Here is a 71,034-nt window from a genome sequence, read left to right on the forward strand (position 1 = left end):
TCTGAATGATGTGTATTAGATAAAGCATATGAGATTTGATAGGTAATAGAATATGGTCTATTACCTTCCTTCATTAGCCTTTTCTCCTTGAAATTTTGATGTAATGTCAAGGCTCGGCTAAAATCTCGATCTGCCAGGTTGTAAGCTATCCGTGGATAGATAACTCCTACAATCTTTCCTGCACAGAGATTTCCTGAGATAGTTCCCAGTACTGAATCTTGAAGGTTCCCCATTCTTTTATCGCATATAGCAATATCAATGGGTGAATCAATACCTTCTTTGAAAGTAGCTTTTATCATAATTTGGATTGCTCCAATATGAATCCAGGACATAGTCCTTGCTACTTCGATCTTGAGTTTTTGTAATTCCTCCTTTATTTCTTCAGAAGGAATTAATTGCATCTCCATTCTATTTCCCGTAAGTTCCATTGGGATTGCCATTTCCCTTCTGGAGACTTTATAGATTAGATGATGCTTTCTGTTTCTTAGGCCAAGATTTCCTAAGAACTTTTCTACCTGTCCTGCAGAGAATCCTTGGTATCTCTGTAGACTAGGATTTTCTTTCATGATTCTTTGAACCATGTTATTAGATATTGTTGTCTGGCTAAAGAACCCAGACAAATCCTCATGTGTTTCGTGTCGAAACACCTCGTTTTCAGTCAGATTCCGATTCAGTTCCATCGGATTCTCCCTGACTTAAAACTTCTTCTTCTTCATATATACTCTCATCTGAGGCAATGTCCTCAAATCGGTATACCTGAATAAGATCTTGGTAATAAACTGCTTCTTCAATATCCGGAGTTGGATCGAAGCGTTTAATACCTCTTTTTTCATTTTCTGGACAGTTAGTCGAGATATGTCCTCTTGCTCCACATGTCCAGCAATTACAGTCCTTAAAACTCTCATTAGCTCGTGTATGAGCCCTTCTGAAAGTTTTCTTTGTAGGTGTTCTTCCTGTGCTCCGAGATGTACTCGATGCCTGGGAGGATATCCTACTTCTTGATGGTCCGCTTCTTTGTCCAGATTTATAAGATCTGGCTTTTTGTCTAGACCATATTGTTCTTGGTTTCCAAGAACTCCTTCCCCCTCTAGCATAAGGATGAGTCCTAAAACTTTTCCTTTTATGCTTTTGTGGTTTACTTCCAATAATTGTTGGAAGATCATTTTCTTTACAACACAAAGGCGTACGTTTATTAATACCCCTTAATCGTTTGTAATTCTTTTGTAATGCTGCCAAATGGCACCATTCCGCCAATTTTCCTTTAAGGAAAGAAGCTCTTCGTGCCAATGTATCTGGATTTCCAGGTACATATTCCCTTATGAGCATTTCTCTCCAGGGACTTGGCATCTTTGCGAAGAAAAGCTGCATAGCTATGTCCTCTTCGACTCCTGAATTCCATCGATATTTAGTGAATAACATAATGTATTCATCTACTAAACAGATGTCATGTAATTCAAGACTATATAGAGCTTGAGTATATTTCTTCCTTTTCTCTGTGTCTTGACTATTAAAATAGTCTACCCCTATAAATTGTGCTTTAAACAGGGTAGCCATTCTTCCTGCAATCTCTCTAAGAGATTCACCCGCTAGGACTGATTCTTTGGTTTCCACCGAAGTCATGTCCCAAGCAATTTTCACAGATCCCATAAGACTCATTTCTAGAAGTTTAATGAATCCTTCTCTGTTGAGATCAAGTGTCCCTGCTGCGATTCTCATAGCAGAGGTCCAGTCATCTTTGAGATCTTCTCTGTTTTTGAAATATAATACATCAAGGTTAAGCATAACCCCGTAAGGATGTATAGGATCTAAAACAGTTTTCCCATAGGGTGTTTGGTTCAAAGGAATTTGATTTTTCCTTGACCTTGTTCCCGCAGGGTGTGATCCTCCAGCAGTCTGGAAATCAGTTTGAGATTCTCTCATGTGTATATTTTGGGATCCCACACTTTCCCTGGGTGGTTCCTGTGAAGATGACCAAGTTATAGCAGGTGTTTCACCTACTGCTGTGTTCATCTTTAGATCTACAACTTTGAGATTTGCGAAAGATTCCGCAAGTTCTTGTAGATCCTCCAGACCAATCCTTTCTAGAGTTGTCATCAGATTAATTTCTTTTCTGAGACAGACTTAATTAGATTGATCATCTTTTCTTCTTCAGTCAAAGGTTTTGACACCACTCTGGCCTTTCCTTGTTGATGTAACAAAGGTTCAGTACCAAATGATGGTGGTAACCATCCTCCTGAAGTTCTTTTACTAGAACCTGGTTGTTGTTCTAGTTTCTGAATTCTTGTTTGAATATCCTTTAATATTCCAAGAATTTCTTCCTGGTTTTCAAGGATTTTTTCAACTCGCTGTGGTACAAAATATAGCATATTGCCATAGTTTTGTACTGTTTTTTGAATTTCTCTAAGATCTAAAGAGAGCTTAGAAGAATCTGGTACAATCTCCATAAACTTATTAGATTGAATCATAAGTTTACCTGAGGGTGCTGAGTTTTCCCTCTCTGCTCTGGATATCTAACAATAGTTAGATGTTATTGTGTATATTCCAAAATATTGAAATAATCCTTGTAAATTATTTTTCTCGAACCTAAGTTCGGATTCATAATTTTCGAAATTCTCCTCCTCAAACATTTTTGTTTCTTTATAACAATAAATTTTGTGTTTGAAATAAATCAACCATGCTCTGATACCATTTTGTGAAGCGCGGGGATCAACTATAATTAAATAGGATATAAGGGTAATTATGGTATTTATGAAAACTTTTTCTCTCACCAGGGAGTAGGAACAAATTTGTGTTTGGTTTGGGGACTGTCCACCAATTCTCCCTTTACCAAAACGACTGCAGTAGGATTACGTCATTGTTGATATTTCAGATAAAATTCACATAAGCCATCATACATTTATTGACGCATACATACATGCAAGCAATGTATGTTAAATCTAGTTATACACATNTTCAATCATCTACTATCATTACAACATCTCACTAATATATAACCTAGAAGTTAATAGTTTACGATAAGGAAAAAAAAAGATGACATAAGATTTGAAAAATAAAAAGAAAACGAGACTGTAGGATAGAGCGCTCGTCGCTTTACCAAAAATTATAGCTAGTGGTAATTGTGCAACTCAAATCTTTTAAACCGTACATCAGCTCAAGCATGACGGTTTGATCGCTCTACTAAGCAGGGATAATTATTTCACCCAACAATGTCCCTCCCAATAATTGCACTCTTTACAATCAATGAGAATCGAACACGTGACCTTGGCTCTGACACCAATTGAAAAGATCGGTTTGGGATATAATTATTGAGTTACAATAGCTCGGTTCTTGAAATATTGAATACCGATTAATTAAATCGAGTTTGGTTTTTAAACCAAGCGGAAGACACTCAAAATAATCTTTATTAGAAACCGAATAAACATTTTGTAAAGCATTTAAAATATATGCAAGTTGAATGAGTAAAAATATTTTGGTTGAAGCATTTTATCAAACACTTGGTATGCAATATTTTGGTACTTGAAGAACAAATAAAATGCTTCAAAAATGCATATTTAAAAACAATGAAAATAATAAGTAAATGCAATAAATAAATAGACACGAATTTGTTTATTAATGTTCCGAGATTAACAACTCCTACGTTATCCCTTCTTCTCTTTGGGAAGGATTCACTAGAAGACTTTGATTTATACAACACCTTGTACAAACCCATTTCAACTTAAGACTTATCTCTTGCCTAATTGAAACTCCTAGCACACTCTCGATTGTAGGTCGCAACCTCACAATCCGCATAATATTTAACGTCTCTTATGCCAAGACTACAAACATAATCTTTAATGTCTTTGTGTGAAGACTCTTAACTAAACTTTGAAGTTCAACTCACTTGTATATGTGTGAGTGATTGTGTAAGAGGAATTTATCTTTTACAGTGTACATCTCAAATGTATCCTCACACAAAGGCTTGTGGTCTCAACTAAATGATTTCTTCATGCTAACTACTCATGCTTTGAATCATCTTCAAAAGCTCTTGTTTGATCTTCAAAATATTGTATTTATAGGTCCCAACAATGATATATACGTTAGACACAAGAATATGATCGTTTGGAAAGTTTATGTACTGTTTCTGAAATTGCAAAGGTCAAATTCGCCTTGCTGGACATTTTCTCGAGTCTAAACTGGTCAACTTGTCCAGCTCAACTGGTCAGCAGCTCAATCGGTTCAGTTCAACTGGTCAGCAGTTCAACCAGTCAGCAGCTCAAGTCAGCAGTTCAACTGTCAGCAGCTCAACCGGTTAGCGATTCAACCGGTCAGCAGCTCAAGTCAGCAGTTCAACTTGTTAGCAGTTCAACCATTCAGCAGCTCAACTGGTGTGTTGTGCAGAACCAGTAGCTTCATCGTCATTTATGTAAGGCCATGTAATTAATTATCCGGTAATTTGACATAATTAGAATAATTATTGAGTTGTAAATTAAAATAATTATTTATGCCAAATAAATTCAAGAAGTGTGTTAAAAATATGTATTTTAGAATATCGGAGAATTTAACGATATAAAATACATATAGATATTGAAATAGCACATGAGAGTAAAATAAATACAAACCGGGATACATGGGTTTGGGTTACTATTTTTGGTGACCAATTATTATATTTATATATACATACACATACACACAACCTACTTTAAGAGAGAAAGAAGGAAGAAAAGAAATAAGAAAGGAAGAAAACCAGCCATTCTCGTAAACCCAACCCTCTTCCCGTCACTTGTGTAGCGGCTGCGGTAAAGTCGCCATATCTCCTCCGTCCCAAGTCAAAACTCAAATATTCTTGAAGGGTTGTCTTCTTAACATCCTTAGCTTCGATTCAAGCCATAAAGCACTAATTTTTAGCAAGGATTCGGGTAGATCGAAGCTGCTGTTCCGGTACTCTGTTTTCTGCACGAATTCTCCCGGATTTGGTGAGTCGTTTTTGTGTTGCTGTGATTTTTACAGCTTGAATTTGTAGAAATGACCTAAACAAATTTTGTAGTGCTTTAAGTTACTGTTTATAGCCACTAGAAAAATAGGATTTCGATTAGAAACGGATTTGATATGATTTTTCTACCAATATGTGTCAAAATCAAATTCTGCATTTGAGCTGTGTAGAAATGCTTCTGTAATTCAAGAATATGACCTCTGTGTAGTTGGAATTTGGAAATAAAAGTTGTAGATCTATGTGTTTTTTTTAAATGAGACTTGAATCGTTAAATTCCGGTAAGAATCAAGAAAGTTATACTCGTTTTTCTGGAATTGCTCGGTGTGCTAGATTCTGCCTGCGAAATTCGGGAGTAGAAGTGTCTTCTTGCAAATTCTGAGATTAATCTACCGAGATTATGAAGATGGTTTCAACTGGAAAAATTAGATAATTGAGTTTTTATTCATTTCCAATTGGTGGATATTGATTTGAGTTAATATTGAGCTATACATGAATTTTATGCTCTTTAGTGCCAAATCGAACATTGGAATAGAATGTAGTTGGATTATTGTTGTTTTGATTAGGCCTAGAATCTTGAAGTAAAGTCGATATTTGGATTTGTCAAGTTGATATAAGTATGTTACAGCTTAGTAACATACGAAGGTAAATTGTCATTCTGTGTTGCACTGATCGTATCTATGACTTGTTGACTGTTGTAAGTTGTTAAATGCCTTCGTTGTGATATATGTTTATTATTGTGACATATTATTGGCATTTAGCATATGAAATACTGTTATGACATTCATGTTGAGCCCTATCGTTCTTGTTAGCCCGTTGTTGCTATCCATTGTTATCTGACACTGTTGTTTATCTCGAGATTATGGTGTGGCTGATAGGCCTATACACATGAGACCGTAGATGTGATTGAATAATCATGTGGTTAGTGTAGCCTTTTGAGGTGAGCGTTGGGATTATGTCATCTAGTTCGTTATGTTGTTCCATCCTGTTATATCGTATCAACTGTATGGAGGCCGAATCAGGGGTGTTATTCAGCACAACTTGGCATACCTCGCATACTTGGCAAGGCAGTTTAGTGATATAGGTGGATTTTACGTGTTTTTCATATTATGTTATAGCTCATTGTGTTGCATATATTGTTTAGATAGCATGCATTTTGTGACATTTTGGCTATATTATGTTTTATTGTTGCTCATGTGTCTCGTGGGTGAAAATGCAGGAAATTCGTGAATAAACTGAAGAAATTCCAGAGTCATCCGCCCAAGTGCATATTTATGTCCGCCCGGGCGCCTGCAAGGTGTGAGGAAAAAAGAGTTTTTGCGAAAGTCATCCGCCCGGGCGGAAACTTATGTTCGCCCGGGCGCGTCGATTAAAAATTTAAAACAAGATCTGCGCAAGCCATCCGTCCGGGCGGAAAATCATGTGTGCCCGGGCGCATTTGTAATTTTGGAAAGATTTCTTGGCCGATTTTTTCCCTTATTTCTGGATGTGGATGATAGGGAAAGGAGATTGGACGATTTTTGGGGATATTCACACATTATTGAGCAGCCACCACAAGCCTTGGAGAGGATTTTGCGCTTGGAGTTGAAGATTCGAAGATTTTCGGGCATCGTTCTTCGCGTTTTTCGTCAAATGTAGTATTTCTAAATTATAATTCATCGTTTAAACTTTGTGTTGTTTATTTTCACTATGAATTCGAGTAGCTAATTACAATATTTGTTGGGATTTAAGGGGATCCTACCCCGAACTTTGATTTGATTAATTCACATGTTGATGTTGATTTATTCTTGATTGTACTACTGTTTTCATTACAATTATTAAAGTGTAGCTAACTTTAATAATAATATTATATTGCGAGTGAGTTCGAGAGAGTAGCTTGTGATAGGAACGAGTAGCATAATCCGTGGATCTACAATTTACATAGACATATGAAATTGGATAAGCGCCGATAGTCATAGTCCAGTATGGCGAAAACTAGGGGATTTCATAGATCGATATGCGATTCACTCTTGATAAATAATTAAAGACATTTAATTACTTCACTGAGTAGAATTAGTTTGGCATAGCTCGAGTGGGTGTGTTCAATTGAATAGGAAATCCTATCGGAAGCGTAAATCACTATCGAACGAATTAATTAATGAACGAGCGGTAGATGAACTGAAATTCCCAACAAATTCATTTCTCATTGAATTTTAATTAACCATTCTAGACATTATATCATATTATTTAATTCCTGAACTTGTTTATTTGCTTTTTTATTTGAGCATATTAGTAATAAACAACCATTCAAATTTCGTTGCTAAAGATTTGATAACTGGAAATAATAATTGTCAAATACAGTCTCCAGTGGAACGATACTCGTACTCTCGTACATCATACTATTACTTGACATCGTGCACTTGCGATTGATTTTCGAGCATACAAAACCATATTTTATTGAGGGTTCCACAGTGCAAGTTTTGCTCGATCAATTTTTTGGCGCCGTTGCCGGGACTGTTTATTCACAATTTTATTTTTAGTTATTTTCTTTAGCATAGTTTTATTTTTCTTGAGCTAACACTCCATATTCTATTCCAGATATCTTTTCCAGTGCATGCCAAAGTCACTTGACGTGGAGCTTGAGCAGTTTGACTCTGAAATTGAAAGAACTTTCCGCAGAAGAAGACAACAGCAAAGACTGAAGGAACTGATGGAGAGGCACGAGCATGAGCAGGAGGAGGAACACCATGAAGATAGACATGTTGAGATGCCACGCCGCATGCCGATGCTAGAGTATGCCCAACCTTCTTTGGATGGTGCACGCCCCAGCATTGTGAGGCCTATTGTGCGGGCAAACCACTTCGAAATCAAGCCAGCTATAATCCAGATGATTCAGAATACAGTCCAGTTTGGAGGATCTGCAGTAGATGACCCAAACACGCACATCGCAGATTTTCTTGAAATTTGCGATACTTTTAAATTAAATGGAGTTTCTGATGATGCTGTTAGGTTACGGTTATTTCCTTTCTCTTTACGTGACAAAGCTAAAGCATGGTTAAATTGTTTGCCTGTAGGTTCGATCACCACATGGGAGGACATGGCGAAAGCGTTTCTCATTAAATACTTTCCTCCATCTAAGATCATGAAGCTGCGGGCAAACATTACCACATTTGCTCAATTCGAGTAGGAGTCTTTATATGAGGCATGAGAGTGTTTCAAAGATCTATTACGAAGATGTCCTCATCACGAACTGCCACTTGGGTTAGTCGTTCAAACCTTTTACTATGGCTTACGTTAAATGGACATTTTAATTATATGTTTAAAATCAAAAATTATTATAAATTTCAGATCAAATTTTCCTATAAAAAAAACAAACACATGACGAAATTAAATATAAATATAGGACTAGCTTTGCAACTCAAAAATTCAAGACATAATTTATTTATATATTTTCCATAGATATAATTAATAGATGATAAACAAATATATACTATTTTATATATAGGACATTTAATTTTGCCATATTTAAGTATTAAAGTAAAAAAATTTCCATTATAAGAATGTTGTGAATTGGTTTAAAATATAATACAAGTACTTCTAACTTAATTATTTTGTATATATTAATATATATCAACATTTAAAAAACGTACCTTTAGATAAATAAATTTTCAAATTTTAACTTGAACTTATTATTAATACTAGCAGTTTATGCAAGTGATTGTCAACATTATTCAATTTAATTAATTATTTTTATATTTTCTAATAATTTTTTTCAAAGTTTAATTTAATAATAATATTATTACAAAAATGATGACATTTGTGTTAATCCACAGAGAGGAAAAAAGAAAGAAAGATGTCTTCTCCAATGGACACCGATGCGCAACTGAGTAACGGAAACTCCGGCGGCGACGCGGCTGTCGGCGCCACTACCCCGTCGAAGATGGGGAAACTGGTCGAGTCTCTGAAACTGGAACATCAGTTCCTCCGTGTACCTTTCGAGCAGTATAAGAAGACGATCCGAGCCAACCACCGCGCCGTCGAGAAAGAGGTCTCAGCCGTCATTTCCGCTGTCTCTGTGGCCGTAGACTCGGATATCTCACGAGACGACGCTGTTCTACAACTCAATTCTATTGTCTCCCGATTGCACGGCCTTAAAAGAAAGGTATTTTGTGTTTCGCGTTTTCGTTTGCCATTTTATTTTACTTTCTTTCCGCACAAAGATGCTTTTCTAGGTAACATTTTTCTTTCTTTGCGTTTTCTGTTGGGAGAATCCTAGGAAATATGCGAGTAATTTTAAAACTCGTCTTCTGTCTAAGAGTATTTGCATCCTTAGTGTTTTTTAGTGAGAGGAATTTTAAAGTTTGAGGTTCTCAAATTTGTTTTTTTGTTAGATGGTCGAGTTAATTTATCAAGAACGAGAAAGTTCTAACTTTTCAAAAAAATAATATTTTCTGGCAAAATATGGCTACACGTTCAACGATAGTTTGATCGCTCTAACACTGCAGCTGTCAATCTAACTTTTAGGGTATAAGCTTGAATTAGGAGTGGTCTTGGCATTCGATTTATGAGACACGTGTTTAGTCGTGAAGGTGTTTACTTTTTTCACTTGGTTATCTTGTCGAAAGTTGGAGTTGAATCATCTGAGGTACTTAAATCTGATGTCTGATCCATCAGTTGGCAGAGGAAAGTCGGACTGAGCACTTGCAAGCTCAGAAATGCCGAACTAGACTGGATCATTTAGAATCTGTAGAGGTGGACAATTTGTCAGAGTGGAACAACATCCGCTTGAAGCGAATACTTGTCGACTACATGTTGCGAATTTCATACTATGACACAGCTGTAAAGCTAGCAGAGAGTAGCAACATTCAGGTGAACTTCATGACGAACCTCATATTGCATGTTGTTCTAATCCAAATGATAGCTGGCATATAGATAACCTTTGGTATCTATCTGCAAGCAGGATCTTGTTGATATAGATCTGTTTCATGAAGCAAAGAAAGTCATTGATGCTCTGCAAAAGAAGGATGTGTCCCCTGCTCTAGCCTGGTGTGCTGATAACAAGTCCAGACTGAAGAAGTCAAAGGCAAATCACCATTTTCTGCCCACCTTGCTTTTCTGCTTGAATCTAATACTACCACAGACTTGCACCACTTTTTCCACCTGCCAAAACCTAAAATTACAAATGGTGTTGTTACAGTTTCCTAGATTATTTCTTTTAACCACATTCTTGCTGGTTTCTTCTGCAGAGCAAATTTGAGTTTCAACTGAGACTGCAAGAGTTCATTGAGTTTGTTAGAGCTGAACACAATATGCCAGCTATATCATATGCTCGAAAGTATCTGGCTTCTTGGGGAGCTACCCATATGAAAGAATTGCAGCGAGTCATGGCAACGCTTGCTTTTAGAAGTAATACTGAATGTGCTACATACAAGGTGAAACCCATTACTTGTCTTATTAAAATTCATATTGCTTGATGCCTCCCTCTATGTATGGTCTGGATGCCTTGGTAGTATTCTGAAATCCAATTTCGATTCTACTTATTTTGCCATCGATAAATAATTTTCATAAATCCTTGTGCTTTATTGGTGCAAGGAATCATTTTTCTTTTTTAAGTTGAGATTTTTCAGTTATCCTGGTCAAATAAGTCACAAAATAGGACTTGATTGAGTTTCCGAGGTCACTATTGATTTGTTTCAATGATTTTATAAGTTATTTCTTACAATGTGATATGACTACTTAATTCCGTGATAAAATAAACATCCTCTTTTAGTACTGGGAGATTCCTTGGCTGCAACTCCTAAGAGAGTTAGACACATCCATGTTTTCCTATTCAAGAGTATGTGGGATATTTTTCATGAGTGAAGTCGTGACCCCAGGACCCACATCTCTATGGAGCATCTTTAACATTGCGCCTGTCAGCCTTCAAGTAATACATCATTCTTTATACAGATGTAGTCATCAACTTTTAACTATGATGGTAGTTCCTGGATGATTTTTTTAACATTTAATGTCATATTAACAACGAACTTGTGCTCTTAAAGAGGTGGCTAACCAACCACATGACATAAGAGGTGGAGATAGCATCCATGAGTCTGCTTTCCACAAGTCCGTGTCCAAGTCACACCTTCTAGAATGCCCACCCCCCCGGGCCCCCCACCCCCCGGGGAGAAAATTATCCCCAAGCTCCCCAATTAGTTCTTGACAGCAATTTTGTCTCTGAAGAGGTGTCTTACTAACTACCTCTACTGCAGCCATGGAGGAGTTATTTTCCCAGAGTTCGATTCTGGGTGGATTCTGGCATCTCCCCAGATTGTTCCTCCCCCCTCCTACCCGCACACACTGAAAGAAAAACACCATAATGCACTAAGAAAGTAAATTGAAATAACTTAATTTGATAAATTTAAGAAAATAAAATTAGCCTTTTCCTGTGAAGATGGAAAAATAACATGTTGGGAACTGTGTAAGAAATTCTGAACATTCTGCTCTACCTGAATAATTTAATTTTCTCCTTGTTATATAACTAACCATTAAATTCATCCGCTTTTGTATTGCTTGCTGCGAGTTTTTCCATTCCATTAGGGCAGATGCTGTGCTAATAACAAAAATAACACATCGAACTTCATGATTGCTTTCTTCCAGGTTTTATTTGAAGCGAAGCAGTGGGACTACCTGGTTGACCAATTTAAGCAAGAGTTCTGCAGATTATATGGCATGACACTAGAGCCTTTGTTGAATATATATCTGCAAGCGGGCTTATCTGCACTGAAAACACCGTATCCATGTTTTACGCTTAGCCATGGACTTTCAGATTCTTTTAATATGTATATTACTAAAATCTCAGCATGATAATTTTTGACTTAGGCTTTGTTATGTGCCTCTTTGTTATGTGTCTCTTTCTGTCCTTGGTTTTGCCTTTGACACGGGTAGATTTTGCTATCAAGATGATTGTACAAAAGAGGATCCTCTGTCACAGGAGGGCTTTCGCAAATTAGCACAATCTCTGCCATATTCAAAGCAGCATCACTCAAAACTTGTTTGCTACATAAGTAAAGGACTTATGGATACTGAAAACCCCCCTCTTGTCCTGCCAAATGGCTATGTTTACAGCACAAAGGTTTGTGGTTGGTTTCAAGTCTTCTTCAAACATGGATATTGTTCTTAACGTACCTTCTAATATTTAGTTTTGATGTACAGGCACTCGAAGATATGGCGAAGCAAAATAATGGTAAAATCACATGTCCAAGGACAGGTTTGGTTTGCAACTATATGGATGTGGTGAAAGCGTATGTTTCTTAGGTTCGGTTGAAGTTGATTACTTTGCTTGTCAATTCTAATCTGCATCTTATCTGGCTGTGACCTGGGAACAGAGATATATGTTGTACATATGCAAAAATCGTTGGTTGGGATTTGTTCTTGCCCCCTGTTAAGTTTGCTAAACCAAATCAAGCATTTACATTTGATTTACATTTGTAAGCTGGGGATATTCTTGAGAAATTAAAGATGAAGTTGAATTCTATATTGCCATTCTGATTTAGATTGATGTACTAGAATTGCACCCACACCAAATTTTAGTTGTTTCTCACTTCCTGGTGGTGTCTGGTAAGAGTGGTCATTTTGCTGTCGCGTGTCTCGCCTATTTGGATGCATTATTGGTATGTAACTGAAGCTTTGAGTCTATAATTTGGCACTGATTCGAAGCAGTGGCCGCTTTCGTGTCTTCTAGTAGTCTCAGCAATCGGAGCGATTCATGAAATCTCAAATGATAATTATTGGAAGTTTCATTACATTGTAGACGCATTTACCTTTTGTACAAGGTGTGGAATAGATCACAGCTCTCTCAGACGATTTTCAGTATAAACTATATTTTAAGGCATTAGTAATAATCCCTAGTATTGGGCCAATTTATCTTCATTGCTGCTTCACGTGGAATATGCGACGCTTGATGGGTTGTTTTGTTGAGACCATTATATTTATTTTTTCCTCCAGAACTATATCCAAACTTATCCATGTCGGGTATGGCAATAACATCAAAATCGTAAAACCAGCTAGTTCAATGATCGAGCACTTGTTTCCCTAACAGTGAGGTTGCAAAACTGAGTTACATTATATTTCCGGACTCGTCGTAAGCACCTGAGCACGAAAATGGATAAATTTCTAACATAGAGGAATGCGTCCTCTAAAATCAGTACATCCGAACGTTCACGAAAATGGATAAATTTCTAACATAGAGAAATGCATCCTCTAAAATCAGTAGATCCGAACGTTCTTTTTACTAAAAAAAAGGAGGATTTAAAGAAGAAAATGCTTTCGCTTTCTAAACTAAGCCAAACATGCCTACCGGGGCTTTCCTTGGACAAGTACACGAAAAGTTGCAGCATCCAAGTAAATGAGATAGATACAGCGCTACCGAGAGAGGGTTTCAAGTTTAACATAAGATATTCCACAAAATAAGGCAGAAAACCAGTAAAGTTACAGCCAACACCATGACCTACACTCTTTAACTTCATAACAGAATGGTTCCAATTTTACTATACCACTGAAGAAGGCATGTAACAACCAAAATGCAAACGAAACATACGCCTGCATCCAACAACTCTCCAATTAAATTGATTCTTCGGTGAAGTTGACTGCAAGATCCCAAAAATGAGCGACCCCATGATCCGAAAAGAATTTGCGTGCAGCTGTTTCAGTTCTGCATTCTTGAACGAAAAATCTGTTAAAGCTTGGTTTGGCAACACTTCCCTGCCACACAAGCACACATTTGTTAAGGGGCTTAACCTCAGAATCATTCTCATCCTTGTCTTCTTTCTTAACAGAAGTATTCCAGTCGATTCTCTTAAGTATAAGCTTTCCATATCTCTTGATTGTTTTGGCACCACCTTCAACAACCACAACACTTAGACCTTCAGAAATTACCGCACATCCTGTAAGCCTGTTTTCTTGGGCATTGATATCAACCTTAAAACGAGCCTGGGGGTGAGATAGGTCATTTATCTTGTAAACAGAGACAATTGTATCAAGTGAATTTGAATCATCAAAAAGCTTTCTCTCTTTCTTTTCACGACGCTCTTTTGGAGTGAGCTTTCGAGCAACATTCCTGTCAATGTGAGCTTGCTCACGCTCAGCTGCAGCACTTCGTATTTCCATTTCAAGCTTTGTAGGATCTTGGGTTGCTTCAGAACCAAGCACTTTCATGAGGTTGCTCATTTTGACTTTAGGTTTTGGTGGCTCCAGTACACCCAGTCTAATCATTTCCTGCCTATCTTTCTCCCGACCCAATCGGCGCTGTGTGCGAAGTTTCTTCTGCTCCTTCTTGGTTAACTTCAAAGGTTGAGGTGGAGGAGGAGGAGCTTCAGCAGGAGGCTCGATAGGTCGTGGGTGTTCAACATATATCGTTAACTTTTCCAATTTCATTTTATCTTCACTCATGTCACCCTCAAGGACATCACCATAAGCACCAGATTGTAGAAAAGGTATGTCCCTGCAGGTCAAAGAAAAGCAGTAAGGCCAATAGCCTGCCTCTTAGAATAATCTCTACCCAATTAAGTAACTGATGACAGAATAAACACCTTACCGATCCACCCCCCATCTCTTTCTCAGGGTAAGGACTAAGGCATAAAGAGTAATGTGACTGATAAAAAATCAAATTTCCCTCCAAGTAGTGGAGTAAATATTTTGTGACGAAGAACTACATTTCAGAGGTATTTAAGCATGCCGGACCATACAAGGTATCAGATATTCATACAAGTACGAACAATTCAAAGTGTAACCCTTTACCTTGAAAGGTATACTAAGAGATATTTTAAAAAATAGTTCTAGTGATTACACAAAACATCAAGAGGTCCTGGCTCCAAAATAAATCATCAAAAGGTCCAACACAGCCTCTCCTTTGAGGCCGAGATAACTACTTCAGTTGCCCGTCACCACCAATATATAAAAGAAACACAATGAGGTTACACGAAAAAAGAAATTGAAATGTAACTAGAGAAACAAAATACTTAACGTAGTTGAAATTGACTTACCACCACTCGACTTCGGGAATTAGCTCCTTGGGTTTTTCTCTGGTAATAACCCTCTCTCCCACTTCTATGAGATTCGGATTAATACCTGGCTCTACTTTTGCCTTTGCAAGCTGAGCTTGTTTTGTCTTGAGCTCCTTGGCTTTTGCTTCTCCAAATTGAGACTGTCGAAGGTAAAGTTTGGAAGAATTAGAGTAAAATCAGGTATTTTTTCTAAAGTTTAAACATCCCGCACAGAATGGCACGAATGAATTACCTTTAGCTTAATGATTTCTGCGTCTTTTGACCACTTTCCTTCCTCAACAAACTGGAAATTCATCCTTTTTGGCCTCAATAACTTATTTTTGTCAATTCCCAGTATCGAGTCAAAATGAGGATTTATATCTGGATCAATATCAAGTTCAGGTTTCAGAATTTGGAAGGCCTCCTTTTTTTGCTTATTGATGTTTACCTGGGACGTAATATGGAAAACTATAAAAATACAATCAAACAATCTAAAAAATATATGAACGATGATAATATCACCCACCTTCATTTTTCCTTTCTTTTAACTCAATTCAACAATAATTCAGATGTTTTTATTATCCAAAAGTAAAGAAATAATCAATATTTCAGACTAATTACTATAATCATTATAATAGTAATCCATGATACCTTGAGGGTACTCAAGCTGTTCACTTTTGAAATATTCACCACATTGCCATGCTCATCAATTTCCCTACCGAGTGCATCTAAACGAAGAACAGGTGCTCTAGAGGGCTTTGGCTGAATGGTAACCTCTGGGGGCATCTGCCCAGGAAACATATTTATGAGGGGAGCAAACTCTGGGTCTTGTCGAAATCCCATTTTGGCAGCTAGCTCCTGTGCACGTTTTACAGCTTCATATTTCTGTGTAGTGAGCCCAAGAAGATGTGGCAAACCACTGCCGGTAGGAATTACAGGAGGTGGAGCAACAGGCACACTTGATGAGCTCGGCGAGACTACAACAGGATCTGAGGCAAAGGGAGTTACAAGAGGAAATGGCGAGGGCAATTTACCATTAGCGGATGGAGAAACTTTAACAATCTCTTTTTCGTCCATCTGTGCACTACCCTCTCTCCCTTCCCGAGCATCTCTATTCAACTACAAAAAGTGAAATAAAGAAAAGGGTAAATTTCAAAAAGGCCAAAGAAAAGACCAACCTCAACAATATCCTCTCTCATTGATTAGGCATCTGTTATAGCAGGAAAGAAAAACACATCCTGTAATTTGAATTTTGCGAAGTAAAAAACTGACTTACTGATGGTATCTTCTTCATCCTTTCAGCGAGCTCCTTCTGCATTTGTAAAGCTCTCTTAGCTTTTGTTAAAGCATCAAGAGACAATCCTGCACTCTTTCCAGCATCCGAAGCAGTCCCATCTGTACTGGATTTCCCAGGAACCTCATGAGATCTGCTAATATTAACTCCCTTATTTTCATTTGTCATAGAAGATACCTTTGTAGCAGGAGGATGACCTTGAGCCACAACAGCTCCAGGAAACATGCTGGATGTCGTAGAAGTTGATCCAATTGCACCCTGTAAGTAGAATCATGTCAAGCTTCCAAACCAAGAAAAAGGATTACAATATTAACCTAGGTTTTGAAAGCTACTCAACAAGTAAAGCTTCAACTTTACAGCATGTAAAACAACGATGAAGGAGGCTTGAATCAAGGTGGTGACATTAAAAACAAGTGCAAATTACTATCATCCCAGTTTCATAAAGGACTGAAGTATTTCATTAAGGTGCTCAAACCACCAAATGAAGAGGAAATATCCGAATTCTGAATTCAAGGGTGATGTCAAATTGGAGCTGGCAGGGTTGTCGCACACCTCAATTCTAAATTTTCATGTGTGTCCAAAACTAGATTTAGAACTACTGTGATTACCTTCTGCCACTTGCATAATTTCATATATCTGTGACTAAAACAGCAAGTATTCAACAATAGGTCGTCTGATTAATATATAGCACAGTTGTAGTCAATGCAGCAGAATTCAGCATTTTTATCAACAGAAAATTTTCAATGAAAGTACTAAAAATAATCGAGGAATAATTAATTACTCACGTTAGCAATCAGACCGGTTTCAGCATCATGCGGTTCCAAGGAATCAACCTCCTCCTTGACCCTAACATCCTCAAATCTAGGCCTCTTCCTTCCATTTTCTTCCGCAATCTTACTTCTCTCTTTCCTCTTCTTCCTCTCCACCGAGTCTTCTCTCCCACGGCGCGAATCTCGATCGACGCTTCCCTCTCGGTGCTTGGAACGGTGGTGGTGGTGGTCTTTGTCCCGTCTGCGACTCGAATTCTCCTTCTCCATGGCCAGTCCTAGCTTAGGGTTTCGATTAGATTTTTTATCAGAGCAAACCCACGTGGTTTTATGGACTTTATTTTAGGTTTTCACTCTATTTTCTACATATATTATTTATAAAATCAGGTGACTGGTATTTATTGTTTTTAATAATTAATTATATTGATTAATTAAATAAAAATAAATTATATAAACAAGAATGATAATAAAATTACATTTCTCCTCTCTTGCAATGACAAAAAACAATCATATTTTACTAAATTTTCTTAATTATGTTATTAATTTTTAAAAATTATAATATTGACATATCATAGTTTTATACGAAATCTTTTAAAATATTATTACTTGGTAATTCATCGAAATTATTAATTTAGCACATTGGCTTAGGTCGAGACCAAGAAAAAGTATTATTTTAAAAAAACTATTAATTTATCAAATATCAATTGATAGAAGTTTTATTGTACTTGACAAATGAATTTGAAAACACATATATTCAACCAAGCACTCGGCGATAGAAAGCAAGCAAACTCGAATAAAATCTATAAGTAAATCAAACAGATGGTTCGAAAAATCATGGTTTGAATTGACTTTAAAATTTATTAAATAAAAAATGATTTGATCAAAGTTTAAATTAAATAAATTCAAATCAAACTGATTTTATAAATATATATTTTTAATTATGGATATATTTTTATATAATTTTGGCTTATATTGTATGATTAACAATATGATAAAATATAATAGATGTTATATATTTATATTCATAAATTTTACGATTTTCAGTTATTTAATCTAATCAATTTTATAGGATCAAAATCTGTCCAGTAACTTACAATGTAACCACAAAGCTTTAATTTTTAGCTTTTAACCTTACATTAAAATTACGAATCTTAAGAATTTATATTTTCACTGGAAATTTGTAATGCTATAATGATATATTATATTGTGAAACAATATAATATTGATATATAAAGTTAGATTAAAAAATTTAACTTATGTTTAAATAAAAATTTTATATGAATTTTTTATGGTGTAAAAATTATTGTAAAATTTTCGTTGTACTTGTAGCACTACTCAATAGACACACACACAAATCAGAAAAAAATATATGAGCGAAGAATTATCAACTTATACCGAACATTCATGTAAAACATTTATATATGTGATATTCCTATAAAAATAAAAATTAAATCAACCAAGTAATTTAATAAATACAATTTAAAATATGAACAATATTATACTAATAAAGCCACATATAAGTATATAACAACATATCAGCTTTAAGAAGGCATTGCATCAAGCATATGTTGAGTGTATTGCAACAAAATGAAGGGAAACAAACGACGAACAACCTGCAACATATATTAATAACAAAATAGAAACTTAGGCTCGAATGAATGAATAGTGACTTTTATTTAATAATAGAAGCATCAAAACCTGTACATGATTGGATGAAAAGGGCTTTCAAAATGAGTAAATTCAATTGCATATTGCAATTAATAAGCCACTCTTTATTATGTTATATCTATACAGTAGAAAACCAAAACACTAGACATTTTCCTGTTTTCAGGGTAGAAGCTAACTAAATAAATTGAATCTGGAGCTATAGAAAGATCCTTCCGCCAATGACATACAATCCATGTGAAGGAGAGGACATGGTCCACTGTATCTTTGAAAAGTACTCGAAAGATTAATCAAATCTGGATTTGTTATCTGCAAATTAAAGTATCACATCTCAGAGGAAACAAATTTAGTACATTCATTGCATTTTTTTCTGGATGCACTAACGCATTTACGGCAGTCAGTTGTCTAGTTTGTGTGATAATGAATGTATCCTACCAAAATACAGCGCTAGGAAAGATACCCAAACTGGGAAATGGGATGAGTTTCAGAACATTTCTATTCGTAATGTTATTTATGTGTATCAGGAGGAAACATGTGAGAGTTATGAAAACCTTTCAGTTTATGGTAATAAAACAAACATTCTTTTACTACTGACTGGTAGATTTGAAACCAAGATGTTTTCTAAAGTCACAAAACAATGAAGAACAAAAGGCTACGACATTAAAAGCTGATTATTCATGGTGAGATAAGATTTGGAGATTGAAACTTGGAACGGGTAACCAATGTTCTCGTACAAATCCAAAAGTTTTTCAAATTTGACTACTCAATTTTTGAGGACACATTTGAGACAAACCTGAAAAAAAAAACTAAGCCAAGCTACATGAAACAGATTTCCAGAAACCGATGAGACTATGGAAGTAAATATTCTTGCATTAGTATGCACAATCATTAGTGCTGCAGCTGCGAGGTTTGGATTCACATTCTGACCACCAAAAAGCAATTTAAAAATCGTTTGATAAGTGCTAATGTTATAGAGATACGCCTTGTAGATATTGATAAATTTGAAAAAATTCAACATTCCAACAATTCCAGGTGCATCTCAAATTGAGATTTAGGGATTCCAATTGGATCAGTAAAACAAGGTGCATTATTTCAATGATGCTTGGAACAGATACAGCCAAAGAAAGAACATGCAGACTGTCCAAGTCAAATTAGAGATAAGCAATGAAACTAAATGAAGGTAAAAAGTAACTAACACGTACATGGCAATGAGGAACCTGGATGCTATTTTTACAGAACACCACGTGCCACTATAATTTAACCAAATCCAAATCCTTCGCTAGCTTCGTGGATTGCTAGCAGCACACGTTCTTGAAGTTGTTCCTTTGAAGAGTACTCTGGTAGGTCCAACTGGTTAAAGCTAGAAAGAAGTAAAAAAGATGAACTTGTAGGATAAGATTGCAAAACAAGCATTTAATTAGCAAGAACCGAATTTATCAACTCTCTACTCCACATTACAAGAACTTACCAGGTATGAGCTGAAGGAAGTCTCTCCGGAGCTCCATATGCTTTGTGAATCTGAAATCTCTGGGGACCAGATATTCCTTGCAATGCCTTAAAACCTTCTAAAGGAACCTAAAAGCCAAAATCAAATTTAGTGCTGGAAGAAATCTTTCTATCAACAAAGGATAACAATGCACACTAAATTAGCACTTATCAGAAGATATCCACTATATATATCCAAGGGATTTTTTATTGTTTTGCACCATGATGAAAACTATGCCAAGAAGTAATCTTATATGACATACATGTCAAACTCAAAAAGTTCCTCCCTTTTGGTGCATTTATTTTCTAATGCTCTATCTTTCACACAACCACACACACTCAAGCTTTATTGCTGTTGCAAAAAAACATAGCTAAAATCCGTCCAAGAATCATTTTGTCTCAGTAGACTAGAAACAACATGGTGCAAATCGTCACATATGCCTTTCAAATTGAAGCTGAGTGTTACTTTAGATATTGACAATCAAATTAGCCACACAACTAATTTCAAATGATTCAAGATTAGCCAAATCACCTTGGAGGTTCCAGTCACAAACTGAAGCAATCTTGCCATATCTTCCTTATTGAAACCCTTGACAACCTCCCAAAACCACTGAACAACAATTGAGGCTGCTGTGTAGCCCGTATACTCAGTGTTGGCCTTCAGATCATCCACTGCAAAAATAATCGAATCACGAGGATATTTTCTAAGACAATAAAAATTATTAAATGAGATTGAGAAAGGAGAAAAGTGTGTAAACTTACAGTCAATTTCAGGAAGACTGCTAATTAATAATTCAAGCTCTTTATCATTAAAAATAGATACAAGTTCTCGGGGTACTAATTCATCGAAACCTTCAAGAAAGGAATTGATCTGAGGCCGGATAGCATTTGTCAAAATGTGGTCAGCTACAACATCTACACATTCATGCTTTGTTTCTTCCGTTACTCTTATGTTTCTTCCTCCCGGCTTCAGCTCATAATCAGTAACCTTTTCATAATAGCACATATATAAGAGATGCTTAATTGTCCAGGAGTCTTGTAACATTTGAGTTGAAATTAGCAATACAATAGGGCACAACTTCCCAATGAAGTATATTACATATAATTCCTATATATGTACCTATGTTTTCTCATAAAGGATGCGTTTTTCTTCATCCGCATCTATGCTAAATGTCAAATCTGGTATATCACTCACATCATTCTGTCACAAGGAAAAGGATATATTTAGAAACTACTTAACAAACTCTCTTGGCTAAACAACAAATGGTGGCACTCTTAGTCCCACTCACCTCAAGCATCCATTTCAGATTTTTATAGTAATCAGGATCAACGGCCTCTATGTCATGGTAAGTCACCTTCACACCAAGGATGTGCTTGTAGAAGGAGCGAGTGAAATAAACATCCAGCAATTGTCCATCAAACAGCGCTTTGGCAACCTATAAATAGGATGGTAACAACTGATATGTTAGAAGATGAAAATACAATTACAAAGAGCTATAAATTTTCAAGCTCAAAATAGGTATTCGAATAATTACCACACGGCCTACAAATCTGAAATAAGAGAGATGTTCGGTTTGATAAACAAAATTGGGATTTGGCTGAAAAGTTGGATTGTTTCTGACAGTGGTGAAAAGAAGAGCTCCTTTGTCAAATAGGACCCTTGACAGTGGTGGATATGAACAGCAAGGTAAAACCCTATGCTTTTAATAAAAGAAAAAATAGGTAACAATCAGAATTTAAAAATAATACCCTTCATGCCCTAGAAGGCTGCAGAGATTATGCAAATCCTGCCTCGGAATTCGTACGAAAATATCATGAAAAGTATCACTTTTTTGACCATCTGCTTTGGAGTTCAAAGCACTGGAACTCTGGTCAAGAAGATTAGATTTTACTTCATTTACATGAGGATCTTTCTGAATGTCGCTTGCAGTTTCATTATTAGAAACATTTTCAGTCCGAGCTGCAGTTTCTGCCACACTAGACTTAAATTCGACCTTGGCTGCCGCAGCAAATACAACCACCTGGAGCAGACCCATGACCTACACCATGACAAGCATTAAATACTACGATAATGCAAAACCTCTTGAGGAGCAGTTGGTACACACGATAGTATGAGAATAGCTACCTGTTCTAGATGAGCAACACTCCGCAAGCAATGTGGCTGGTTTAAAAGTCTAAGGAGCAGTATCAATGGGACATCCCCGTTTTGTGAGCTTTCAGAAAGGCTAAGATGGTGATCTTCTCCAGTGATTTTATCCTTACCCTTATCACCCGTTCCTCCTGGGTGACTTATGTTGGCAGATTCAGAAATATTTGAGTCCTCAAAGTAGAAAAGAAGACAGGCAATGCCAGCATATAGGTCAGAATCTCAAGTACCCGTCGCATTACAATTGGAGGAACACCTTGAAAAAAGGTTACTTTTGTAAGAACAAAATCCAAATCACAAAATATTGAACATCATAAACAAAAAAGATTTACTCATACCATCATGCAATTGGGATCGACCATTAATATCAAACTGACATCAATAAAGACTGTGTGCATTCTTTACTGTCACTCCACCAGTTATACCTATAGTCTCGGGGTTGATCATATCAAGCAGAAGACGAACAAGAATAGTTCTTGTCTCACTGTGGGTGCATAAGTTTAACAAAAGTCTCTGCAACAGACCTTTCCCAAGAGGCTAAAAGTGAAAAACAACTATATTTCAGTATTAATTCACACATGATCAAAACAATAAAGAGAATGCTGAAAAAGCAGCAGATGTCTGTATTCCGCAATCTATGAAATAAGCTATTTTTAAGTTCAAGATTCTGAACTACCTGTGCCAGTCGTAATAGGCGAATTAATGCTTTCAAGCCATTAGCATTCAAAAGTGGTTCTCCATCAAACTCTTTCAACTTTAAGTTCTCTAATAGAAAAGATCCACGACCAATAGTGACTCCGACACCCCTATCCATCATTGTCTGCCTATCAAAGCCCAATCCCAATCTATTTCCTCGACTATTGAGGCCTTGGCTGTTCCAAACAAACTGCGAGCATGATAATGATTTAAAGCTCGGTCTCTGAGCATTTGCGCTTCAGCAAGTAATGGAGATGGCAATGCCGATAAAACAGCCTCTGAAGAAGTCAAAAGAACCTGACAGATAGAAGCAAAATTAGCAAATTTGGCCAAAGCCAATAGGTCTACAATTCGAAACAACGAACCTCTTCACGTAGATCAGCAGAAAAGGTGGCAATAATCGATGCATTGTCCATATCAACGGGCTGACCATCCGATTGTTGCGCAATCCTTTGAACTCTTTGTTGGGCAAGTACTTCAGCTTGAATATCAAGTGGAAGAGCAGCCAAAAACTCAGGATCAATATCTTCAACCGTAGGAGGTGCATAAGTAGGAGCTGGAACTTGAACTGGCTGAGCTTGTTGTGAAGCAAGAACCTCAGCACAAAGTTCTTCTGGAAGCGCATCCAAAAATGTTGGATCTATACCATTTGAATTTGAAGCCTCGTTATTCAACCTACTTTCATCTGCTTGACCTGAATCCCGAACAATCAAACCACTTTGTTGTAGTGATGGCCCCTCTAGATTGATCTCGATCCGAGGTAATTGTTGGGCATTCTGACTGTTTTCTGCTACAGCGATACCCATTTCAACATCACTATTTTTTGGACTTGATGAAGCATGATGATTGCTAACATCTTGCAAAAATCATCCAGAAATTAATGGAGCATGAGAACTGGACTGATTATCTGGAACTATGGACCTATCAGAACCCTCTTCTTGAGATGGAATACCATCCCTTGATGTCATATCAACGAGAGCAATCAAACCAGATGATGTCTCCAATGACTCGCTGCCAAAAGCATTTCCTTCCCCCATTTCAATTTTATCACTAACAATCAAACTTGGAACATTTTCCCTTGCTTGTTGGCAGCCACACCAGCTTGTTCAGCGAGGACCTCTGTGTTGCCATTCTCGAGTAAATGCGGTTCAACTAGTTGATTAACTTGATCGTCATTATTGTGACTTGTATCATCATTCTGTAGAGTATCAACAATATCCGCCTGTTGATTGCCAGCAGTGACAGAATCTCTCCCCTGTTTCTCTGGAACTGCTAGGTTTCATGAAAATTTTTCAGTAGTAACATTATTGCTCAATAGAGAAATGAATTTCTCTTCAACTGCCCGTGCAATTGCAGTGGCTTGTCCGCCAGCTTGGGGTTGACCATCATCAGTCCACCGGCCATCACTTGGCCCCCTTCGACCAGACACATGCAAGGGCTCTAAGCCAATAGAAAAATCAACTAGTGGGGGCGGTGCAGACCCACTAAGTCGGTCACCAAATATATTAGAAGGAGAGTTTTCATAAGGAAGAATGGAAGCATCAAACATATAAAAATGTGCCAAATCAAGGTTTTCAGCACCTTCCGAATCCTGGGAGGTATTTCCACCAGAAGCCCTTACTGACACCAAATCCGCAGAATGTGATAGCCTCAAAAGGAGAGGATGTTGAAGACCATTCCCACCTGTAACTGATCGTTCATAGGAAGTTCTATTAGCTTGACGCCGCCTCTCAAAACCAAAAGATTGACGCATTCCAAATAAGTCGTCCACAGTTGTTCCTTCAAAGGTTTCAGCTACATCAATTAACCCTCCTCCAGTTCCTGGCTGTCCAAGTACCTGCAAATGATCTAAGCCATCAAGGGCTTCCCTCCACCTCACCTCAATGAAACGATTTTCATGGAAATCATCTTCTTCATCAACCATATCATCATTATATTCATCTCCAATGCCAGTATCATCATGATCCTCTACATCTGTATCAGCTAGGGACATCAAACCATTGTCGTCTTCGGCTATATCTTCATCCTCATCTTCTCCATCATCGTCGTCGTCGCCGTCATCACCCATGAAATCCTCTTCATCATTCATATCGTGATCTACTATATTCTCCACATGAAATGTCATTTCAATCTGTGTTGTATTGGGTGAGGCACGACTTTCTTCCATTCCCCCCCTCATGTAATCCAACCCAGGTTCCATACGTGAACTAGCATTTGGAATCTCCTCAAGTCTCATCTCTTCATGAATGGACACATTTAAATTTGTAGTTTGATTACCATCGTTGTGAGGGATAATTTGGGGATACGCTTCTAAACCAGTATTACTGATGGCCCTATGTAGCTCGCTCCCGTCCTCAGCAGTTTGCAACTCTTGAGAAGTTGGAATTCCATCATGTTGAGCATCGGACCTTCCACTTGGGCCAATTATTTTTTTCTTACTTAATGCATCAGATTTAAGAACTTGTTCGCTTGCATTAGCAGCCTTTGTCAAGCTTTCCAAAGACTTGAATATGAGATTAACAACTTTCGACACATGAGGGTGGTCCAAATCAATAGCTTGAAGAATGTCCGATAAGCAATGCACAATACCACTATCTATCATGCTTTTTGCAATGTCAGGTGAACACCCAGATCCAGGTAAATTTCCTGAAGAAGAATTCTTTGACAAAATGGAAAACACCAAGTCAACAAAAGCATGCATTTTCTTGTCAGGTAACAGAATGCTACAAGATGGATTATCCTCAACTTGTGAAAATGAAGATAGAGATTTGAAAAGTTCATTGATCACCCTTCTCCTTCCTTCACTAGAACGGCCAGCCAAAACAACCAAAAACCATGAAGCTTTTTCAGAAAGCTTGTCTCTCCATTCATCCGAGCCAAAAGATTTATCTACTGCAAGGGGAAGAAGACGATGTAGAAGATGATGAATTACACCCCCTTGTCCAGGATAGCCTATATGACCAGACACGCGCAATTGAGACATTTCCAAATCTCGTTTCAAAATAAAATCACCAGCATGAACATACATCAATAAAATGTCACCCAATTATTTGAGCACAAAAGTCATCTTAGCTAAGGCAGCCAATTGGTCTGACAAACCATCTGATCCTAAATTTACCATCTCATCGACCTTTAATTTACCTTTTTTTTGGTGGTAGGTTCATCTACCTCCATAGAGTTTAGATGGCCTGTGCAATCATCCTCCTCCAGCATAGGATACGTCAACACAATTTCCAGAAGAAAATCAATCACTTGAGTAAGATTTGATGTAGCCTTTTTATGTCCTTTAGAGTACTTACTAAACCCATCATGAGCCTTATTTTCAACAATACGACATTCATTAGTAGATGCTCCAGCTTCGACACCAGCTGCCTTTGACTTTTCTTTCTCTTTATCTTTTAACAACATGACAATGGACCTCCCTCCCAATGACTCCAACTGACAGAAGGCAACTGCCGCTCTCATGAAGACCTCTGGATTTCTAGATATAAGAGGTGCCATTGTTGTCAAAAATGTCCTCACAGATGTGCCACCAACATGTCGATTTCCACTTAGAGTTTGGCGTATCTCCAATTCCATGGCTGTTTGCAATGTCTGAGGATCTTCAAGAAGATGTCTAATGATAACAGAAGCTAAGATGACGAATCCGGGAAAGAAACAACTTCTTGGAATGCCAAAAAGGGCAATCATGCCACCACTTTCAAGAAATTGTAAAGCCAGAACATGTGATTTTGTTAACCGAGCACATAACTGTAGAACAGCCTGCATTACCATCGGTGATACATGCTTCTTTATCATGTCACAAGCAATTCCTAGTGCCTTAGAACTCTCATCCATCATCAAATAACCAGTTGGCTTTCCAAGCATATCTGCAAACCCACATCCATCCAAAGCAGAGTCAATTTTATCTTCAACAGTTGGAATTGATTTATTTTTTGTCTCAGAAGATTGGTTTTCAGTTGAGTCAGATGAAGGACCATTTTGTGCTCCCTCATTAGCATCACCACATAATTTGGGCCTGGTCTGCAACAAATTATCCAAGATGAGAAGCAACACACCGATACATTTAGGAAAAAGAGCCCATTTGAAGCCTCGTTCTTGCCCAAAAAATTCATTAAGATATCAATTACAGTTGAGACAATTCCATTTTGTGCAGCGATTTCCCTAGCACTTCTATCTTCTAAAATAATCAATGCTAAAGTATGTGAGATCATACACAGTGGACTGCTATCCTTGGAGAATTCAAGTGGGCACAACTTTAACTGCTGAACAAGATAAGAAATAACTTTCAGGCGGTCTTCCCCAGTGTTCCGGTTTCAAACAGTCACAAGCAAATCTGTCAGCCTGAAAACCACTGTATCATTGCCTTGGAACAATTTCATAGCTGTTGCAAGGATGTCATCGACAGGAGGTGCTTTTTCTTGTCCTTTCTCTATTACAACAAGCACAGATTTATCAACACTATCAATCTTAGGTGTTTCTGATGAACTACCAAGAGATAAAGCTAGTGCACGAGCCAACTCATCATCCTCCTGCACAGGATCTTCCGCATGATTAAACAGCCATTCCATTGCCATCTCAACACTATTTGTTTCCGCCCTTCTTAGTGCTTCCTCTGCTCGTGCTCTTGAGAAGCCCATCTCAATAATGGTCCCAATGGTTGCTTCATCAGGAGGAGGCATAAAATGTTGGCTCGCAGTTCTAGACAACCCACCACGACTCCGTTTTACATCACTAACACCATTGTAGACATGAATCATAAATGAAATGATTGAAGTGATGAAACATGGACCACATTTAGGAAACAAAGGATGACACCAAATGGGACGTATCACATCTAAAACTTGGGACTGCAACATGCAAATGAAGGCTTCTGGGTCCTTTGGAACAGGAAATAAGCCCAATGACAAACCAACAGCTACATGTTGCACAAGTATTTGAGAAACTGAGGTTGAAGATAACAGCAAACCAGAATTAACAAAATACTCCAGTTCACGACAATGACTCTGTAGTGTATCAAGCAGCCAAGAGCTTTGAGAATGTTTGCCTCCCTCTCCAATCTTAACAATATCAGTACCGGAAGCCGAACCAGTATAAGGAAGGATCCAAAGCAACTGACTTGTTGCTTCAAAAGTTGTAAGAAGTTCCTGAATGTCCCATGGACATAGAAATTATTAATCATAGCATTGTAACAAGTGCGCCGCCGGCTATCAAATGTAAGAGCCACCATGTCAGCCACAATTTTTCCCAGTTACCGACACTTGACTGAAAGTGATATATCATGTCCACTAGAGTTGGAGTAACCCGAGAAACCCAAGGCCTCATGAAAATTTTTTGCCAGAGCAGTTCCAACACTCTTAGCAGCAGATACCAAGGATGCAGTTTCAGTCCTTCTACGATTTGGAAAAGTAAAACCTTTCACTAGAGCTGTGAAGAATGAGCGTATTGTTAAAGCAAGCCTATTGAGATTTTCATAAATCAGTATTTCAGGACTCGTTTGCTTCATTTCACCATAAGATATCTCTGCATTACTTGGTCCAGCTTTAGAATCCATTTGGAAAGCTTCCAAACACCTACCAATCCTGCTACCTCGAAGCCGAGCCAAACTATGCCGACTGCGACGACCTGAACCTTCACTTGAACGGACCATCGGTCTAAACTCACGTTCAACTCCCCAATGTGAGTGATGTGCATTTCTGATAGCAGCAGGATTCATGTATCTAATAGATGGAATATTAGCATGATCATCACTCTCCCTCCCAACAACAGTAGACAGCCCCATATCTGCACTTACAGGCTCCAATTCAACATTCCGCTTTTCCTCCACCTTCAACTCACAACACAAAGATACTTGCCAAAGAATTTAACGATAAACCTTGCCAAGATCCATAAACACATCAGCATCAGCAGAACCCAATTCAGAGACAATGGTAGTAGTACCTTTTAGCAAAGAATTGCAAATATACAGGATGCCTTCCAAACTAGAGAGACACCTTAAGATCTTTACTCTTTCAAAAAATTCCACCTGAGCAAATTGGGATCCCCCAACTGAAGTCAAAAGCTCATCTGTTAACTTCAAATGTTCTCTCAGAAATATACAAAATGCACGAGCAAGTGAGGTAGAATGCTGATGAGAAAAGTTATTAAACGCAACAGCGATGCTTTGACTAAGAGAAGCTGAAAGGGGCATGAGAGGTAAAGTAAACAATTGCAAGACACTCTCGATCCCTCTTTTTTTGAAAAAAATTCGGCACGTATCAGAATTCTGAAGAATTTTTTCGAGTAAACGGGAAACATTACTAATACAATCAGGCAAAAATGATTCCACATTCATCGATGAGACATCTAGAATTAATTCCGACGATCCACTTTCAGGTTTATGTGAATCTTTAACATCTACAAAGGGTAAATCTCTATTCTCAGATTCAATTTCCATGGGAACAGGTTCAGAAGAGTTTAAAGAATATGCAGACTAAGAAGCTACTTCAAGCCCATATCCAATTTTTGCAATATTATTCAGTATTTCTATCAGCATGTCAACTCCTTGGCCACGCAATGACGAAGCATGGCGCATTAGTTCATCCAGACCACTAGATAATGAGCCAAGAGTATCAGCAGCAAGGGCTCGTAGGTATGTTTTGGAAGTAAAAACTTTTACAAAGCACCTCAAAGCATTGCGTTCTTTCACAGCCTGAAGACCATTGTTGTTTAAACAAAGAACATCAAGACATTGTGGTATACAAGTAATCGCCTCCGCAGAACAAAGAACACCATCCATAATAGCAACCATAAAAGCAGAAAGAAGACCAGCTGCTTCTAAGACAGAGAAGCACATAGGATCTTCATGAATCAAATCACTCATGATAGTTGCCACCAGTGAAAATACGCCACCACCAAATTCTTTTGATCTTTTAAATATTATGCATATGCAATGTGGCAACAAGCTCTCTTCGGAGCCATACAAGTGAGTCGTTGTCCCAGGTGCATAAGTACCAAGAGATATAGCATGCAATAAGGCTTTCATCAACAACCGATGGTGATACGAAACCAAAGCTTCAGAATAAAGAGGTTACGAACTATCAAGCTCAGCAAAAGTATCTGTGAAAATCTGCGAACTACTACACCCAGCACTATCAAGGTCAACAGAAATATTATGTTGCTTTGAACCATTTTCAATGTGAGATACTTCTACCATCAAGCGAGTTATTGTGTCATCCAAACCTCCCAAATCTCGGAAAAGAGCAGCAGCTGGATTGCTATAATCCATAAACGCTTCTAGAACATGAACAGCAGCGTTAACCAAATGCAAGTGCTGAGAATTCACATCTTTCAGCAGATGTAAAAGAGTTGGTATAAATCCCGCTTCACGCATGGCTGAGCAACCTGATGAAGATGATACTAACATCGTAATAAGAGATAACAGAGACTCCGCAAAAACAATAGACCACTTTGATGGATTGTTAACAACAGAATCAACAGCTTTCAGCATAAGGCTAGACAGAATACCACGGTGCCCACCCAATGTGACAACAAACAATACTGTCGGCTGACGAGACCTATCTTGACAAAGGGCAACCAGGGAAAGAAGGCATAAAATTCGAATTTTTCCAGGTATTGCATCTTCATAGCTCAACGAGGTAACCAATTCAGTGATGAACTCTGGCTCGGTGTTGAGGTAAGAAACCAGATCATTAGTATCGTTGCAGGCTTGAACAAGAACTATAAAAGCATAGAGGCAGATGCATGTGTACTGATGACGTGTAGCTACTGAGATAAAGGACCTAGCAAACCGCAATCTTGTCAGAAGAGAAAACCTCATGTGATGCGGAACTTTATACTGTAAGACTAACTTATTAAGAAGTTCAAGGTCCGAATCCTTCCCAGCGTCAACTGCAGATAAGTGTATGACTTGTAAACCTCTAGTCGTCTGTTCGGAAGAAGTGGATTCATTTGCAGTTTCGCTCGCAGCATAAAACTGAAAATGCAGAGAGCAACCCAACTCGAAAGCAATTGGGTCCAATCCATTTTGTAAAGCACATGAAATCAATCCTAGACCTTCTTCCCCCCCCCCCCAATCCCTGGGCAAAAGCAAATAATCTTGATCGTAGAGAAGCATCTCTTAAAATGTATTTTGTATTAGATTTCTTCAAAAAAGCTGCCAAAGTTTTAGAGAAGCCTCCACAACATCCGAATCAGTGGAAGAAAGCAAAGACGCTAAGTGATGCTGCACAGCCATTAAAAAATATTGATAAAAATACGGCAACTGAAACACATAAAGCACACAATGAAGTGCAAGTCTATGGCAACAAATGACAAAATACATAAAACTAGGGTAACAACGACGAAAATTAAAATATGTAAGAGCTTTATCTAGAGGCAAAATGATACTTATAGTTTTTGGTTTTCTTGAACATAAGAAGCTTAAAAGATTGCAACCTCAGAATATGTTCAGAACACTGGCAATAGATATGTATTCCCACAATCTAAAATCAATTCCCTCCTCTACTTGGATTTTTCTGATAGCTACCTCCCTCCTCTCTCACTTAGCCTACCTTGTAAATCAACCACCTTCCCAGGCAAAATCATCCAAAACCAACCACCTAGATGCATATTAGTTTTTTTTTATAAAACAGTTATCAACAATTTTATATTCACTCAGTATATTTTTGGCATCGAAAAAGCGATGGAGTGGATACAAAACATCATGGGCATGTTGGATTTTAAATAACATTAAACAGCTCAAATATAAACTATGGTAGAATGAGGGTAAAGAAAGGAACCTCATAAGAGCTGTAAAGATGCTTATTGGTGCAATTTTCTGATATTATCCTTATAACACGAAGAATGTATAGAACGGCTTCCCTTGGGAAGGGTGGATCAGATTCCAAAGAGTTGTCCTCAAGCTGCAAATCCTTCCTTGGCTTGATGTATTTCTCAAAATAGGTATCGAAATGATTAAATAAGTCAACCCAGTGATGAAAATCTCCCTGCAATTACAAGTATCGTTAATATCAAAGCAGAAAAGATAAATTTGCATAGTTTGCTGGAGTTAAATTTGCACCTTGTCAAACACCCAAAAGAAACTTTTCAAAGAATCTTCTATATTCTCTGGAGGTGTAGAGGAAACATTGTTGATAAAGGTTTTACTCTTAAAAGGCTGGGGGAAAAAAACGACAGGAATATCAGTTATCCCGAAAATAGTAAAAATTATACATAGATAACGCAACAAAACGAGAAAGGAACCAAGAAAAACACAACAGAACATAAAGGATAACTAACCAAATTAATTTATTAAAAAAACACCAGAAAAAAATCATATAGATTAGAGAAGAGTTGGAGCTCAAAGATACGCATATAAAAAGAAACAGAAATATAGCTGTTTTTGCTCTGATGAGGATTCTCTGGCGCGTTGTGTAACTATTCAGAACATATTAACCCTTGTCAGTAGCAATCTATTGTAATATTATCATCAAAGGAAACAAGTATGTTAATGCGATCAAAAGAGTGTTATGCGACACTAAAAGAATGAACTTTTAGAAATTCAACCTTCAAGAGAAGCTTAAAACACGACATTCCCCCCTAACTAGAACCGTCTCAAGCAAGTAAAATTAACCATTAAGAAAACTTCTCCCCTCAGACAAATCAAAGAGGAGCAAGAAAATAATTCCACTGACCACTTCAAGTGCCCTCCTTCGCTTCAACTTCATTTCTCGCTATCAATCAGACGTGCCCATTGCCCAATTCAAGGGTGGGTTAGTCGACCATTCAATAACTTTTTTTATATTTTAAAAAAAGAAAATCAAAACTGAGAACATGATTTAAAAAAAAAGGAATTAAGGGATTTTAAGAGGGCGATCAGAAGGTAGAAATCTTATGGGATTGAAAAAATTAGAGAAAGTCTGAATGAAACAGAGAAGCCTATGAGTGCGTGTGAATCGATTGCAGGGTGGGTTTTTGTCGCAGAGAAGGTGAAAAGAAAGAATGAATGAATGAATGAAAATAGATAGAAGACTGAGGATGTTTATTATCTTTTTTTCATATTCTGACATCAAATTTAAATTTGAGATATGAATAAAGTTTATTATTCATTAAACAAGATTATATTTTTTTGGTAGTAAATGAAAAAGCATCCAATTCGTACTAAAGAAAGAAAGAATATTATATTTTTCTTAACTGACACACAACCTGCAACAGCTTTTGAACTTGTTAGTGATATAAATTGAAAACGATATTGAAAAAACAATGGTTGGATGGTTAGATTCAGTAATTAATTAATTGGAGGATTGTGTGAACTTATTGGAGGCCACTTTTGAAATGCATGCTTCGCATTCTATACAAAGATATGTGCTGTGCTGAATTCATCTCTAAATCTCAATCAGTTTCTTTTGATTTGTATATAGCAATAGCAGCAGATTTAGATTACTAAGTACACATACCGACCCATCTTCGGGTGGTTGACTTTTCATTTGATTTTATTTGATTTGATTTTTCATATTATTTTACACCAAAATTTAATATTATTATTATAATAAATATAACAGCTGAAGTTGTATTTGGCACGTTCTTTGAATACTGATATACATACTAATCTTGCAAAATTCAATTTCCTCTCGTCGTAATCGGCGGCTGGCTTTGCTATGGCGGAGATAACTTTCTCCTCCCCCAGCGCCGGCGACCTCGCCACTCGACAACCGGTGAAAATCATACACCTGCAGCACCCTTCCAGCTCTCCCAAAGCCACCTTGTCCTCTTTGGCAAATAATCATGGTGCTTTCTCCACATGGAAAGCCAAGTTGAAGCGGATGACTTTGATGGATTGGATTCAGCTCTTCCTGCCTTGCTCCCGTTGGATTAGCACCTACAAATGGCGCGAATATCTGCACCCAGACCTCATGGCTGGCATCACTGTCGGCATCATGCTTGTTCCTCAGGTATCCTCCCCCACCCCTAGTGATTGGTGGAATGGATTCTTTTTCGTTCCCACATGTGTAAATATGAGGGTGGAGGCTAAGCTCACCAATCCGATTAATCGATGTTGCGTAGATTTTTTGTTTGTGAATTGGATTCAATATTTTATTTTGTTTGGCTTGTAAAAACATTTGAACTCTGCTTTTTTGACGTGTCAAACCAGTCCATGTCCTATGCAAAGCTAGCAGGGCTGCGACCCATTTATGGACTTTGTAAGTCTTATCCATTCTTCTCTTTTTTTCATTGCAATATGTTTTTTTTCTGGCTGGTTGTTTCCAATTTGGTTATGGGTATTCAAGATCGTTAATTCAATGATATATGAGCTGTTTTTTTTTTTTAAAAAAAAAACTTATTAATGCGATCATACTTGTTCTACTCAATTATTGATTCAGCAGCCTGATTAATACCGTTTTCTTGTTTTTCTTTGTAATTCAGATTCTGGTTTTGTGCCTATATTCGTATATGCCATTTTCGGGTCATCTCGCCAGCTTGCCATCGGGCCTGTTGCCTTGACTTCCCTCTTGGTCTCAAATGTATTGGGAAACATAGTGGACTCATCGGAACAGTTGTACACGGATCTTGCTATACTGCTGGCACTTATGGTTGGTGTTTTGGAATGTATTATGGGGCTTTTAAGGTGCTGTTTTAGAAGCCTTACATTTTCTTTTAAATCTTTGAAGCTACATCATTCTGTATAAACCTGTGGATCATGCATTTGAATGCTTGCATATGTCCTCTGGCTTAATGTACTAGAATCAAAACAGCCTTGCACAACATTTTTGCTTCCCTTATGCATTGGGGAAATACCAACTGGGTGGTATCGCAGATAGGTTTTCAACGTCTAATTGAATGAATCATATCTCTATATGATTATGGATTTTTGGAATAATTGATAACCTAACATCATGTGGCCCTTTTTATTTTTACAAATACTAATAAAATCTTGTTACAAACTGCTTGTAGAAGAAAAGAACTTATTTTCTTCCTTTAAGGTTGAAAACAGTTTCATTCAACATACGTTCTTATATTTATGTTTTCTCAACTAGGCTTGGATGGATAATTCGGTTCATCAGCCATTCTGTGATTTCTGGTTTTACTACCGCTTCAGCCATTGTTATTGCCCTGTCTCAGGCAAAATATTTCCTGGGCTACAGTGTAGAACGAAGCAGCAAAATAATTCCGTTGGTTAAGAGCATAATTTATGGTGCAGATAAGGTACATCTTTTGTCAAGAGATATAAAACTGTTGAAAAGTACACTATTCTTTGTCAGTTTATCCTTTGTGAAACTGTGATGGGTTCTCCAATAAAATTTTATGTTGCTTTCTGTTTGAAAGATAAATTCATTTCTCTTCTATATCACAATTTATGCAGGTCTTTTAATAAATCCAATGATGAATAATATATAATGGAATAAGATCTTCAGCTTCATCACTATGCACTCACATCCTTTCATTAAGTATTTTCCCAAATGAAACAATCATTATAAAGAATTCAATTATTATGTGCTCTAAATTTGAAACAGCTAGCTCTGAGTAATTCCCATTAGATCTGGCTGATGTAGTACAATAAAACAGTGGTCCCTTACTCAGATGATTGCCACGGGCAAGGATTTCTAGTATTATTAGGCCCCATTTTGTGATTTGCTGTTTGGCCAGATAGTTGGGAAGCTAGCAAAAGTCTATTCCACTAGTTGTTATTTACTGGAAGTTAAGAAGGTACCCCCTGATAATTCATTTATGTAATATGTGGGTAGTTTCTCAAGCATTTATCTTAAAACCTAATGTCAATGTGCGGAAAGGTAAAACTAGGCTCTTAGTTTCATAAAAGTTTTGTACAATTGAAAGAGGGCCAAACTAGATGTTGTGAGCCCTTCCTATTTCGTTGGAGGGAATATTAGAATCCTTGTATCAAACCTCCAATGCTCTCAGATTAACAATTCAACTTACCGGGCAAATGAAAAAATAATCTATTTTGAGTTTCCTTTAAACTTAAGTGGGAATAATACCTTTTGGCCTTTGCATGATTCTAAACATCTACTCGAGAAACAGTTTACCCTGTTCCTTTGTTGATGTTTGGCTGCGAATTCAAAATTATGAAATTATTGTAGTTGATTCTGAATCATCGTGTAGTTGGTGGTGCGATATTATTTCTTTTCAAGTTTCAGTTTATCGATATGTCTTGCATTGATTTCTGTCACACTTTCTTTCATTAAGTAATTCCTCTGTTTTTATTCTTACCGGCTTTTCATTTTCTTCCTCTTTTTTCTATCTAGTTCTTGTGGCCACCTTTCGTCATGGGCTCTATTATATTAGCCATCATTCTAAACATGAAGCACTTGGTATGACTTCAGTTTGCCTTTGATTAAGTGTGACATTTAGGTTTTGTTCCTTATGAATTTTCTTTATGTTGTCTTTGTTTACAGGGACAAACCAGGAAAAATTTGCAGTTTTTACGGGCAGCTGGTCCCCTCACAGCTGTTGTGCTGGGTACCGCCTTTGTGAAAGTATACCATCCATCTTCAATTTCATTGGTGAGAACTTCATGAATTGGTGAATAGTCAAGATGTAAACTGGGAAAAATAATCAATATTTGTCTTCAACTACAATGCCTAAGACTTTGAATTCAGTGGAACTGTATGCAACATGTGTAACACTTTTGTCTGCTGTTGTAGGTTGGTGAAATTCCTCAAGGTCTGCCAAAGTTCTCTGTCCCAAAAGCATTTGGACATATAAAGTCTCTGATTCCAACAACAATTCTCATCACTGGCGTGGCTATTTTGGTAAGGGGAAAATTATCCTTGGGTGGATGTTTATGTATCTCCTTCTCCAAAACTTTATTGCCTGTTTTGTCAATGCACACTCTTCTAGGGGTAAGGAATTATTTATGTTCTTTTTTATTTGTAGGAATCTGTAGGGATTGCCAAGGCATTAGCAGCAAAGAATGGATATGAGTTGGATTCTAATCAAGAGGTCTCTTTTGGTAGACCTTGATTTATTTCTTTTTCCTTTTTCTGAAAATATTGGATCTTATTGTTTTGATTTTTTCCGGAAATATTTTTTTCATTCCCCAAAATAAAAAACAAATATTTTGTATTTTTTCTCTTAACCCCCAAAAAAAAAAAAAGCTTCACTGCCTTGTACATGCCCATGCCCCAATGTAGCCATTATTTATAACTAAACTATTCATTATCTCTTAAAATTCTCCATCATTATTCCCTCAAAAAATTCTCCATTATTATATTATGACTTAGATTTTACTGTTTAAAATTTTATTATGTTTTTATCCTACCATTTTGACATGATAAGTTATCTACAATACCAATTTCATTCTCCAAAAAAGAAATCAATTATACATTTCATTTTCCCAAAACATTCCTCAAAAATATTTTCCAAATCTCTCCGCTCAGAACACCTAAAATAATGGAACTTGCAATTTTTAGATTCTCTATCTAAAGGTAATTAAGTGTAAGCGCTATTTGATTATTTTTTCCTCAGAGAAATATATTCATAAATGCATGGGTTCCAATGTTACAATGTTAGTGTGAGTGTATGCACTTGTTCAGACAGACATGTTTTACATAACAACTGCTTGTTTGAACTTAGAACATTCAATTTGGTTCATTAGCAATCGCAAAAATACAATTTTGATCTAGGGGATAGAATTGAATTCAACTTACAATTTGTTTCTGGCAGTTATTTGGTCTTGGTGTTGCAAACATTGTTGGTTCATTCTTTTCTGCATATCCTACCACAGGTGAGTTTCCCATTCTTGAACCAAATATTGTATTTGACCTATTTGGTAATTTGTTGAGTGATATCAGATGCATGTGCTGTGTTGCAAATAATGTCAAGTTCTGAGTTTTCTTTCTCCATACAGGCTCATTTTCTAGGTCAGCTGTGAATCATGAAAGTGGAGCAAAAACAGGCTTGTCTGGGCTACTAATGGGAATCATCATGGGCTGTGCACTTCAGTTTTTGACACCATTATTTGAATCTATACCCCAGGTTAATATCTAATCATTGTCTTTATTTACTGTTGATATTACCATTTAGGAAATTGTGTAATCAAGTAACTGTGAAAAACTGGTTTAGTTACTTATATTTCAGCAAAACAATTTTTTTTCACTAGCACATAGGGCTCTGAACTGTCCTAGGCACTTCATTCTTTGCGGTAAATGGGTAACACTTTATGTATTCGAAGATTGTCCAGAACAAGGTCTCTCTAATTAGCAGATTCTGGATGTCTGAGAAAACAGGGCACCTATAGCTTAGCTATTTTTAATAATCGATGTTAGCTTATTTTGTTGTCTTGAGACTAATGAGTTTGTCCTTTGCTCTGTTTCCTTTTGCAGTGTGCTCTGGCTGCAATTGTGATTTCTGCTGTTCTTGGACTGGTGAGTTTTACTGTTTCTGGCTACCATACGAACTTAAATAAGATTTTATACAGCTGAAACTATTCAGTCTACTTCTATATGGTTGAGGACATAATATTGACCAATATACTTTGTTTTTAGGCAAATAATTAAAATGTTTAATCTCTAAGATGAGAATTATATGACTTTGAAAAATCAGTTTGGCATCCAGGACATTCCCCCAGACTCCAAGTTTTGAGATTTTGTGAATGCACTTACCAATTATACAAATTATAGAACAACAGACTTGTGTAGTTTTTATAGTTGTTTCTTTCATGAATAAACATGTGCCTGAATTATGGTTTTTGGTGTGGATTCATACGCGTTAATCTTGATTAGCAAATACACTACTTTAAAAGTAGCATCTGACTATCTACATTTTTTCATGGGAAATTTCACATAATTAATCTGACTAGAGGATGTTTGCAATATGTCCATACATTCACACAATCTTAAAAAATAAAGAACTTCAGAAATGAAATTGTCATAATTAAAATTGTGTTCACACATGAATTCGAACATCATTACCTATATCTGTTACCATTTCAATATCTATTTTGGTCTCAAACAAATTCAGATTTCTGATGCCACCCTTTATGAAATGTGTCTTAGCCATTGCTTCCTCACAAGTTGCTATCTGTTTATCAAAACCTGTTTCTCTTCTTCAATTAAATAAACGTTTTTTTATGTAATTTCTCAATCTTTCTGGAGTGTATATTCATGTGTATGGAATTTGACATCAATATTCACGTAAGATCGTATGCATCTTGTTTCCATACCAGAAGTCAATGATTCGTTTTATTTTATTAGGATTTGAGATCTTGTAGTGTTTTTCATGTTAACGCTTATTGCCGTGCAAGGCGGCATGGTGGTGAAGTGTGTGTTGCTTATATCGTTCAGCTGCTAAATTGCACATACAATGTCGCACTTCGTGTTTTCAGGTGGATTACGGTGAGGCTATCTTCTTGTGGCGTGTAGATAAGAGAGACTTCCTTCTCTGGACCATTACTTGCATTGTGACCTTGTTCCTTGGTATAGAGATTGGTGTGCTTGCCGGTGTAAGCATAATGATCTTATTTCAGTATCTTATTTGAAATAATTTGAATTGTGGAGAAAATTGAATTCTTGCGCTTTTACCATCACGTGGAAGCTGCTTTAACATCAATGACGTATTATAATTGAGGCTTGGAACTTCTCAAATATCAGTAGCTAGTCAGTATCCGTTGTGTCTATATTTTATGTCCTACATCTTATTATTTTTTACTGAAGCTGTATTTCCTTCTATCGTCGTATACAGTTAATACAGTTATATATGATAGAAAATATAATTGTGTTCCCTTTACTTTCATTATGCCACTCTCGTATCTATTTTGCTTTTGATTCTGGATTAAGCACATCTTATTAATTGCCATGCTCCCCGTCCCCAACTGATGCTCAGGTTGGTGTTTCACTTGCTTTTGTCATCCATGAATCAGCTAATCCACATATTGGTAAGTCTTGTCTTCATTGTTATACATTGTCTCATAGCTCGAAGTAAAACTAACAGAAGAAATCACCTCTATTTTGGAGTATTGCTTGTTTTCTCTATACTTTTGAAACCTCATGTAAATCAGCAATAATTTACTGTTTGTTATTTATTAGTCTTTTATCCTTTCTCCTGAGACTTTGGTAGGTTGCATTATAGTTCTGGTTTCTGTAACAAACTTGGGGATTGCAATTTTATTTGTGGTTGAGGCCACATTGTGAATTATGAGATTGAGATGATTTCTGCAGCTATATTGGGCCGTCTACCTGGCACCACTGTCTATAGGAACACCCAACAGTACCCAGAAGCATATACTTACAACGGAATAGTGATTGTTCGGATAGATGCACCTATCTATTTCGCAAATATAAGTTACATCAAGGACAGGTGAGAATAAATGTTCTATGAAGTTGCATTGCATATTTTTTTCCTACTAACGCGACTTCACCTTTATTTAGTTATTTTATAAATCTCAAGCCATTAAGTTTTCTGTCACCAGGCTGCGAGAGTATGAAATTGAAGGTGATGGATCTACAAAACGTGGACCTGAAGTTACAAGAGTTCATTTTGTAATCCTTGAGATGGCACGTAAGTTTATTTTGGCGGTACTTCAAGCTCATGGTCCCTTCAATCTCTTGATAATCAATTCATTTGTAGAATTGGATTTTGCCATATGAAAATGGCTCATAGGTCTCTGCATTAAGCTTAACAATCACCAGGAATTTGATGAGGAAAAATTCTGAGAACATTTTAGGCCTCCAAATCTAGTCTCTCACTCGTGTATTTGAACATTGTTCTTTTTGTTTCAGCCATCACTTACGTAGACTCTAGTGCTGTTCAGGCTTTAAAAGACTTGCATCAAGAATATAAGTCACGGGACATTCAGGTACATCCGAAGTACTCATTGTCTTCTTTGATAAGATTAATTCAGATAATAACAGCTCGATTCAAATTCAGATTGCCATTTCCAATCCAAATCGAGAAGTTCTGCTGACGCTAACAAAAGCTGGAGTGGTCGACCTGATAGGGAAAGAATGGTATTTTGTTAGAGTACACGACGCAGTCCAAGTTTGTCTTCAACATGTGCAGAGCTTAAATGATTCATCACCATCCCCTAGGACGCCAATGTCAATGCTGGAGGACAAACCGAGCCTTTTCCAAAGATTTTTTAAATATAAACCACAAGAATCATCCCCATCTCAACTGGAATCAGGTAGCAGGCAAAGTCTCATCTCTAAAGATGAAAGCAATCATTTAGAGCCACTACTAACAAAGAAGTCATGATGAAATATTAATATATAGCTGCCTACATTTTATATGCTTGTAAAGTTGAGGCATCTCCATTTCTATTTTAATAATTATATAATCATATTTATGGTTGGAATAATTTGTTGATTGTAAATTATATGTTTGATCCAATTTATGTAAGTGTTGTATAAGGTGTTTTTCAATTTGATTTGTGCTTTCTCAAAGCAACGCTTGTAAAAGCTCCACTGATAAGACATGCATTGAAGGCATGCCATGATCTAGGTGAATATTTGTTTGTAATAAAGATATTTGGATTGTAAAAAATATTTTTGGGTTGCGCATAAAGTTCATAAAAGGCCTGTGTAAAATTTATACACCATCCATAATTTTTCAAGTGCATTTCATGTGAAATCACCTATATTAACATATCTGTGATTGCCAACCTATTTGCTTTTGATTGAACAAAATCTTCTCCATATTATATTAGTTTTTTTTGTTTTTAAAAGGAAAGAGTTTTATGTGTAAAGAATATATGGTATAGCAAAATTAACTTATAATTTCTTAGCTTGCGTATTTAATGTAGAAAACAATTAATAAAATTTACGATCTCATTAGTTTTGCTGGTAAACTGTTAGCTTGATGTTTCACATGTTCACCTTTATTGTCAATGGTTTATATAATTGCTTGACTCTACATTGCTATTATTTACTCAATTGTTATCAACATAATACGAAAGTAGTTTATTTTGAATTATTACTCGACAAATATAACTAATTTCTTGCTATAACTACTCGAGCTTTAAACTGAAATTAAATTGCATCATCATTTGAAACTTGTAACTTTTATAACTAAAATCAATTCTGGTCGCTATAATTATTTAACTCTTAATTATATTAAATTTTATAGTATTGATGTTAGGATCGTGTTAGAGTTCAGAGGGATGAATAAACACTTTTGAAATTTTCTTTAAAAGATTGAGCTACAATAGCTTGTTCTTGAAATGTTCAAAAAAAATTAACTGAGCACCGATAAATTAAATCGAGTTTGGTTTTCAAACCAAGAGGAAGAAATTCAAAATAATCTCTGTAAAAATTGATTAAACATTTTGTAAAATATTTAAATGATATACAAGTTGAATGTGTAAAAAAGTTTTGGTTGAAGCATTTTATCAAATACTTTTTATGTAATATTTTGTTATTTGAAAAACAGAAAAACCGCTTCAACTATGCTTACCAAAAACAGTAGCAAAAGTAATTAAATACAATAAATAAATATATACGAATTTATTTATAGATGTTCGAAGACTAACAACTCAAACATCACCCCTTCTTCCCATTTGAATGATTCACTAGAAGACAATTATTTATTCAACAATTTGTAAAAATCCATTCGATTTAGGAGTTATCCATTGCCTGATCGAAACTCTTAGTACACTCTCGATTTTGGGTTGCGACATCACAATCCACATAATGTTTAACATCTTTTATGTAAAGATTCAAACACAATTTTTAAGTCTTTGTGTGATCAATAAACTAAACTTTGAAGATCATATGTCTTGTATACGTTAGTGATTGTGTGCAAGAAATTAATACATTATACTGTATATACTCTCAAATATATCCTCACACACAAGGGAAAAAGTTTCTATTAAGCTAATATATCTATTTAGACTCTCCTTCTTGTGCTTGCTCTCATTTTATCTAATTTCTTCATGTAAGGTGCTCATGCTTTGAATCTCTTTCAAAAACTTATATTTGATCTTCAAGATGTCGTATACATAGCGTCCAAGAGTGATATATACGTTAGATACAAGAATATGACCGTTGGAAAAGGTTATGTACCATTTCTGATAGTGCAACAGTCATATTTAACTTTCTGCCAGGTTGCTGGTGCGGTCCGGTTCTAGAAGCAAAATGGTTGAATGAATGAACAGTCGGATGATCAAAACGGTTGAATGCATCTAAACGGTTGGATGAGCAAAATGGTTTAATGCATGTGGTCAGGGCCGATGATTATAACTCTTGATTCTTTGATTTATGGGCAAAGTGGTAAACATGAAAGTTGTATCCCTATCTTATCTTTCCACGAAATGAAGAATCACTTAATATTGAGTTCGTACGAGAGAGATATGCTTGAAAAACCAGCACTGCTCATGTACAGCTGAAGTTGTATCCGTGTTGCAGACGAACAAATTCATCACAATTTATCAGCTTCTTAATCTTCGATTTAGACTTCAACCTTCGAATATGTTTGTATCTTTGTATTATTTTTCCAATGCATGTTGAATCGTTCCATTGCGATAATCGAGCTAAAAGATATGACCAAAATACCGTAGCTGGTCTATCAGGTAGTCCGAATCGAGGATGTTTGGCCGGTCGGAACTTGCTACCGCCATTTCGACTCGATAACCTCCGAATTCACTCGACCGACCTTGTCAGATTTTTAGTTTGATTTCATTTAAGTTCCAACTTGTCAAATATCTCGATTTGACTTCTTGTAACTACACACTTGAATAAATATGTATGAAACACAACAACAAGTTTTGATATCATCAAAATAAAGATTGTTAGTGTTTCCGCAACCCAACAATCTTCTCCTTTTTTATGATCACACATTTTGATAAATATGTCTAACATATTTATCTCCTTTTTTGTGAGAGTCAAAAAGGTTATTTTTTTAAAAAAAATTAATCACAAAGTTTTTATCCCCCTCAAGATTTATATGCAGTTTCCCTCTTAAAATTATAATTAGCTCTTTTCCTAAATTTTTGAATATTTGAAATTGATAAAAAGCAAAGGGATGGCTAACCAATGTAAATGTTTTTAAAATATGATAATTACAAAAATATGCAATGTGCAATTAATAACAAAAAAATATACAACACATGAATACATGAATCCAACATCTAGCTTCAACAAGAATAAGCAACTCAAACTCATAAATTTCAATCAATATAAAATCAAGACATGTTTCCCAATTTCAAAATTCATAAACATTAAATGTGTTCATCATTAGTCATTAAAAAAAATCAACAAATGTAAGAGAATTGCTAACCAAACTACCATAAGATGAAATATCTAATTGACGTTTTACTCAAGTACAATAAAATAAATAAATATTGGAGCAATGGTACAAAGTTTTCTTGATAATATGTGACTGCGATATGAACATAATTGTCTTTTCCTTGATGAGTGCGACATCCTTGAACTTCTTGACAAAAACAACAAGGTTGCTACAGATGCCAGAAATCTCAACTATGCATAAATATGTTAGGAAAATATGAAAATTCGAATTTTTAAAGACCAAAATCAGTTTCAAATGCTCTTTCAAGAACAATTATCTTTAATACCACTTGTTAGGATCAGGTTAGAGTTTAGAGGGTGAATAAACTCTTTTAAAACTTTCTTTAAAAGCTTGAGCTACAATAGCTCATTCTTGAAATGTTTAAAACAATTACCAGAGCATCGAGAAATTAAATTGAATTTTGTTTTCAAACAAAGTGGACAAAACTCAAAATAATTCCTCTAAAAATCGATTAACATTTTGTAAAAAATTTAAAATGTACGCAAGTTGAATGTGTAAAAATGGTTTGGTTGAAGCATTTTATTAAGCACTCTGTATGCAATATTTTCGTATTTGAAATACACACAAATGTTTTAAATATGGCCACAAAAAACAATAGCAAATGTAAGGAAATGGAATAAATAAATAAACATGAATTTGTTTATAATTTCAGTTAGGTCTTATGTTGTTAGTAGAATTGTTATATATTACGATGATGTTTGTTGCATATGCTCAGCCTTCAGATGATGTTTCTATTGGACAAGTTACATGAATAGTGCTGGGACAGGATAGAAGTGAATGATCAGGTGTGTCTAGTCAAAGAAATAATGTAGTTGATAGTAGATAGAGATAGTATAGTTATTGTCGTAGTCGAGTTATGTATTGTGTAATTATTATATTGTCTCTAATACACTGATGTAAATAGTAAGTAAATTGCACTATTTTTTCGTATATACATTATATTATGACATAGTCGAAAGAAATTTTTTATGCCTATTACGTTACATATTGTATGACTACGTGCCAAGATTTGGAGTGCAACATTTGTTGGTATCATAGCATATGTTAGATGTTTGGGATTGTTCAGAGTTAGGTTTGTGATGAGAGAGCTGGCGGGTGATATTATCTATTTGTGTCTATGCATTTGACTTTTTTTTTTTATGATTTGTTGTTCTTTAGCTGCATATGCTTTTTTGCGAAGAATGTGATAATGGATTGTAATTGTTAAATATTATGTTTAACAATTTGATTTTCAGTGATGACAACTAGGGAACAAGGACATCCATATGAGAGAATGGATGAGGTTGACAGTGTGTTTGAGCAGATGAATTCATTTCCACCTCCTTCTACAGTAAATGTACCTGCAGAGAAACCTTTATTGTTTGGTGAGTTGAGTCTGACACAATTTAGTAGTTATCTTCTTCAAGATTTGATAGTTCCGAGACTAAGAAACGAGCGGAAAAGTGTATTGAGAGGCTAGCAGATATTTGTGATTGTCATTTGTGCCACGTCTGCTTGGTTACGATTAGCTATATTCCATCTTCCGGGAATGTACTATTGTGGTGGCAGACGAATGAGGCTAGATTGAGAGCACGTGGTCGTACTGATGATTGGTATGTGTTTCGATCTCGTTTTATTGATAAGTATTTTTCTATTGCATCCAGAAAAAAGAAAGAATAGAATTTTAAGAGTTGAGATAGGGGAGTATATCTGTTGCTAAGTATGAGTCTCAATATTCTACTCTACTGAAGTATGTGTAACATGTTGCTATGAATGTTCATGCTAAGATGATGCATTTCTTGATAGTGCTGAAGTTACAGATGTTTGATCATGTGCAATTAAAAAACCTGGTATTGTTTGAGGATGCAGTGACGATGGCTGAGATGACTGAGTTAGTGATGCAGGAGTATGGACTTCAGAGACGATTACCAGAGCTGACTAGGGAGTCGTTGCGATCATAGGGTCAGTCCTTTAAAGTTCAGAAAAGTTCATATTCTTCTACATCCTCATCTGGGAAGTGTCGATTTGATTCACGACGTGTTGAAAGCCATGGGATAGTTCTCAGTCTGTTCAGGGACAGAGACGGGAGTCTAGAGTGGTGAGGTGTTTTCGTTGTGGGAGACATCATCTGATCAAACAGTGCACATAAACCGAGATAACATGTTATGAGTATGGTGGTGTGGGTCATATGGAATAAGAGTGCCCTAGTCGTGAGGGGCAATAAGAGTCCAGGAGTGATAGAGATAGATCCTCAGAGAGAATAGGACGACAACCTCAGTAGTCTACACCACGACCTTATGGGGAATAGACATGTATGTAAAGAGTTGATCCACCTCAGGCACATGTGTATGCTTTGACACGAATGTAGGCAGATGAGGCACGAAAGGATATGATAGCGGGTAAGTGTTATTTATGTTTTTATCTTGCTTATATTTTTTTTGATACAAGTGTCTCGCATATTTTTATATCGTCGAGGTTTGTTATTGAACATCATATGTGTCCGTCTCCATTTTCTATGTCTCTTTCTATTACGACACTCTCTAGAGTTGATATATCAGTCGTATCTATCATATCAGATTATGTTATTGCTTATGAGGTTTACAAGTTGAGATCTGACATGATAATCCTTGAGATGATTGATTTTGATTGTCATATGGGAATGATGTGTTGTGAAGATATTTTGTGATTGTTGATTGTTATCAATTAATATTATATTTCTACAAAGATAGAGAGAGAGTTGGATATTTTAGGGGAAGAGTTCTCGTCTCGTGTTCCGTTGGTATCTGCTATCCGGATCTCTCGGTTATTGGAGCATGGACATGGGGGTTATCTGATTTATGCTATAGATGTGATGGAGAAGAATAAAGAGGTGAGAATAGAGGAGATACACGTAGTTGTTGAGTTTTCTGATGTATTTCTTGATGAGATTCTAGGCTTCCCACCAGTATGTAAGGTGGAGTTTGGTATCGAGTTGATGTCAGATACTTCCTCTTTCTCCCGTGCTCCTTACAGAATGGCACCAGTAGAGCTAAGAGAGTTGAAAACCTAGTTACAGGAATTGCTAGACAAGAGATATATTTGTCCTGGTGTTTAGTCTTGGAGTGCACTAGGCCTATTTGTAAAAAAAATACGAAACGATGCGACTTTATATTTACTATCTACAGCTGAATAAGATAACAATTAAGAATACATATATTTTCCCTCATATTGATTATTTTTTTATAAGTTGAAAGGGACCTCAGTGCATTTGGAAAATATATATCTATTATAAATATGGAATGTATGTTTACTTTAAACTTCCCCTCTTGTTTTAAGAGAATAAAAATTACCATAATTGTTTTTTTCGCATATACATTTTTTAATAGTAAATTTTGTTAAAGCTAATTTACATTGTAAAAAATTAAAATATAAATTAAATATATTGAATTTTTATTTTGTCCACTATTTTATACACATATGCTGAATAGTTTATACAACTAATATCCATTTACATGCATTACGTGCTTATGCAATTTCAATATTTGTTTAAACGTGAATAATTTTTATTATTTTAAAGTAATGATTTTTTTTCATTTTTTAATTTGGAGTAATAGATTATCCAAAAATTTAAAAATATAGATAAAGATAAGATTAAATATATAAAAAGAAAGGTTATTTTAGGAAAATAAAAAAATCATTTATGTAATTAGAANAAAGTTAAAACTTTGGATAAATTAATGGGGCAAAATTTGGACTGATAAATTTGGTAGTTTAAATAATTGGAAAACCTTTATAAAATCAAAATCGATTATCAACTTCTTTTTTTTTTTAATCATCGTTATCAAATTTAATTACCTAATCAATAAATCATTTTTAAAAGCAATCAAGGAATATTGGAGTTAGGAATTAAAATGCTCAAATATGCAAAAGCCTCGATCGTTTGCTACATGTGGAGCTTTGTAACCCATGCATTTAAATAATTAATTAGTTGATTAATTGCACCATATAATTATACAACCAATTATACACAATTTTAATTATCTTTAGTATTTCTCTCGTGAGACGGTCTCACGGATTTATATCATTGAGACGCATTAATAACTCTCATATTTACACTAATAAATAATACTTTTTACATAAAAAATAAATTTTTTTAACAAATGATCTAAATATGATATTTGTCTCATAAAATTGACTCGTGAGACCGTCTCACAAATTTTTTTGTATTTTTATCTTTATTTATTATGCCAATCCCAACATTTGATACTTAGATAATAGTATTTCATCATTTGGCTGAGTTTCTCTTTCTTTATTTTTGTTTTTTTTTTAAAAAAAAAAAAGGCTGTGTAGAATTAATAAATTTGGGGAGTTACCATTATTACTGTGTCAACTGCACCAGAAACTAGTAGTAATTCATCTTCGAAAAGAAACCTTCAAATTATTTGTCGAAGGTAGGTAATTTTGTCAGATCCGATTTAATGCTATTTGTACTTTGACTACTCAACCACCCTTTATAATTAAAACATGTACTAATAAAGATTTCCTAATTTGAAATTTGTATTACGAGTTCAATACAGTCAATATTCAAGGAATTTATTAAACATAACTTTAAAAAAATATTGTAAATATATATATATATATATATATTATTTATTTATTATTAATTACTAAAAGATGAGACTCGTAGAGAAACTAAATTTGGCAGGTCAACTTTAAACTTCCATTGTAGTAATTATTATCCTGTTTATATTTTTTTAGTAGTGATTTTTCTTCAATTAAATTTAGATTTATTCACTATTTTACAAGCACAATATATATGATGAAATAATAATTATATGTTTTGTCAAAAAGAATACTAGTATACATAATGCACACATTGATGAATAAAAATTAAACATAATACGAATAAATTTTGAATAACTATGTACCATTAATTAAAGTTAAATCACTCAACCTTTAATAATAATAATAATAATAATAATACTTTACGATTATAATATAGTATGGGGCAACATCTTTTTAAATATTAATAAATTGATGATCATTTGCCAACTGCCAACACAAAACTTAAAGACGACCCCATATAATTTATCGTTTGTACATACACCAACTGGCAAATAAAATTGTGCTTGCTTTTTTCCAAAATAAACTGGATTTTAAATCCATCCGTAAATCTTCACATTCGATTCCCATTTTTTTTTTCAAAAAATAAATTAAAAACCTAAAATCACATTCCTGTCATGATCTTTACAAGTCTGAACAAATATATATATTATTTTTTTAATCGGTATAGTTGAATTTACNTTATATTTGTATTGTTTCTCTGATGTCAACTTTTATGATAATATGAAGGTCTTATATGATCTAATAGTATAAAATATGTGAACCCGATATTGGAACAATTTTATCATATAGGTTTATATGTTAATAATTATGTCTTGTGAATTGTTTTTTAAGTTACACCCAAAATTAAAGTGATTAGTTAAAGTTTTTTGGGCTTTAATATATCTAATAAGTTGTGGGTCTTTAATGTGTAGAGAAATGAAGCGTGATTTCTGTTTTGATGATTAACTATAACAGAAATATAAGAAGATAATGCTAGACATTATCTATTTTCGAGTTATGGTCCCCAGATCACGTGTAATCGTGTTCCTATTCTCTACATACATTATAGAAAATAGATCATAGGAGAAAACTAAAGTGTTCTCTCAAGTAAGAACACGTCGATCTAGAAGATCAGGAACTCGTTTTTAAGACGTAAGATTTATGGCTTCAAGTACGCTTTCTCTTAAGTTTTAGGTCAAATTCTTAATGATTTAGCATGATTCATTATGTGGTTATATGGATTTTTCTCAACATCTGTCTCAGAGATATTCATGCTTGAATAATTGGGATTTGTTTAAAGTTTATGAATAATATTTGGATCCAGATCTAGAAAAAAAAAATTTATATAGCTTCAGATCTAGAAAAGATTTTGGTTGAAAACAAATTTTGAGGATTTGATATAGATATTTTGGCTGAAAATTTTATATATTTGGTCTGAAGATTTCTATTTTCAGTCTAATTTTTTATTTATAAAAATTATTTAGAGGAAAATTGAAAATTTGGGTAAAATATTTCACCAAAAATCGATCTAGGGCACACCTACGCACCCAAGACTGTCCTGGACAGGCCCAGGCGTGCAGGGGCGTGATTTCAGGGCACCCAAATTTTTACATTTTTTTTAAGCATTCAAGTTATTCGGTTTAGGTAAAAAAAAATTTAAATTATTCAAATAATGATAACGTTATATGTATTTTAAAATAGATTGATTGAAATAAAATGTAGTCAAAATGACCTCTTTTATGGAGACCAATCTTATTTTAAAATATAAAAAAGTTTTTTGGTGTATGTAATCTGTATGGATATTGTTCGGCCCAAAGGAAGTTCAATATTTAATATAATTGCATATGCACTTTTGATGGTAAACATGTGACATTTGTTCGATTTTTCATGCGAATAATAAATCGACCAAAAGAAGGTTTTTATTTGACATGATAGTTGCTATCAGCGTTTGACTGTTGCGCCAGGATATCACTTACTTGTCAATCTTTTGTCCAAATATAAAACATTAATGAAGTGATCGGTGTCCTGTTATAGGTTTTACGTTATTTGAATTTATTGATTATTTTATTTGGATTTTATGTTTAGTTTTGAATCATGCGAATATTCATTCCGATATTAATTATATTTCTATGTCAAATGACTCAAATTTTAAAATGTGGCTAGAGAATTTATTGTTACTTATTTGGACTTTGCGATAAGGGTTGACTATCCTCCCATCATTATGGATAAGAGTACCTCTGATCAAAAGAGGGATTTTGAAAAGTGAGAGAGGTCGAATCACATGTGTATGATTATAATTAAACGAGCCATTCAGAAAACATTAAGGGACACAATATTTAGCGACATTTCTATGTCTAAGGAATTCCTTAAAACCTCGAAAATAGGTTTGCTAAGAGTGAAAAATATAAAGTTAGTACACTCCTGGCAAGCTTAGTTTCAATGAGGTACATGGGTAAGGGCAATATAAGGGACTACATCATGAAGATGTCTTATCTTGCTTCGAGGTTGAAAACACTGAAAATTGACCTATTTGAGGTTTGCTAGTGCATTTGGTTTTGATATATCTCTCTCTACCGTTTAACCAGTTTAAGGTGAGCTATAACTGTCAGAAAGAGACTTGGTCTCTGAATGAGAAAATATCACACTGTGTTCAGGAAGAGAAAAGGTTAAAGTAAGACAAGATAGAAAGTGCTCACTGTGCCTCTACCTCGAAAGATGAAGGAAAGAAGATGAATGACAAAGAAACTGCAGATACACATCCTCCAAAAAAACAACAGAAGAATCCTAGTGATTCTCAGTGTTTTGGTTGTTTTTTTTGTGGCAGTGTTGAGCATATAAAGAAGAAATGCACAAATTATCATGCTTGGTGTACTAAGAAATGTTTCCCTGGACTGCTAAAAACCAAGTGATTATTGTTGATGACGGCAACGAAGTTAAAGTTGAAGCAATATAGAAATTTACATTATCGTTAAAGACTGAAATATATTTGGATATTTTTGAAAATTTTATTGTACCATCTTCTAGACGAAATTTGATTTTCATCTTTGCATTGGAGAAATTCGATTGCTCTTGTTCATTTAGAAATGAAATATTCAGTTTATTTCATTATTCAAAATTGGTTTGTTTCAAAATAAGATAATCTTTATTCTTTGGATTTTATTGCTTCATTTAATGAATCACTATAAACAAGTAGAGACACTAAAAAAAATTAACTAGAGAGAATTCAGCTACGTTATGTCACAAAAAATTAGGTCATATCTCTGAAAGATAATAAGAAGACTTGTGTCAGACAAAATTCTCGAGCTTTTATGCTACACAGATTTTAATAATTGTATGAAAGAAAATCAAACCAACAAAAAAATATTTTAAGCTAACGGGATTTCAGGCATCTTAGAACTTATACATACTGATATTTGTAGATTATTCCCTTCGGATTCTTGGAATGGTCAACGATATTTTATAACGTTCGCACACAATTTTTCAAGATATATCTTCATTTATCTCATTCATGGAAAGAAACAATCATTGGATGTGTTTAAAAGTTATAAAACTGAAGTTGAAAACCAACATGGCTTAAATATTAAAAGTGTTAGATTTGATCGTGGTAGTGAATACTATGTTAGATATGATGGATCAGGGGAACAATGTCCATGACTTTTTGCTAGATTTCTAGAAGAATGTGGTATCATCCGACAATACACTATGCCGAATTTGCCCACTATGAATGATGTTGCTGAAAGACGAAACAGAATGCTTAAGGACATGGTGAGGAGTACGATTAGTCATTCTACATTACCAGAATCACTATGGGGAAAAGCACTAAAAACCTCAATTTATATCTTTAACAGAGTTCCAACTAAAGTAGTGACCAAAACTCCTTATAAACTTTGGATAAACAAAAAGTGTAGTCTTAATAATTTGCATGCTTGGGTATGTCCAACTGAGGCAAATCCTTACAAGCCTAATGAAAAAATGGATCAAAGACGATAATTTATTATTTTATTGGATACTATAAAGATCTCGATGGTACAAGTTTTATGATCCCACAAGTAAGTCAATTTTTGAGTTGGGAAATCCCACTTCTTTGAGGATGCTGAGTTTGCAGTGGGAGATAAAGTAAGAGATATTATTTTTTTAAAAGGAACATGTAAATATCCCCACATGTGTTTTGGGCATTCATCAGGATTATATTCCTCACCTTGACCAAGAAACAAAACAAGAAGACAATATTGGAGATCCTCTCATTCCAGATGAACAAGCTCAAGCACCTCCAAAACTTATGTCATTAAGGAGATCCACTAGAGAGCGGAGAAATGCAATGTCAAATGATTACATTGTATTTCGTCAAGAACATGAGGCAGACAATGTAATGATGTAGGATGATCTTATCAATTTCCGTCAAGTCATGAAAAGTTTTGACTCTCAAAAGTGGAATGATGTCATGAATGAGAAGATAAAGTCTATATGGATCTTGTCACATTGCCTAAAGGTGTGAAGCGTATTGGTTTCAAATAGATATTTAAAACCAAGAGATATTCGAAATAAAATTTGGAAAGATATAAGGCTCGTTTTATCGTTAAAGATTTTATACAGAAAGAAGACATTGATTATAAATTGACTTTCTCTCCAGTTTTTTCAAAAGATTCTTTAAGGATTATAATGGGTTTGGTAGCTTATTTCGAAATTGAGTTACATCATATGAATATAAAGGATGCGTTTTTAAATGGTGACATTGATGAAATGATTTATATGATATATCTAGAAAATTTTGTGTCTAGAGACAAAATAATACGATTTGCAAACTCAAGAAATCTATCTATGAGCTCAAACAGTTATCTTGACATTGATATTTCAAGTTTTATTTAATGATCATATCATTTGGTTTTGAGATGAATTTGATCAATGATTGTGTATACCATAAGTTTAATGAGAGTAAGCATATTTTTCTGATTTATATGTTGAGGATATCCTACTCACTAGCAACAATATAGAGCTGTTGCATAACCAACGGATATCTCTGTGGCTAAGGGAGGCAATTTTAGTCTCCCTCGGTATCCTAAGAATGATTTTGTGGAAAATGATATGCAAAGGATTCTCAATGCCTCGAGAAGTGGGGAATCTAATGTGTTGCTCAAGTTTATACACTTTATGATATGAGAACATGAATGAAATGTTGGGAAGATGTTTAAATAATCTAAGATTAAAGTATTGAAAATCAGTCAAACGAATCTTTTGTATTTATATAAAACAAAAGATTACATGTCTATGTATAGGAAGTTTAGATCAGTTTGAGATCATTTTGTCGACTAAATCTGATTTTATGGTATGCCATATTTGCTGGCAAAAGGTGTTGTCTCATGAAAGAATGCTAGAAGGTTATTTATTATAGCATTTTTATCATGACAGTAGGTTTTATAGTTTTTTATGTTGCATTCAATCAAGTTTATGGCTTTTAAATAATAGTTCAGAGTGGATAATGGTCTATAAATCACTTCGGTACAACCTCCATAATTGTGGATCCAATTATTAAGGGACTATCACCCAAAAAGTTTTTTGTACGTACACATTATTTGCATGAGTGTTTGGTCAATTCAAAATATTTAGCTTCTGTGTGCGTTTGTAATTTTAGATGTTTTATAGACATGTTCAGCAATTCAGTTTGTGGCTATGTAAAGTTATTTCTGCAGAAATAAATGTCAGTTTATTCACTCTAATTTTGGTTAAATTTTGATCTCAATAAGGTTTAAGAAGGACCTTTTGACATGTTGTGATCATATTGCATGAATTTTTTATATTACACATCCGCTTCATAATACATGTCATTTAGTTGTATTGAAATATATGACTATCGATGAGTCTAGTTACCTTGATCATATGTCGGTGTGATTGATTGACCATATTTTTGAGCTCATAAGGTTATATTCACAAGCATAATTATAAAGTTACACATATAGCTCAAGTGAGAGATTGTTAGATCAATTTTATTTATATTGGTTTATATGTGAATAATTATGTGTTGTAAATTGTCTATTAAGTTAAACTCAAAATTAAAGTGATCAATTTAATTTTTGATTAGTGGGCATTAATGTATATAATAAGTTGTGAGCATTTAATATGTAGAGACATAAGTATAATTTCTATTTTTATGATTAACTAAAACAGAAATATTTGAAGATAATGATATACGTTATCAATATATGAATTATGATATTAGGATCGTGCATAATCACGTTCCTATTCTCTATCTCCATGATGGAAAATAAATTATAAGAAAAAACTAAATAATTCTCTCAAAGAAATACGCTTTGATCTGGAAGATCGGGAATCAAACTTTTTTATTGTGCTCTTCAATATAGACATAGAGTAAGAGATGCGAAATCCAAATGGTACTCTCATCTTTATTAATGAAGTTGGGTTAACGTTGGATTTTATTGAATTATTATTACTTTGAATTATCGTATTCAATTGTTGTGGTCCAGAACGAAAAGTATCGAGCCTTTTTTATTTGATCAATGAAGGGCGTGTAATTGTTTGACAGATAGGCTCAAATTAGCTGTCTTCTTGTCACTAAAAGACGATGCACGGAATTTATCATTAATTCCTGAACAACATTACCTCCACATGATTTTCTACAATTTTTATCTTTTTTTTGAACAAAAAAACAAAAAAAAATAGCTGATACAGCGCCATTTTATAATTTTTTGAAGTTATCCTAACATGAGTAATATTATATTTGATAATATTTTGCTGTCATAATTAATTTTACGAAGGTAATAAAAAAAATACTAGATATACAAATATATAATTATATATTTTGTGCTTGAGGTTATTAGTTTTGTTGCAAGGAAATATAAACAACTTATTTTTCCATTTTTTTTTTATCAATAATAGTATATAGAATTAAAAAAAACAATATCATGATATATTGCTTAAAATGATAACACTTTTTTATTTAAATTTTGAAGAATTCTTATTTTTTCGATTTAGCATCGAGATTAATATCTATATACCTATAAAAGTATAGATGATAGAAACTATTTCAATTGTGAACGAACATAATTACTTTTTACATGTTTACTTATTCTCATTATCAAGTAACACATCATGTGTTACTTTCACATTTTGTGTATAAATAATTAATACTAATTAGCCACATTTTAGGGTTATGATTTTGTGTTTTTGACTTTCTCCCCTTGATTTTATTTCATTATAATATTTAATTATGGTACATTGCATTCTATTTTATTTTTTAAAAAAAACATTTTATTTCATTCTATACATATAAAATTATGGATGATGAAATTTTTTTCCAATTGTAAATATTTATATTTTGTTTGTATGTAGCAAAATAAGTCATCTCTATGTTTTTAAAAGTTTGAGCTAATCTTTTTTAAAAAAAAATCACAATTAAATTTACTTAATATTAATATTAATTATTTTTCTCATTTTAATAATTTCTTGGACTTTCATTTAATTCTAAATTAAATTACTTATGTTATTTATTGGGCTCATTTTAATAATTTTATTGGAGTTTCATTAAAATTCTAAATTAATTTATTATGTTATTTGTTGCGCTATTCACTCTCATTAGAATAAACAATGAATTATTAAAAATAATTATAATTTGATTAAATTTAAAAAAAAACTTCAAAAATTTATATATATGAAAGACTTATGATATAGTGTCTGAATGCTTTAAATGGAAAGTTATCTAAATGAATTCAATATTAAATATATTGACAAATGAAAAAAAAAAAGTAAAATCACCATTATCACTTTTAAATTAAATAAATGAATTGGGAAAATTATATTTAATCAAATTTTTTAAAATTTATTTTTTAAAATTATTAATTTCTAAATGTATGAACAAATATAATAATTTATAACCCAAAATTTAATTGTGATTTGAAATATTATTAATAAAAAATTACTAAAATTGAATCAGAAGTACCTATAAAAAGGTGAATGAAATGAACCGTTCATCCACATACATAATATGATATGATACTTGAAATATATATATTCTATTTTATTTAATATCCCCATCATTATATATTATCAAATAGTACTTAATTATAATATAATGTCATGACAATTTATTTGCATTTGTAGAGTTATTCTCATACACATATATAATGACGATTATATTGACAAAAGGTAATCAAACATTAATTAAACAAATTCAATAATTAATTAATTTAAATGAAAAAATATAATATGTTATTTTTTTTAATAAATTGATTTCATTACTAAAAATATTTCGATATGTGGGGCTGAATTATAATTATCTTATATAATATTGTTTGTCCTTTTGTTGTTTAAATGTAGAAAAATGTGGCCCGTGTGAATTTTTGTTGAATAAGATAAACATGTGCACATTTGAATCGAAAGAATGTAAATAGAATAATTCAGTGTAAATATTTATTTAATTAATATGACAATTAATTGGTTTATAATGAAATGATTATAAGTTAATNATGAATTGGGAAAATTATATTTAATCAAATTTTTTAAAATTTATTTTTTAAAATTATTAATTTCTAAATGTATGAACAAATATAATAATTTATAACCCAAAATTTAATTGTGATTTGAAATATTATTAATAAAAAATTACTAAAATTGAATCAGAAGTACCTATAAAAAGGTGAATGAAATGAACCGTTCATCCACATACATAATATGATATGATACTTGAAATATATATATTCTATTTTATTTAATATCCCCATCATTATATATTATCAAATAGTACTTAATTATAATATAATGTCATGACAATTTATTTGCATTTGTAGAGTTATTCTCATACACATATATAATGACGATTATATTGACAAAAGGTAATCAAACATTAATTAAACAAATTCAATAATTAATTAATTTAAATGAAAAAATATAATATGTTATTTTTTTTAATAAATTGATTTCATTACTAAAAATATTTCGATATGTGGGGCTGAATTATAATTATCTTATATAATATTGTTTGTCCTTTTGTTGTTTAAATGTAGAAAAATGTGGCCCGTGTGAATTTTTGTTGAATAAGATAAACATGTGCACATTTGAATCGAAAGAATGTAAATAGAATAATTCAGTGTAAATATTTATTTAATTAATATGACAATTAATTGGTTTATAATGAAATGATTATAAGTTAATTAGGAAAATATATGCAGAGGTTATATTTCTAAATATATATTTTTTTTAAAGATAGTATATGCATTAAATTTTTTATTTATGATTATTTGCTATTGTTAATATGAATTTGAGTTACACGAGTTGATTTGTAATTATTTATATAATATTAAATTTACATTTATCACTCCACTTGTCATTGCATTGTATATATTTACTATTTAATTTACGTTATTTATTTATTTTATATTTGTTACCATTAAATTTATATTTTCATATCATTATGGTATAACTATTGTTCCTGAAAAAATAAAAATGTTAATAATTATTTTACTTAATTTTAATTGTCCACTTGTGAAAATCTCAAATCATCTACATAAATTGAAAGACTTCTTAGGGACATAAAATTTTAATATCACTATATTGTTTTTATTAACTTTAATTTTTTAACATTATTTATTCTTATGTTAATGAGTCAATGACCATGAATGTCAAATTAAACGCTAAAATTAATCACGATTTAAATTCTATAATAATTATTCCTCCCTTCAATTTATTTGAAACTAACAAAAGCTCCACCTTATTGCAATTTTTGTTTAGAATATTTGTAAATTGCTAAGGACTTAAGATTAAAAAGTTTGATATTTTCTTAAAATTGCATTTGGTGTCATAGATTTTGCCTCCGGTTTCTCTCGAAGAAGTGCACATCGAAGTCAAACTATAATAATACAAGTTTTTGAGATTGAATTATATTATATATAATTAGTGTCAATGTGCTAGTTACTTAAAATGTGTGGATAAAATAAAAACACAGCGTTGAAATAATTAGGTTAAAAGTAGATATTGTGTAGAGTTTTAGGGCACACACAAAAGTGCATTATCCTTATTTTTTCTTCTTGTAATCACGAATTTATCGATAAATTATTCAAAAGAAGAATAGTTAACAAGAAATTACAATAATTCAAAATCTTTTGTCGATATAGATATATAGTTGTTTCAATGAGTAAAATATATACATCACATGCTATAAGCTTTAAATGAGCATCAGTACTTATCACAATAAATGATACAACGCAGCATTATTGACTTTGATAAACTTGAATATTGAAATCTAAAATTTAGTCATCAACGCCAAATAAATATTCAATCAAAATTTTCTATTTATTAATTTTTAGAATATACTTGATTTTGTTATCGATTAAATATTTATGATAAACTAAATACTTATCGGCCACTCTTCAGTTCAATCCCAATCCCAATCTCAGCCGGATTAAAACTATGACAAGAAAGCTCTCTCACAACGTATATCTCCACTGACAAGATTCGGATCCAAAATTTTGTTTAGATTTTTTTTTTTTTTTTACATATTCATAAATATAGTAGGTCCTAGGTAGTTCGGATTTAATGACGTAAATTTTGTATGTTTGGACAAAGAATAGGTGAAAAAGGAAATAAGGCAGACCATCCTTCAGTTTCATTGGCTGCATTATTAAGTGAACAATTCACTTTCATTGGTTGAATGATGTACTTTTAAGACAATGAAAATATATACAATATAACAGGTTGGAGCTGATAGTTATTTGGGTAACCAAAGAAGTAATCTGAATCAACGAGTAGCAACTTTTTTTCATGCATATATATATGAAAAATTACAATAATTTATGAAGTATCAGTTTTGAACCAAACTGTTTCAAGAATACCAATAAAGTGAAACAAATCAAAGAGCTAGAGTTCTTGATATAATTGAAAAACAGAAATAAAAAGTTAAAACAACCACAGCCCAATTTTTAGAATGAGATAACATAAGATGGATGCGTGTATATATATATTTCAGTGCTGCTTGTCAGGTTTCAAGTCGGAAGCGAAAATGCAGTCTTCGAGCCTGAAAAAACTCAAGTATTGGTGGTTGATCCATCCATATCTGTGAGTGAAAGGATTGAAAAGTGTTTTGGGAGGATATCTGTCGAGGCAATCTGCCCAAACATTCGGATCATCCAGGTCTCTCATCACTTCCCACACACAATTGTTGCATTTGAAGCCGGCACCGAAGCTGATCATGAATATCCGATCACCCTTCTTTAGCCTCTTCTTGGCCTCCATGTACCCCAGAACATACCACAGCCCACCCGCCGAGGTGTTGCCGAATCGGTGTAGGGTCATCCTAGCCGGCTCCAGGTCGTACTCGCTCAGCCCCAAACTTTTTCCCACTCCATCTATTACCGCCCTGTGGGCGAAAAAAATCGATAAAATATATAGAAATATTATTAAAATCATTATGTAAATTGATATATTTTAAGTTTTGATGCTTTTCAAATTATATCTTTCTCCCATAAGCTGTCTTTTTTTGGGCCAATTGTAATAATTTGAACGAGAAATATTTAGTGTCATATCAACAATGTTCTATCATTATATCAGCGATATGACGACATAAGATTAACAAAAAAAACGTAAGGCATTAAAACAAAAATTAAATGACTGAACCTGGGACCTTTGGACGAATTTGACTATTCTCCTTAGTATAATATTAAAATTAAACCCAAAAAGGCATTTTCACGTATCAATGTGTAGTTATGGATTGATTAGATATTATTATTAGTGGGATATATAGCTACGGTACCTGCCACCAGGATGAATGCAGAAGTGTTCCACACCAGACTTGAGATTCAAGCCTTGGCCAACCCCTTCCAGAATGGGATTCTTCTGCTTACCCCATCGCAGAGAAACCAACACATAACGTAGCAACTCCCATGGCGGTAGGATTTTAGGCAGCAGCACTTTCAAGTTAATGATAAATGCCTTCGCAGCAGCTTTGGTAAGTTTCTTGGTCAGACGAAACCCTTTGTAACCTTCGTCATCCTCAACTTGAATGCAACATTCATATGCTTCGTCATTCGAACCGAAATGGGTTCTTACCAAAGTCTTCAATTTGAAGTTTGCGCGATGTTTAAGATCCGGGTTGTTCGTGAAAAGCATTGAACACCCGCCGGAACGGAACAGGCAGTTCGAAAGCATCATGGATTTCTCTTTGCCGCAGTACCAGTTGGGTCCTAAAGATTCCGTGCTTACCACTACAGCAAAAGCTCGTTTTTTAACCTTGAAAATCTGACGAACGAGGTCGATGGCGATCAGGCTGGCGCTGCAGCCCATTCCGGACAGGTTATACGACTTAATACCCGGCCTCATCTTGTATCGGTTGACGATCCGGGCCGATAGAGACGGCTCCGGAGAAAGAAGGGACACGTTCACGACTAGTATGTCGATTTCCTGCGGGGAGACCCCGGATTTCTCGAAGAGCTGGTCGAGCGTGGAGAAGAAGATGTCGTCCATCTCCTCGATGGAGTCGCGCAAGTCGGGACAATCTTCTTTCCCGTCGATCACGCTCTGCGGGCTGTAGGTATACTCACCGATACCCGAGCTGACAATAGTCTGCAACAAGAATTTGTATTCTTCCCATCCAAGTGTCCTGTTCCGCATCACCACTCGGCACGAGGATTCGGTGTCGACTACTCTCGAATCGGCGGTAGGCTTGTAGCACTCGTAGTTGAGCATGTAACAACAGTCCTCTCTGTCCCCGAACAACCAGTTTAGAAGCTTGAGCAAAGGGAATACAAAGAGGAAGATAACAAAGATCGTAGACATGAAGAGATCCATATTATCTATGTGTATGGATTACAATGAGCAAGATTTGTGTATAAACTAAATCCAAGTGAGTGTATATATATATATATATATATATATATATAAAACAACATATATTAATGTTTTCTAACCACCTAGTTGAAATATACCATGGCTCGATGATCCAACTAATGTTCAACGACCTATTTAGAGCGAGGGTCCCCACCATTTTCGAATCATCAACCTGCTTTTGTGATAATATTATATTATATAATTATATGGGTAGTTGCTTGGATTTTCAGTGTATTAAATGTATCGGCCACTTCAAAAGAAAGTGATGGGAAATTGGGCTTTTGAATTTTTTTTTGTCATATTCGATATCTACTTAAGAAGTGTCTGAATCCAAATGATGGATCGTTAGTCATCGACCTATAGACCCTAAGCATTGCCGCCTTGTGGATGTGTGTCATCACATTCAACCAACCACTCAAGAACTTGTGATTAATCTCCTCAAACTCGTTGGTATGCATTAAGACATTATAAAACAATAGAAAATATTTAGAGAATATCGATCTCAACTACCAAAAGACGTGCGATTAATGATTTAGAAAAACACAACGTATATTCTTTCACTGACAATCGTTTATTCCAAGTTTTAAATTTGTGTTATATGACCAATAATTATAGTAAAACTTGTTCAAATTAAACTTTTTGATACGACACATCACTTTGAACTTTTATTTTAATATAATAATATACTCGACAAACTCGTATGTATGCTACGGAAAAATTCTAGAACTTCATAGATATATAAGCATCAATTCGACATAAATACAGACGGTTGGAAAGGGAAGTGATTAATATATATTTATATTAAGTCACAGATTTAGTTAGCCAAAATTTAATAATGAAATTAAATGGTAAAAAATTATTTCGATAATATAAGAAAAAAAAATTGTTCTTTAATTAATAAAATAATAAGAAACAAAAAACAGAAGATTGCTACTGTTTTCTTGACTTCGCGCTACCTTAAGATACAGACAGACAGTTATTGTTTCACGTCATTTTTTCATCAAACGTTTAGCTGAGATTACTACAATAATTGGGAGCATCAAAACTAAGTTCCGAAGTCCCCACTGTCGTCTTGTTTCTTGGCTGCAAAATTCTTGTCTTCTATGTTTCCTGCTCCCTCTTATTTTTCTTTCCCGTGTACTTGGCAAATGCAGCCTCCAAGGCCGATCTTACACTTGTTTCTGCTTCCGTTTTTCTGCGTTTCCTAGCATCTGTGACTTCCTTCTCACCCTCGCTTACAGACATGGGTTTAGGTTCAGAAAGGTGATCTGTTAGATTTTTGACAGGCATTGCGTTGTTGGGAGCAGGAACTACACGTTTGAATGGCTCATGGAAAGTATCATACAACCGTTTCACCTGATGACAGGTAAAACTTTCAAAATCATTCTCGGTAACGGATCACATCAATCTATACATTAGTAAAGCACAATATAATCACAAATTTTCTAAATTATAAGTATTTTATAATACAGCAATTAGTGGGATGTGTAAGATCCACACAACATAACCTATGAATTTGTGATATAAAGTTGCAAGTAGAAAATGTGTCAAGGAATTAATACCTTTCTTTCTCCTATGCCAGGGCAACGCGCTAAATCTTCCATGGATGCATCCATGATATGAGAGAGAGACTGGTAGTAGTAAAATTTGGCTCAGCAAAAACAGGAACACAACATGCAGTAGGTAGTCAACAATTCAACATTTAAAGACAAATCACAGGCTCACCCCAAACGTTGACCCAAGAGTAATGACATCCGTTTTGTTAACATGACGAACTGCTGTGATCACATGATTCAACTATATTGGAGAAATCATATTTGGTTACGTAATTTCAACAAGAATAGTTCTTAAATCGTATAGTATTATTATTTCAATCGTTAATTTTTTAAAATTGGTCAGAAACTATTTGGTGTAATTATAAAGCAACGGAATTCATCAATAAACCAAAATATATACAAACATATACCCGTGACAGATAGTCCATATCCATTTGCCCCTGGATCAGATCTGCGGGTTTGTTCTCATATACTTTAATAGTCTCCAGATAGCGGCCACATTCCTCTAAGCTAAATGATAAAGCCAATAAATGGTCAGCCACAGACACTTGGTATCACTTGGACATCAGATTGGCATAGCAAATGATGTTGCTTATTTCAAAGCTCTCATAGGACAATTGAACCAAGTTCAAGGAAATCGCTAATATCTTCTCTTCACTGTCAAATAAATATTAAACTTAAAGAACTTTTCAACGATCAATCTCCCATAACATCCAATACAACACTTGAAAACTACCAGTTTTCCTTTCACATCAGTGGGTTTAGGAGACATTCTCCCGCACTTTTCTCAGTAATAAAATAATTGTTTGAAAAATCTCATCGTATTGGTCAAAAAATCTATTAAATGCATCAAATATGTAAAATGATACCTCCAGCCGCATAAAAGAGTGCAGTCATGAAGTAGAGCTGTTTTTGTGACTTCAAGCAAGGGCTTAACAACATCTTCCTGGTAACAAAAGTGAAAGCATCCGAGAACCAGACAGCAATTTATGTTCTATAATTGATAATTTACCAAAAAACTTACCACATCAACATGGCATAAAACAACACGAAGCTTGAAATTTTTTTGCAGTTCTCTTATACGAAAATATAGGTAGTCCGGATGCAGTAGATGATACCGTAAACTGTTAAAATAGAAACCACATAAGATATTTGATAACTTTCAGGGCATGGCCACAAAAGAGAATCAGTTTGGTAACTAAATGCATCAATAGATGAATATTAAAGTGAATGTGTAAAGGGTTTGGGTTTTTCGGATAATGTTGGGCTTGGGTTTATGGGTAATAGTGGGCTGGATCTCCAAATAGGAATTACCTAGAATAAACATGTGTAAGTTATTTTGGGGTGAGTGAATTTTATGACGAATTTTGCGAGCCTTTGCTAGGGAGAGGGAAGACATTCTGTTTTGAAGATTTTCTACTCAAAGGGGCCATAATCCTTGTGAAGATTGGTCATTTTCTTTACAAATTTTATCATATTTACTGAATGCAATTATACTGTTAAGTTACATTTCCGTTTATTCTCCTTTGATACTGGTTTTGCTTGTGTTTTATGGTTTGCCTCATAACAGAATGTCTCAATCTGCATGACCTGTAATACACTGACCTTTTTTTAATTCAAGGGATGCATAACGGTCCATTTTTTAGTAATTGAAGTATCAGGAATTGCTCAGAGAATTAGATTGTCAATATAAGTTCTCGAAACACGTTAAATGAAAAACAAGGATCGAAGCAATCCTTCAAGAGGTAGAAGTATGAGGTAAGGAACTGAACTCCGACAGGGGGAAACTTCTAGAAAATTTTGGAAAACGAGTGCTAGTATCTTAGTACCTGAAAAAGTCTAATTTTGAGAAAGACAATGTAATGTGTTAAAATTGAAGGAATAGACAACGTTTTAAACATATTAAAGAAAGAACTGAACTGTCATAAAGCTACAAACATAAAGTTTTAAAATAAACTTGTTTTCAAAAAATACTAGAAGGAAATTAAAAAGCCTAATTATTACAAACTCATTATTGACAGCAACTTACGAATCTGAAAAATTTGAGATTTATCACATAATGATTTCAAAGTATAATTTTTCTTCTTCATGTCTAAACAAAAAAAACTAAGATTAGCACTCAAAACTCAAAGCAAGTAAAACGTCCTCGGGGAAGGGATGGGAATAGATTGAAACATATGTATCCTGATTCCGCTCTCATAAAATAGATGAAGACTTTTAATTTGTTAGTTTTGAAAAGGTTTTAAGGCAGGGTTAGATTACAGGTTTTTTCCCGCATCAGTTGGAAATGGCTAACCCCACGGTTAATGAAGAAAAGACCCAACCCAAGCATATGAATTTGAGATTTGAACCAATTGCTGTTCCTTAGAATAAAGAATACCAAACCCAAGTAAAAGAATGGACGAGGGATACTGATCCTATTTCCAAGTCAATGACTCAATAAAGCAAATTCTTGAATAATACCAGTGATTTGCAAAGTGATCATGTTAAAACAAAACTTAATAAACAAACTTCAGCAGTATAGACTTCGCAGAATATGAAAGTGATGAAAAAATTACTTAAACATGTGTATCTCAAAACTACTTTCATTTTCCTCCCAGAGAATGCGATAATAAAAGAAGTCTCCTATCTTGACTCTCACCCAAAAGAAGTGAAGTAAATAATCTAAATCTCAACCAGTATGATAATGATTAGTTTATAAAACACAACATATTTGACCGATACCATGCAAAAACCTATCAATTGAGAATTTAACGATTAGCATTCCAACCTTAAATAAAGAGCGCAAGCACTTTGGCCCAACAAATAATCACAAACAACATCAGCAAAAGCCCATCGCACATTCCTTATATGCTTCAGTAATGGGTTTCCTGTCTGCACGAAAAGATAAATACTTAAATTCCTGTGAACTTTTTTATGACGTAAAGATGACTAGCATCCCTCGAAATCTTAGGGAAACACAAAGAAAATTTCATCAAACATCGAAGCAGTGAATTCAAACTTATTTGTTTTCAAAAACTCAGAAACTAGAGAGAGTTCCGGAAAAAAATATTACAGTCAAACAAAACATCGTTGAAACACATTTATTAGCAGCAAATGCAGATGCATATGGCCAAGAACTTTCATTTTTTGTTAGTTATGGCCACCAATCTTCTCTAACCTGATCAGTTACTAAAGAAACACTCATCAAAAGTACACCACAGCACAAAATGTAGCATCAGTATGCTGGTAAAAGAAAACAAATTTATCAGCAACTTCTGTCAGTTAAATTTTTAGCAACTCTAAATGAGAACGATGAATTGGGTTTCCTGAAAGATATCCTAGCATCAAAGAGTTTCAACTAGCTAAGAATTCATCCCTGTGTTGAATGGCAAAAAAAAGCAGTGGACTTTACAAAATGCCACTAGTAATAATATATGAAAACAATATACCTGTCTATGGCTAACAAGGATGCAATTTCGACTAGGACCAGGTGCCGAAGCAGATGAGGATGGAACTTCTGATTGAACAATCCCCCTTAAAAACGCAGAATTGAAAATACAATAAAGCAATAATAATAATGAGTCTCAAATCAATGTCGTTTACCAAGACAAAAGAGCGAGCGTGTGTGTGTGTGTAGGTGGGACAGAGGACAAGAGAGCACCTTGAGACGGCTGAGGGAGATTGATACGGAGGCGGAGGTTCTGGGACTGGGGCGGAGTAGAATTCTGAGTTCTTGACAAAATTGAAGGCCTGCGAAAAGGAGGATGAAGGATTGAAGATGGAATGGTTGGTGGTGGTGGTGGTGGGCTGAACCACCTCTTCGTAAGAAGGTATCTCGATTTGAAAATTTGAAGTGTGCCGGCGGCTTTCAGGATCACCGGCGTCTTTCATTTTTACCACTTTCCTCTGTACACGGTTGGTTCCAGAAACTTTCGGCGTCCTTTAATATTTTGGAAAAGCTTTTAATATTTTAATAATGTAATAAAATATTTACAAGCTCATAAACTTGTGTTTAATAAGTTGGTTTTTATTTAAAATTTCATTTTTTTTGAATTTATTAATAAAATAATGAATATATTTAATCGTTAATAGAAAGACATTTACTAGAACTTTGATGGGTGCAATTGTACCAAATAGTTAAAAAGATACCATGCTCGATGTGAACAGATATTTATCTATATATATTTTTTATTTTTATTATAATTTTTAAATTTGGTATATATAATTTTTTTTAATGAAAAAAATATTTATAATGTTGTTGCATTTTTTATGGTTAATTACTCATTTCAAAAAAAAAAAAATCTTGTAAGTTATTGAAAAACTAAGATATCATTCGTTACGTTACTAGATGAATTAACCATATATGAAAATTTTTATTCTCCAATATGAAATGGGATGAAAAAAAAGTATCGAGATTTACCAATATTCGAGAACATGAATAAAAGTTATATTACTTTGAAAATCAAATATAATTCTGATATCTTAAAATAAAAGTTTTTGGATGATAAGACTCTATGCCTATAGTTATAATAATAAATTAATAACAGAGTTATATTTAATTTCTATTTTTCGCTATTTGTATTTGATACATAATGTAAATATCAAATAAACTAAATTAAAAGGGAATGGTTGAAGCTTTAAAAAGGTGGCTTTCTCACCCCTTTCCTCCATTGTCGTCTTCTTCCCTCTTTCCATTTGGTTCCGAGTCAGCCACCATTCTAAGCAACCAGAATAAAGATTACCCACAAGTCTTCCCCTCTCACCTTTTCAACACTCATTTGCGCACTTTCTTCCTCCAATCATGTCTTCTCCAGTCAAAAATGGTGTGTTCTTCATTTATCTATTACTTCTTTTTCTTTTTAACCGACTTAAATTTTAGCTCAGAACTATTATCTTCGTTCTTGTGGATCTGGGATTCTCGAAATCCCATTAATAAATCATGGGAATTTTATTTAATCCAAGATTCTTTGGAAGTGGGCTTGAGTTGATCGAAAAAATTGTATCTTTTGTCCTCGATTCGCGAAGAATCTGATTCAAGTGTTTCTTGACGTAGTACTCGAGGGAAAAAATTGTAGTTGATATATTTACTCGTGTTTAGATGCTACAGAATAGAGGAACATGGCCTTCTTATTATTTTATTTTTTTTGTATTTGGGAGGAGGTTCTTGTGATCAAGTACACGCATCCATGAATTACTATTGAAATTGAATTTTCTTTTTTCTGATTTTCTGCGAGTAATTTGTCTATTCTGTTAAATGCTTCTCAAAGATTTGGTTTGTGGGAAGTTGTATGGAGTTGAAACACTTCCATGAATCTTTCTAATATTTGTTATTGATATAGCCCATGATGGAAACTTGGAGAAAGGTATATCCAGTCCAACAACAAGCCAGAACCCATTTGATGAGCCATCACCGTCACCATCACCGTCCTCGTCTACTGCACCCGCTCTGGTTCTATCAAATTCAGGGAAGCGAATTGACCAATCAGGCAAAAAGAAATACGTAAAACAGGTGACTGGTCGTCATAATGATACCGAGTTGCATTTGGCAGCTCAAAGAGGTGATCTTGTTGCAGTGAAGCAGATACTAGATGATATTAATTCGCAAATGGTGAGGACTCTAAGTGGGGCAGATTTTGACGTGGAGGTTGCGGAAATTAGGGCATCAGTTGTAAATGAGGTGAATGAGTTGGGAGAGACTGTGTTATTCACAGCAGCTGACAAAGGACACATTAATGTGGTTAAGGAGCTTCTCAAGTTCTCGAATAAGGAAACACTTACTAAGAAGAACAGATCATTATTTGATCCTCTGCATATAGCTGCAAGTCAAGGACACCATGGTGATGGTCTCATTTTACTTGAAAAAGAAAAACTATTGCATTAATCTGTCTTATGCTTTCTTCTTTAGTTGTTATTTATATTTTAAGTAAAATGAAACTCATGTAACAAGAATTCTAGTGAACTTTAGGGATTGTCCAATGCTTTTGGACCCCGTATAATTAACTTTTTCAGAAAAATCAACGATTGAGTTTTTAATGAATTTAAGTTTGAGATATATTACTGTCATCTAATGGCACAGTTAAGTAATAGGGTATGCTGTGAGTTAAATTCCTGAAAACGCTCTAGGACTCAACACACTTTCTTTAAATGGGGACCTAAATAAAGTTTGATATCGTTTAATTTATGGCTAGTGAAATTGCCACAAGTTTTGTATAAAGAAACCGCTTGTAGGTTTTCTTTACACATCAGCTCCATCGAGGACGTGTCACGTGTTTTTTTTCCTTCACTATTTAATGTTAGCATTGCACACTCTTATCTTATTATTTTATCGTGTGATATCCCATCCCACCTTAGTTTGGTGCCCAATATGCTGACACCCTACTGTGTTAATAACACTTTTCCTTAATGTGTTCTTGCAGTTTATTTACAGATCTCAGTATGTCATGTTCTGATTGTTTGCCAAAAAAAAAGCAGCCAAGCATCAAAATTGCGAACCTAAGCTTTGAATTTTTCAATGATCTTTCAGTCTTGTCCAAGTTTTCATCTGTTATTATGCATAATTTTATTCTTTGAGATTTTATTTCGGCATATGGTAGATTTATTTTTGTGCCTTGCATTGATTTGCTTCTCGTTATCGCAGAGATTGTGCAAGTGCTGTTAGATCATGATCCTAGCTTAATTAAAACAATTGGTCCTGCAAATGCAACTCCTCTAGTAACTGCGGCTTCAAGAGGCCATACTGCTGTGGTTAACGAACTGTTATCAAAGGATTGCGGCTTGCTAGAAATTTCTAGATCAAATGGAAAAAATGCATTACACTTTGCAGCCAGACCAGGGCATGTTGACATTGTTAAAGCATTGCTACAGAAAGATTCACAATTGGCTCGAAGGACAGACAAAAAGGGACAAACAGCGTTACATATGGCTGTGAAAGGGGTTAGCTGTGAAGTTGTGAAATTACTTCTAGATGCTGATGCCGCTATTGTCATGTTACCTGACAAATCTGGAAATACGGCTTTACATGTGGCTACTAGGAAAAAGCGACCAAAGGTATACTATGAATTATCTCCCACTTTAACATTTACCATAAAAAAAGATTTATTTTTGTTTCACTCTTCCAGTTAGTATGATTAAATACAAGCCATTCTTTATGAGTTTAAGATGCTAGATGCATATGGTATTTTTGAGATATACCATCATATTCTTCTGGATTTTAGAAAGATCCTTAAATGAATTTTTAATCTGTTGCAAAATTAAATTTACTCTTTTTGAGACACGATCATCTATGAAGAAATGCCTCCCACATCCGGAACTCATATTTCTCATTGTTGATGTGGCAAGTTATTGCAATATTATTTGTCACTCATTGTACTAGGAAACTTACTGTTTTTCTAAAGACTTGTAAGCTTTTCTGAGTCTCCATATAAATGTCATTGTTTTATAACTTTGCTTGTTTGGTTTCTGACGTGTCTTTTTTTAATAATTCGAATTGTCTCTGATTATACTCTACTACTGAAGCACGCATCTGTGTGCACCTCCTAAATTTTCTATTTGATTGATGTATTTATGTTTGCTTTGGTGATTCTTGATTCCCTGCAGATAGTTAATGAGTTATTACGTCTACCTGATACTAATGTGAATGCACTAACACGAGACCACAAGACTGCTCTAGACATTGCTGAAGATCTTCCCCTTTCCGAAGAATCCTCCGAGTTAAAGGCATGCCTATGTCATTACGGAGCTGTGCGAGCCAACGAATTGAATCAACCCAGAGACGAGCTACGCAAAACCGTCTCCCAAATCAAAAAAGATGTTCACATTCAGCTCGAACAAACAAAGAGAACAAATAAA

At 34.6% G+C, this 71,034-nt stretch overlaps 7 protein-coding genes, 1 non-coding gene and 1 pseudogene across 11 annotated transcripts in view; 3 read left to right on the plus strand and 6 right to left on the minus strand.

Annotated features, from left to right (window-relative positions):
* Positions 1 to 8,091: 8,091 nt before the first annotated feature.
* On the minus strand, positions 8,092 to 8,197 carry LOC140983698 (small nucleolar RNA R71). The gene has a single exon (XR_012176489.1). It is a non-coding gene; the product is annotated as a small nucleolar RNA R71 (small nucleolar RNA).
* A 569-nt stretch (positions 8,198 to 8,766) lies between these two features.
* Positions 8,767 to 12,463, plus strand: LOC140983505 (protein MAEA homolog). Its single transcript, XM_073450586.1, has 7 exons — positions 8,767 to 9,107; positions 9,620 to 9,814; positions 9,906 to 10,028; positions 10,192 to 10,377; positions 11,585 to 11,718; positions 11,873 to 12,059; positions 12,140 to 12,463. The coding sequence occupies exons 1-7, from the start codon at positions 8,799 to 8,801 to the stop codon at positions 12,239 to 12,241; spliced, it is 1,236 nt and encodes a 411-aa protein (XP_073306687.1). The 5' UTR covers positions 8,767 to 8,798; the 3' UTR covers positions 12,242 to 12,463.
* Positions 12,464 to 13,341: 878 nt separating this feature from the next.
* Positions 13,342 to 17,374, minus strand: LOC140982740 (protein RDM16-like). 3 transcript variants are annotated; one of them, XM_073449410.1, is made up of 7 exons: positions 17,047 to 17,181; positions 16,439 to 16,519; positions 16,244 to 16,362; positions 15,619 to 16,086; positions 15,221 to 15,415; positions 14,968 to 15,128; positions 13,342 to 14,426 (listed from the first exon to the last, which is right to left on the minus strand). In XM_073449410.1, exons 3-7 carry the CDS (start codon positions 16,283 to 16,285, stop codon positions 13,547 to 13,549), a joined length of 1,746 nt encoding a protein of 581 aa, XP_073305511.1. In that variant the 5' UTR covers positions 16,286 to 16,362; positions 16,439 to 16,519; positions 17,047 to 17,181; the 3' UTR covers positions 13,342 to 13,546. The 3 variants fall into 3 exon arrangements, with proteins under 3 accessions (XP_073305511.1, XP_073305512.1, XP_073305510.1); XM_073449411.1 differs by having other exon boundaries at positions 16,244 to 16,367; positions 17,047 to 17,094; XM_073449409.1 differs by having other exon boundaries at positions 16,244 to 16,519; positions 17,047 to 17,374.
* Positions 17,375 to 18,683: 1,309 nt separating this feature from the next.
* Positions 18,684 to 21,854, minus strand: LOC140982878 (E3 ubiquitin-protein ligase UPL1-like; the record flags this gene model as incomplete). The annotated part of the gene is given in 8 exon segments (XM_073449655.1): positions 18,684 to 18,989; positions 19,890 to 20,053; positions 20,162 to 20,268; positions 20,711 to 20,850; positions 20,941 to 21,166; positions 21,299 to 21,379; positions 21,468 to 21,614; positions 21,714 to 21,854. Coding segments are annotated over 7 exon segments (945 nt in total), but the record flags the coding sequence as incomplete, so codon positions are not given.
* A 3-nt stretch (positions 21,855 to 21,857) lies between these two features.
* On the minus strand, positions 21,858 to 32,997 carry LOC140982558 (E3 ubiquitin-protein ligase UPL1-like; annotated as a pseudogene).
* A 581-nt stretch (positions 32,998 to 33,578) lies between these two features.
* Positions 33,579 to 41,545, plus strand: LOC140982841 (sulfate transporter 4.1, chloroplastic-like). 2 transcript variants are annotated; one of them, XM_073449602.1, is made up of 17 exons: positions 33,579 to 33,951; positions 34,152 to 34,200; positions 34,424 to 34,625; positions 35,035 to 35,203; positions 36,262 to 36,327; positions 36,412 to 36,519; positions 36,661 to 36,768; positions 36,893 to 36,958; positions 37,682 to 37,742; positions 37,866 to 37,993; positions 38,341 to 38,382; positions 39,342 to 39,458; positions 39,839 to 39,890; positions 40,174 to 40,312; positions 40,425 to 40,513; positions 40,735 to 40,811; positions 40,883 to 41,545. In XM_073449602.1, exons 1-17 carry the CDS (start codon positions 33,658 to 33,660, stop codon positions 41,207 to 41,209), a joined length of 2,094 nt encoding a protein of 697 aa, XP_073305703.1. In that variant the 5' UTR covers positions 33,579 to 33,657; the 3' UTR covers positions 41,210 to 41,545. The 2 variants fall into 2 exon arrangements, with proteins under 2 accessions (XP_073305703.1, XP_073305704.1); XM_073449603.1 differs by having other exon boundaries at positions 33,641 to 33,951; positions 35,120 to 35,203.
* An 18,116-nt stretch (positions 41,546 to 59,661) lies between these two features.
* Positions 59,662 to 61,676, minus strand: LOC140983332 (3-ketoacyl-CoA synthase 19-like). Its single transcript, XM_073450332.1, has 2 exons — positions 60,576 to 61,676; positions 59,662 to 60,182 (listed from the first exon to the last, which is right to left on the minus strand). Exons 1-2 carry the CDS (start codon positions 61,607 to 61,609, stop codon positions 59,789 to 59,791), a joined length of 1,428 nt encoding a protein of 475 aa, XP_073306433.1. The 5' UTR covers positions 61,610 to 61,676; the 3' UTR covers positions 59,662 to 59,788.
* A 979-nt stretch (positions 61,677 to 62,655) lies between these two features.
* On the minus strand, positions 62,656 to 67,141 carry LOC140983168 (DNA excision repair protein ERCC-1). Its single transcript, XM_073450095.1, has 9 exons — positions 66,848 to 67,141; positions 66,636 to 66,720; positions 65,975 to 66,078; positions 64,229 to 64,328; positions 64,074 to 64,150; positions 63,615 to 63,714; positions 63,374 to 63,445; positions 63,211 to 63,279; positions 62,656 to 63,004 (listed from the first exon to the last, which is right to left on the minus strand). Exons 1-9 carry the CDS (start codon positions 67,075 to 67,077, stop codon positions 62,750 to 62,752), a joined length of 1,092 nt encoding a protein of 363 aa, XP_073306196.1. The 5' UTR covers positions 67,078 to 67,141; the 3' UTR covers positions 62,656 to 62,749.
* Positions 67,142 to 67,809: 668 nt separating this feature from the next.
* Positions 67,810 to 71,034, plus strand: part of LOC140982718 (ankyrin repeat-containing protein ITN1) — a 3,974-nt gene continuing 749 nt past the window's right edge. The window contains exons 1-4 of the mRNA XM_073449378.1: positions 67,810 to 68,009; positions 68,526 to 69,023; positions 69,824 to 70,233; positions 70,783 to 71,034. The exon at positions 70,783 to 71,034 is cut by the window's right edge and continues 749 nt beyond it. Of these exons, the coding sequence (XP_073305479.1) occupies positions 67,988 to 68,009; positions 68,526 to 69,023; positions 69,824 to 70,233; positions 70,783 to 71,034 (1,182 nt within the window). The 5' untranslated portion in view covers positions 67,810 to 67,987. The remainder of the gene's footprint in view (positions 68,010 to 68,525; positions 69,024 to 69,823; positions 70,234 to 70,782) is intronic.

Source organism: Primulina huaijiensis, chromosome 8, assembly GCF_012295235.1.
Source record: "Primulina huaijiensis isolate GDHJ02 chromosome 8, ASM1229523v2, whole genome shotgun sequence".
NCBI lineage: Eukaryota > Viridiplantae > Streptophyta > Magnoliopsida > Lamiales > Gesneriaceae > Primulina > Primulina huaijiensis.

Excerpts from the sequence above, each read along its gene's own strand:
- LOC140983505 (XM_073450586.1), top strand. The coding sequence starts at position 8,799 with ATGTCTTCTCCAATGGACACCGATGCGCAACTGAGTAACGGAAACTCC. Across the intron at positions 9,108-9,619 it reads TGCACGGCCTTAAAAGAAAG|TTGGCAGAGGAAAGTCGGAC; the intron begins GTATTTTGTGTT and ends CTGATCCATCAG. Across the intron at positions 11,719-11,872 it reads TTATCTGCACTGAAAACACC|ATTTTGCTATCAAGATGATT; the intron begins GTATCCATGTTT and ends TGACACGGGTAG.
- LOC140982740 (XM_073449409.1), bottom strand. The coding sequence starts at position 17,298 with ATGGAGAAGGAGAATTCGAGTCGCAGACGGGACAAAGACCACCACCAC. Across the intron at positions 16,520-17,046 it reads AAACCGGTCTGATTGCTAAC|GGTGCAATTGGATCAACTTC; the intron begins GTGAGTAATTAA and ends TTCTACTTACAG. Across the intron at positions 15,416-15,618 it reads ACAGCTTGAGTACCCTCAAG|GTAAACATCAATAAGCAAAA; the intron begins GTATCATGGATT and ends ATTACGTCCCAG.
- LOC140982841 (XM_073449602.1), top strand. The coding sequence starts at position 33,658 with ATGGCGGAGATAACTTTCTCCTCCCCCAGCGCCGGCGACCTCGCCACT. Across the intron at positions 36,328-36,411 it reads TTCTAAACATGAAGCACTTG|GGACAAACCAGGAAAAATTT; the intron begins GTATGACTTCAG and ends CTTTGTTTACAG. Across the intron at positions 37,743-37,865 it reads TTCTGCATATCCTACCACAG|GCTCATTTTCTAGGTCAGCT; the intron begins GTGAGTTTCCCA and ends TTCTCCATACAG.
- LOC140983332 (XM_073450332.1), bottom strand. The coding sequence starts at position 61,609 with ATGGATCTCTTCATGTCTACGATCTTTGTTATCTTCCTCTTTGTATTC. Across the intron at positions 60,183-60,575 it reads TGCATTCATCCTGGTGGCAG|GGCGGTAATAGATGGAGTGG; the intron begins GTACCGTAGCTA and ends TTTCGCCCACAG.
- LOC140983168 (XM_073450095.1), bottom strand. The coding sequence starts at position 67,077 with ATGAAAGACGCCGGTGATCCTGAAAGCCGCCGGCACACTTCAAATTTT. Across the intron at positions 66,079-66,635 it reads TCCTTGTTAGCCATAGACAG|ACAGGAAACCCATTACTGAA; the intron begins GTATATTGTTTT and ends CTTTTCGTGCAG. Across the intron at positions 63,280-63,373 it reads CTCTTGGGTCAACGTTTGGG|TCTCTCTCTCATATCATGGA; the intron begins GTGAGCCTGTGA and ends TACTACTACCAG.